Source organism: Glycine soja, chromosome 11, assembly GCF_004193775.1.
Source record: "Glycine soja cultivar W05 chromosome 11, ASM419377v2, whole genome shotgun sequence".
Lineage (NCBI taxonomy): Eukaryota > Viridiplantae > Streptophyta > Magnoliopsida > Fabales > Fabaceae > Glycine > Glycine soja.
The window spans coordinates 44,765,724-44,821,164 of NC_041012.1; the positions used below are offsets into that span (position 1 = coordinate 44,765,724).

A 55,441-nucleotide genomic window follows, 5' to 3' on the forward strand; every position below is an offset into this window, starting at 1 on the left:
ATCTATTTAAAAAGTTGATTTCTCTTACCAGATATTCTTTTATACATCTCTACTTAAGAATTGAATTTCTAACCATATAATTAAAGGATATAATTATCTGTAAGCTATATCAGATAAACACATGCTTAAGATGGGCATTGGATAACTTGAACCGGCTTACAGCATTGGCAACTTGTTTTCTATGAAAGGTATTAATTAGGTCTAGAATCCCACAATCGCAGTCAATCAATTCAAACTTGAAGGGGAAACTTTTCACGACAATCACACCAACTTCTCCACAAATTAATGGACGTGATATTAAGAGTCAAGAGCATCGTACTCTTGTGCGAACATAAGTACCAAAGTTAAAGTGTTCAGGTTAAAATAGTGTGTGCAACAAACCAGTCAATACGGCAATATCCTGTAAAGTCTTCAATTCAAAATTACACGTGATGTCTTTCTTTATACACAACTATAAGTGGAATATAAAAGAAATAAAAGTTAGTACTTCAATATACCTATATCTATATCACCTGTGAGATTGGAAGATCATCATAAGTTCACAACTAATGGCATGAGATCAAGAACCTTTTTCTTTTATTCAACTGATAGATAGCATTGTCTTCGCTCATAACTGAATTAAAAAGATGTTGAACATAAGTAACTCAATTAGATATCAGTCCATATATAATATATACATTTTGTGGGGGGAGGAGGAAGAAGGAGATATGAGAAAAATATATTTTATAACAGCTAAAATCCGTTAATATTTGAGTACTGTTAACTTTAAACTGACATAATGACAATTTTGATTCATATTAAAAAGATATAGAACTAGTTAAAATAAATTTTTTAAAAGATAAAAGACTAAAGTAAATAAAAAATAGAATAAATGATAAAAAATTCATTTAATCTTAATTAATTTAAGTTGAATTAATCTAGATCCACCATCATTATATTGGTCTCCAATTTAGATTTCTTAAGCTAAAAAGATTTTGAGTTTGAGTGTAATTTTGTGAAATAAAAAAAAAGTAACTAAGAAGATCATCTCCAAAAATGTCTAAATAGACTCTCAAATAAAAATATATCATGAACAAAATTGATGAATGAGTGAGATCTTTAACAGCTCAACCAATTCTGTTCATCTGTATATATAAGCTCTGGTCAGTACTTTACCTACAACTTAGTGGACTGTTGTTAAAAAGAACCTGGGCCCGGTATGTAAGGAGCATCATGCAGATATTATATAGGGTCTTGATTGATGCATCTGCGTTGGCCTATATTTACAGGCAGCAAACTTCTTCACACAGAGAATTGATTCTTTTCAGCTTTTCATATCATGTATGTGGTTACTATTTTGTGTTAATTTAGCACATTTTTCAAGTTTTGTCTTACGCCTAAGGATAATATCTAAAGAGCTACGTATATATTACAGGTAACGGATATGACAGAAGATATCTTGGGCCCTCCCATCTCCTATATTTTATTTTTTTAAGGTAAGTCCCATCAATTTATAATTAAAATCTATCTATATCTCTATATCAAACAACAATTTATATACTAACATTATTTTGGTCTAAATAAAACTCTAAATTCAAATTTTTTAATGAGAATTAGTTCTTGATGAAGTCCATAAATATTATGCACTTATAATATAATTAAAAATACAAAAATTATGGCTTAAATAATAAAAAGAAAATGATAAAATAGGCTAAATAAATAAAGAAATGATAAAAAAAATAAAGTGACATGAGATGAGTCATGGAGATGATAGAACGTAAGCAATCAATTCATGTGTGAATTAACATGGTTTGCCAAGAGTAAGCCTGCGAACAATAACATGGTTTGCCATTTCAATTTTTTCCCTATAAATATGTGTTCCTGTGGGCTGTGGGTTCTTGAGAGGGGTGTTTTTTTTTTTTTTTCAAATCTTAAGGCTTATATGTTCCCGACAATGTCTGGGTGTCAAATGGGTATGATGGCATTTCCTTAAATGGAATGTTATGTCTTGATCAGTTCAAAGTATTACAGAGAACTGAGACCCCCCCACCATTTTCCAGATTGATAGGATTCAATCAAGGACACTAACATCTTTACAAACACCCCTCACCTGATTATTAGTCCACACCCACAACTCCCTTTGCTGTCACTAGCTAAAAATTGAATCAAAATTTTATCACATCAAGATTCAATAGAAACCTGTCATTGTGTCATTGCATAAATAATCCTGTACTGTTTTGATGATGAGTGGGACACTTATGTATCCTAGCTAATGATTTGTCAGTCTCACTAGCTAGTCACTACTATCTATGTTAAAGATTAAGGACACCTTCTTTCCCTTGAAACATGATCCCCTTACTACAATCATTGCCACAAATTTTACTGAAAAATAAGAGCTTAATAAACCTCGAGTAAAAAATTGTTAACATATTTTTAAACATGATTCTTAAGACCTTTAGTTACTCAATAGGATTCAAACTCCTAATTATTTATAGATTTAAGTACTTTTTAAATAGGTTGTAGTGCATTATTTCTGTAAAGATTAAATTAGATATTTCTAAACAAGAGTATATATATCTGAAAAAATAATAATTAACGAGACTTAAAATTTATAAAAACATCAATAGTTTTAAACTTTAAAAAAAACTAAAACTAAAACATCTATTTTGATTTCATTATATCATACATCTGACATTATTTTTAATAAGAGAGAGAGAGAGAGAGCAAAGTAGTGAATCGAATTGTCCTCGTCAATATTGGGAGAATATCCAATGAGAAGTGAAGATTGGAAGTTCACATGGTCACGTTTGTGTTGCTATACAAAGAGTACTGGATGCCATCAAATTGGGGTGCCAAAACCATGCAACATTTTCTTAATGAAATGACATCTCTGTTTGGCTCTCTGTGAGATATTGTTCTGAAGGTAGATATTACTGGTCATAACTTGCAGCTTTTTGTTTCCTTCTGCCTTTTCAATATACAGAACATTTTTCTTTCTTTAGCACGTTGCTTTTATTTTTCCCTTTCTAAAAGTTGTTTGTTCTCTCTAGCAAGGTTTCATGCACCTTAGAATGGCTTACAAAAACAAACCACATAATATAAATATATTAAATAAAGCAACTATGTCTTCTGAACAGTAATTATTCATATGTGCCACCCTCCAAAGTGTCGTTGGAGCTTAAATCAGTAATAACAAAACATATGGTAACATTGGAAAGTTTGGTGATTATTCTAAATTTCCCACATCGTTTTCCAAGTGCTGAATATGGTGATGAGGCTAGTCAAACAAATGAAAAAACTATATTGTATGCAAACTCATTCATTGCCATGCGACTCGGAACAACTTAACTTTTAAAATGTAGTGGCCCCAATAGGACATATTGTTTGTACAGTGACATAATGAGGCTTGTGTTGGAAATTGAATCAATAATGTTATGCTTCAATGTCAGAAAATATTTTTACATAAACACTTTACTACAATGTGCCTCATGATGCCTAATTGAAAGGCTGAATTTCAATTTCCTGTTTAATGTCAGTTATCTTCATTGAGAATAACTTCTCAAAATTTCCATTATGTAGTTATATGTTTAATAAAATGGAAATGGCTAAATGTTTGGATTATTTTGCTCTCATGGTATTCCAAGTTTCTAACTAACTTGATTCAACTATAGATCAAAATCCAAGAGCGGGTGAGATCAGTGATCATTGTTTAAAGCACATGTAATGTAATTAACTATCATATAATTAAAATATTATATATATATATATATATATATATATATATATATATTAATTCATTCACGTCTAAAACATTCTCATTTCTGCTTAACAATTGACAATATATAGCTAGCATAAAACAAGAACTAGCAATAAATTTCAGATATTAGGAAATGATAAGTGGAAGCTTTTCACTTGTAACTAAGAAAGTGAAAGACTTCATAAACATATAGAATATTCTAGCTAGCTAAGATGTTGAAGATGGTTAGTATAAACACATTTCCATTTGACATGACCCTACTTTAAATTAATAACTTAACCATCCAATCTTGTCACTTCCTCTTAAACTTTAACTGGTTAACTAACATAGAGAAATATGATAATAACTACTACTACACATGCTGGTTTCTTCATACCTAGCTAACTCGTGTGACCTAAGAGTAGGTAGTACCCAAACGAAGCTCCAGATCCAAATCATAACCTCTAGGCAAACCTATCTCCAAGTCCATCCTGAGAATGTCACCACCTTTCTTCAACACTTTGCACCCATCTTCCCTTGCAAAAGCTTGATCATGATGATATTCTCCAACTCCAGCTGATGATAAAGATTCTGGAATCTTTGACTTGGAGTAGTGCTCTGGGGTACTGGTCTTTTTGCTCAAAGGGTTCAATGCAATACCATCCACAACAACCCATCTCTTCAACTCGGAAGAAGGTGAAGGAGGAGTGGGAGAAACAAACAAGGGCAATGTGCAAGTGAAAACAGGCTTAAGAGTAGTAGTAGTTGTTGCTGAAGATGATGGTGGTGGTGGTAACAATGACAAAGATGAGTTGCTGTTAGGGTTAAGATTAAGGTTGAGCATAGGGCCTTGAGCTTGACCTTGATGAACTTCATGATGAGTTGGGGGTGATGACTGCCTCAACCTTGCTCTATCCCTCCTATGAACATTCATGTGTCCACCAAGTGCCTGAGCAGACCTGAACTCCTTTCTGCAGAAGCTACAAGTGTATGATCTTGGTGGCCATGGGAAGCCATTCACATAGTCATTCTGATCTGCAATATTATTATTGCTGTGAATGTTGTTGTTGTTGTAGCAGTTGGCAACAACATGGGAAAATTCTTTTGTTGTTGTTGGGTTCTTGTTGTTGACACAACTGTGATGATGAGTGTAGTCTTTCATGATCAAACTGTTCCTCTTCATTGGCCTAGCAAGCTAGCTAGCTCCTTTTGTTTGATTCCTCAGCCAGATGTTGCAATCTTGTTATTATATATCAAAAAGAAACTAAACTAATAAACTGTTTTACTCAAATCATATCAACAAAATCTTAAAAAAGATAGATGAGAAAAGGGCTTAAAAGGGTTGTGTTTGTGTATGCATGTGTCTCTCAAAAGTTGTGTTGTGAACTTGTGAGTGAATGACCACTTAGAGAGAGGAGAATGGTGAATGAGTGATGATGAAGATGAGGGTTATATTTGAGTATATGAGAGTGTGTGTGGTGTGGTGCATAGAAATTAGAAAGAGGTTATAGAAAGAAAGAAGAAAAAGAGCATAAATTTTCTAAACCGAAGAGAGGGAATCCCATTGGAGGGTACCCCTGAAAAGTCCTGTGTGTTTGGTCACTACTTGCTAAATTTGGAACCTCGGCCTGCCAGGGTTACACACCTTTATGCCATATTTCTGTCACTGGTCAAGTTAACATGACACATTCATATTTTGTTCTCGGTAAAGATCCACTTATTAACTCTCAGATTTCTCTCTCTCTCTGGCACAGATACAAGAAGCAAAAGTGTGAGGCGTTTTTTTCTTCTTCTATATCACAGGTATACTCCAACTAAGATAAAAATTCATGTTAAAATATTTAACATAATTAAATATTTAGAATTTAAACTCAACTTCTAATTAAGTTAAAACTATTTGATGCCAGTTATATAATTAGAATTTAAATTCAAAATTTTTAATTAAATTTAAATAATTTAATATTAATTGATTCACATATTTGATTTTAAAGTAGGAGGATGTTTGTACCAAACAAATATATAAGAATTGTATAAGAAAAAAGAACAAAAATGGTAGGAGTTAATGGGCGTTGGGTCATAAATAGGCTCGAGGACTTCCCAGTCAATCAAGCTTAAATAGGATGATCTCATGTCAAAATTTAATATGATGAGCGATGACCATACATTTCTTGCTGCATAGATGTATTTATTAGATAAAATACAACTATAATATTTAAACATAAGATGCTATGTGTGTGTATATATATATATATGACGGGATCTATTTGCTAATAAAATTATGGAATCTTAATTAGGCTATGGCAACCACCGGGGTCCAAGGTAGGGGTGTTTTGAGATTTGGGATATGGCTTAAAGATTAGAGTTCTAATTTTGGAATGATCTTTCCAGCAATCAGTTATATACAAAACTCACTTAAAATGGCTTGTTTATGAAATCATCACACTAATAATTGAGTTTAGTCAAGATTTTGACCATCAAACTTAACATGTCTATTATATTACACTACGTCGATTTTAACATTTTTAGTTGTCAATGAAAGTTCTTTGTCAATTCAAACTCAAATTTGTTTAAATAATTTACATGCATATCAGAACAGCAGAATAACTCGCTTCACTTAAATTTAACTGATTATTATAATGTATAAATGACATGTCACAACCATATATATTGCTCTATTGACATACAGGTGACCTAAATTTTAATTGGGTGTCAAAACCTCTAATGCATACTCCTTGGCACCTTTAAGTAACTTAGCAAAGCTTCATAACAGTACTCTGATTAAATTATATCATCGGCAGATTTTACTAATTTGGGCCTTCATTGTTGATGTGTTTCAAACTTGGATATGTTTGCACAATGTTAATTACAATAAGACGATGTTAGGTAGAGCTTTTCCTATTAGAAATATATATAGATGGTGATTAGGGTAACATGTTGGAAAAGAATCCAAAAAGTGTGATATCTTTGATTCGTTTTGTCTTATTATAGTTGACATTGTGCAACTGTAACAAGTTTTAGGCTTCACTTGAATACTAGATGTGTTTTGCTGAATTATTGTTGAAACTATTTTACTCTCACTTTCAAAAACATAATTTAACAGGAATTTATGTTGGTGAAACAAAAAAAAACGAAATAAGTGAAACATCTTTATTGGCTACTTGATAAATGCAAAGAATGTAATTCAACATTGTTGTGCTTCAATATTAATTAGCGTTGTTTCTAAAATATAATTGGTAATCATGCCTACACAGAAGTTACTTTTATATACTTTGTGGATTAATCAAGAGAAAAAATAAATTTACTATAAAAAAATTTAGTCAATCATTCAATCATATGATATATTTATTAAATTTTAAAATAATTATCTTAAAGTAATTTAAACAATAATATATAATTAAATTATAAGATAAAATTAACACATAAATATTAAACTCATTAATTATTAATTAATCTCGATCATTTAAAGACTTACAGGGGTGGGAAGGGCTATCCTATGGGCCAAGCCCATATATATCGATAGCTCTATTTAAAAGAAAAACAATGTATCTTTGAAGCCGACAATTTTATATATATGAAATCTTTGAAATTTAAAGATATTAAAATTAAAATATGTAAAATTGATATTATTATTGTTATTGTACTGTAAGTATCCATCGGCCTACACCAATGCATATACCAAAATCCAAATAAATGAATAAATTATTAAATCTAATTTTCTCTAGTTTTGAAGTTCATCAAACAGTACGTTCTCATTCCATAATGGTTTACTTTATATACTCCTTTCTTTTTCCTGTCGTCCTTATATTATAATCTCTTATATAGTTAAGATTACAAAGCATCCTTTTCAGATAGTATTTTTGTAATAAATTAACAATTGTCGGCTTTCATGGCCACCCCCTTTATTGTTATAATTTACGTACATTATTGATGCCCTTTATATTACACTGATGACAATTAACATTTTGAGCAACAAAGTTGCTAAAACTTGGTGAACCTCCGCTTCATATTGAGTTGATGACAGCATCCAAACATAAAATGAGTATTTTATCAATTCAATACTAGTTAAGTTATACTTTAAATAAATCAAAAATGTAATTGGTTCAAGTAAATCTGGGTTTAGATTTCTTTAATCATATCTTCAGTTTAAATATAGTGAATGGAAGAAAAATATGATAAAAAGTCAAACCCTATTAAAAGTGATTCATCTGATTCTCTTGACAAAAAAGAATCATCAGTAAAGTTGGTACATAGATTTTCATAGTAATAACGTGGTGATCTAATAAAAAAATAGTCATTTAGCCAGCAGATATAAAGATAACTACAATATTGAAAGCCCAACATTTTATTTTCAATTAATTTACAGAGTAAATTTTTTTACATTAATAACTATATATGAAAAATAAACTTTGAATATACTATATCTAACTTAGTAGCTTTGGCATTTATAATGGTAAGAATTAGAAAATCATATATTTTGCTAAATGGAGAGTATCGACCCCTTGAGCTTCTTACGTGGAACTTTTTGTTCCTACCTTGACACACAATGTGGTTATATAAAACAACTTCATTCCATTGAAGGTAACATCAATCTGACTGAATGAAATAGGAATAAGACTAGTTAAGATACCATGCCATTTGAATAGGATTGTGCAACACCAACATTTTCTTCTGAGCAATAAAGAGAGCAAGTTTGAACAGTGAAGCCAAGACAACCAAAAGATCCTGCTATATCTAACCCAGATTCACTACAAGACTATAACCCAATGAGATGCTTGATAACAATTCCATTCAAGGGTCCCCATTTTCTTAGGTTGTGTAGCCAAAATTGCAGGGCTTACCCCAAGTGCAAGGAGGTGCCGTCTCTCCCACTCAATATTCTTAATTAAATTTTTTCTAGAGACCATAATAAAGCATAGTATAGTACATTTTTTTTGTTGGGTCATGAGCACTAGCCTAGCTATCAATAATAACAATAATATATAATAATGAATAGAACTTACCATATTTATGTTTGACAAAAAAGACGAACAATAAAGAGTCCAGGTTGAATGTGTGAATATAACAACTATGAGTTGCTACTTGTTGCTATAACAAATAAAAAGTTGATGTGTGCATGCCTTGATTGAAGTCTTATCATATATCATCAAACCTTGAAGAATGGTGCACTCACTGCTCTGGGACTTTGACTTGGAATTTTTCGTCATAGTGTTGTGGGTTGAACTAAATCTGAATGGACAAGGGAAATGAATGCGGTATGTAATGGCTGGTTCGGTTATAATTAAATTCTGCAGTGTGTAATTTCAAAAGCTCTTTTGTAAAATAGTAGTATGAGTCATGGAACCTTTTGTTGCTTCATATGTAAACAACCTTTTTTAGAAACATCAATAAATAAAATAACCAGTAACTTTAGCCGCGCGCATATAATAACGTTATCGTACAAGCCATGTTTTTTATTTTATATATACTTGGTGCTGAATGCTGATGAAGTATTTTTATTTTTTTTTATGAACCGAAAGGGTATAATGACTACTCTAAATCCATACTAATAAAAAAGAGTTTAAAGATTACTTATTTACAGTTTAAGATACTTATGAGAAACAATATACCAATTAAAAAAGAAAGATTAAGAGTATATTTGATTTCAATTTCCAAAAAATGTTTTTAAATTTTTAAAAAATAAAGAAACTAAATACTTACAGCAACTTCATGTCTTATCACATGCATTATAACTCCTGATGAGTCACACCCTTGAAATAGAACAACAGAAAAGAAGAAAGAAAAAAAAATCTCGGCTATTTCTACTTTTTGGTTTTAAAAACGCTTATTTTACAAACAAAAAAAATCTAAAAATAATTTAGATGAGAAATTGATTACACTAAGTAACATGAAATTATTTTAGAAATAATTTTTAAAACAAAAAATTAAGCTAGAAATCAAACAAGCCTTACGAAAATACTTGAACCAATTATGCTTGAGTCGAGGATGATCTCTGTAAGTGATAAAACTTTCATTTGAAATATTCAACGTAATAAGGTATTGAAACTCAAACTTGATACATAATTATGCATCAATTGATTCGTGTCCTCTATAGTTGTATTTTTTTCACACTACATAATAAAACCAGTCATCCTTGGGAATGGAACAAATTTGGGTCATCCAGAAAGAGACTGAAATGGTACCCAAAGCCCCACTCCGAGCCCATCATGTGTTTTGCCCATACTTTTTCTGTTTTTCATTTGGGTCAACATCACAAGAGGCCTAGCAAAGAGTAACTTCTGCAAATCTAGGAATTAATTAAGTTTGGTGTATGCATTATTGTAAGTTCTATAACCTTTACAAAGGAAAACGACACATGAGCTATTCACTCTGCTTTTGCACATGAAATGGGCACAATTCTAATCATTTCCCATAATCATGACTGCTTTTGTTAATATTCGACGCATTATGAGTTCAACAATAAACACACTAAGTGGCCCTCTCTCTCTCTCTCTCTCTCCTCCAAATTCAATATGACTCAGTCACCCTAAAAATAAATACAAAATATATATGCAGACGCATATAAAGTCCCATATTATTTGTTCATCTCGTCGTAACGTATGTTTGATAAGAACTTTAAGAAATTTATAAGTTTGTTTTTAGTTTTTACTAAATTATAAATTAATTTGATCAAAATAAACTTATTAGATACACAAATGGAAAATAAGTTAACTTATAATAAGTAACTAACTTTTTTTTCTTCTCAATTTTATTTCTATTAATTTATTTTTATTTTTTTCTATTTTAACATTCTTACACGCATACAATTCGTTAAGGTTATATATATTTTTTTTAATTATATCAAGTTTTCAATTATTTCTGTTTTTTCGAAATTATATGATCCAATTCGATTCTCCTATATGATTCCCTTGTACGACTTGTATCTAGTTATATAATTCCTTTTTTTTTTATCAATTCAATTCCCATAAATGATCCAATTATAGAAAAGAAGACACTAAATGACATGTTTATTTTGTTTGTTATTATCAAACTTCAAATTCTACTTTTTTTCTTATTTTGTTTAATGTAAAACTATTTATTTGGATGAATTATTACATTTTTATTATTTTTTCTTAAAATATTTTTATCACTAAAAAAAAGATGATACAAAATCTAAATTATAAGAAAAAACATTTTTACTTTAAAAGTTTGATTTAAAAAAATAAAATTTAATTTAATTCTACTTTCATTTAAAAAAAATTCTGATGAAAATTAATATTAGTTTATAAAAAATTAGATTTTAAACAATAAAAGTAAAATCATTGAATATGGGAGAAGAAACAAAAAAAAAATGGAGAGGATGGATCCAAACCCTTAAATCACGTATCTCCCTTGAAATGATGAATTAGAGTTCGATTCCAAACTCCATTAATTACGAGTAGAATGATACGTGTGTCCCCAAAACTTGATTTATTGGGAAATCAAAGAAAAAAAAATTGAAGTTGGGCAGGCAAACGAAATGAGACAAGTTGAAACCCTGAGAGAGTCACACGTAAACATGCACGCGCCATCACCCCAACCTCTCTCTGTTCTCTTCATCAACCCTCACTCATACATTACCATTAGCAACGGACAGAAGAGAGCAACAATGAACAACCCTAGTTCTCCCTCTCCCTGCGCGGCCTTCGCGGACTTCTACGAGCAATGGTTCGAGGAGCTTCAGTCCCTGATGCAGCAACTCAGGGGTGAGGGCAGAAAAGAGGAGGTGATGGAGAAGGTGATGTGGCACCACCAGAACTACTACGTGGCCAAGTCGGCGGCCGCGGAGAAGGACCCACTCAACGTGTTCCTATCTCCCTGGGCCACCACGCTGGAGCGCTCCCTCCACTGGATCACAGGGTGGCGCCCCACCACCGCGTTTCACCTCATCTACACCGAGTCCTCGCTCATGTTTGAGTCCCACATCATCGATATTCTCCAGGGACTCCGCACCGGCGACCTCGGCGATTTGTCACCCTCCCAGTTCCGCCGCGTCAGCGACATCCAATGCGACACTGTATGTAATATTACTTGCTTACTTTTTCTTTTTTTATCGCTCATGTAAGTGAGTGAAACTAACAAATTTAAAACTGTTTAATTCTTTTGGGATTATATAAAACTCATGTCCACGTTTTTTTAGGTATTATTGCTGCCTTTTACATTGAAGAAACATATAAATCGAGCAAATAAAATATTTACTTAAAATATTTACTAAGTTGTCATTAATTACATATTAGTGTAAAAAAAAAAAAATACTCCTTGCCTTACTTATATATTTAACTGGATTTGGAAGTTCCTTACATAGTTAATTGAGTTTAACTTGTTTTTAAAGATTTTAAAATAAAGTATTATTTTGATTTATAATAATCAAAAATAAAAATTTCTAAAAAAAAGATGATATTAAATGAGATTATTCTATTTATAATACTTACAGATTATACCTGATTTTTTTTTTAATTTTAATAATGACTATATTAAAAATGAGTTTTAATTATTTTATCAACCATCGTAAGTGTATTTTCTTCAGAGAAGGAAGTGTTCAATTCAGAGAAACCAAATCTAGGTCTAACAAAAGAGACTTTTCACTTATGGTGAAAAAAAGTTATGGGCAAATCAATAAATTTGATCTTCTAATAAATGTTCGCTTATTACGATCTTAAATAAGATACAATATTTTTCTTTTGAAATATTAACATTAATAAATATTAATTTGGTAAAAAATGATTCACGAAGTGGTCTTTTTTTTTTTAATCGATTTTTTTCAAGGTGAAGGAGGAGAATGCAATAACGGAGGAGCTATCAGAGTGGCAGGACAGTGTGAGCGAGATGATGGGCCCAGGTGCGAACATCAACGACAAGATCGGACGGCTGGTATGCATCATAAAGAAAGCAGATGATCTACGGCTGAGAACCTTGCGGAGTGTGGTGGGGCTACTGTCGCCGCAGCAGGCTATTGAGTTCTTGATTGCATCGGCGGAGTTGCTAGTTGGGATACGCGGTTGGGGATTGAATCATGACCGTCCACGTGGCAGATGAAAGTGGAATTGAGTTTAGGCCACAATTTCTCTATTTTGATTGAAATTCATTGTGGCCTTAAAATGATTGTGTATTATTTATTACTAGTTACTAGAACTAGAACAGTCCTTGCTGAACAAATATTTCTTTTTGCTGATTAAAAACAACAGTCCTTCGCTATTAGGCTGCAGCCTAATCCAAAACTTTTCTTAATTTAAATTTTAAAGTTTTTTTTTATGTTATAATATCACATGCATTATTAAAAACCAATAATAATTATTGACTGTTTGAGTTTTTTAGTCCTTGTAATTGATTCAAATTCTGATATAAATATAAAATAAATAAATAATATAAGAGAAAGATATATTCATTTTATATATCACGGAATACATTACTAAAAATGTTTCTTTATCATTTTAAAAAAAATGTTCAGTATTTCGGAAAAGGGATTATTTTGTATGAGCTCACGGAGTATATTATTACGAAAAACTAGGTAGTAAGAGTTTTCAAGCTCAGGTCAAGAACGTAATACGTGTCTCTACGACAAAGTTCATGACATGCAAGGTGACACCTAGCACAAACGTGGCTTCTAGGCACTGCAAATTATTTATTCTCCCCTCAGACATAAAAAAAAAAACGATAAAAGAAAAACATTAATTAGTTGAATTTTGAACTACAGTAAAAATCAATGAAAATAATTTTGGTATACTGCAGGAGCAGAAGTTTTCTCTAAAAATGAATTGCGATGACTTTTCTTGCCTCTTTTAAAATTTGTATGTATAAAATAAAAAAGTGACGACTAAATAGAGATATATAGTGTTGATTATACTATGTTTAAATAATGGAATTATGAGGATAATTAAATCAATTCTCTTGTGCGGACTAGAGAGAAAATAAATTATTAGAATAGTGAGTTAGATTTTATTTATAATATTAAAACGAAGACAAGTAAAAGCTGTATTTTCAATGATATTAATTTGACGCCTTTCCTCCTTAAATTTATCTATGATCTGCCATTACATTGCATATACAAATAAACATAATTACTTTATTGATTCAAGGGATGCACAAGCACAATTTCTTATAGATGTAGTTACGTATTTCTGATAACTTTAATACATTTCAGTAATCTAATTATAAAATTGTATAGGTATCGTCGTCAACCTGATTAAAAATTTAGGGAAGTTATGGGAATTTATTAATTCTTTTATAACGTACCTACTGGCTAGAGACTTCGTTAAAAACTCTTATAATATAGTAGAATATAATAATATTTGAATTAGTAATTGAGAATAATTAAACGAAAAAAATTAAATTTAAATTCCCACCAAAAATTAATTAAATTAACTAGAGAATAACTAAATTAGTATTCTAAACAAGTGTTCTTGTGCGACTGTTCTATACTTCCATCGTTTTTGGCTTTTTGCAAAACTTGTGCAGACTGTACGAGTTTTATGCATATTATTTAGTTATGGGCTCTTGGCCGTGTTTTTTTAGAAGATCCGATCATAAAGACCCAAAATTGTGTAACTATTTATTTCACATAACATATCTATGCCCAAATGTAAAAAAAAAACTACGTACAGCGTTTTTTATTATACCAAAAATCTCAAAAACCAATGAAAGCCGTGGTGAAATTAAAATAAAAATAAATAAGTAATAGAGATAGAAAAATTAAGTCAAGACTTAATTTTAATTTTGATCTCTAATCTTTTTAATATGCAAAGTGACAAAATGATGTATCATGTTTGCTTGATGGTTACACACTCAAGATGCAACCTGGGAATGAACAAAGGGATTTCTAAAATAGAAAAGAAAACCAATACTGAGGCATAGATGACAAATATTCAACTAAAATTGATATATATATATATATATATATATATATAAAAGACGACCAGATTTGAATTTATAAATTAATTGCAATTTTTTTGAAAATATTTCAGTAACACCCACCTCCTCCAAAAATAAAAAATTCCGAGCATGAATAATTACGGTGCATTTTATATCATTCTTTTAAGAAGGCCAATAACTCACCTAATTACAATCTAAATAGTTTAATTTTAAAATTATGATGATGGCTTATAAAATAAGTCTTAAGATTACGAAACGGTTTTCTAAAAATAAAAAAAATGGCGAAACACTTTGCATCTTGCCATAGGGAGATCATGATGCACAATGTTTTTAGGTACAAACATTGCCATTTGTCAATTTGTTCATGTTGGCCTATGGTAACTTGTGATAATCAACAAATATTCCAACCAAATCAGTATGCTTGCAACATCCTTGTATCATAAGATATTGATAAATAATATTTCATTAAAATACCATTAAGCAAAATAAAATTTAATTTTAATATCTAAATTAACTAATACTGATAAATATATATAATAAAATAAAATTTATCGTTAGTACTTGAATTAATTATTTTTCTTAAATAATTTAATCAACCATAGTACGGGATGTTAATCAATTTTGTTGATGCCCAATTTTATTTTATTTTATTTTGAGAAAACTGATGTTCAATATTTATTCACTATATGTTACAATAAAATATACATAAAGGCCGATTTAATACGTTTTATATATAAAGACTTAACTGAGAATCTGGGACATGTTAAAGAACTAAATTATATGTTTTTTAAGAAAAAGAAACTTAAAGTAAAATCATTTTAAACTAATTATGCATATATTTTTTTTATAGTTTTCATTTTTGAAATATACTATAAATATTTTAAATAGATCAATTATACGTATTTTTTTTATATAACTTTAATTTTTTTAATATTTAAATTTATATTTTAAAAATCAATAAAGTTGAAATATTCGTGTAATGCATAATATATTTTCAATCTTTCAGAGTACAGAGTTAGTTATTGTTGATGTGTGTATAACATAATTGTAGTGCTTTGTAATGTTTACATGTATGTATAAAATCGAAACTTCCAACTAAAAAGAAATGGTGATAAGTTTGACTAGAGAAACTAAAATATATACGACCATATGGATTGATTTAAGTATATTAAAAGTTCTGATAAGCGTGTTGATCACTATTAAATTCTGTGTTAGATGTCATGTACTTGAAACATCAAAATGAATTCTAATTTATCTTTCCCCTGATATTTTGAGTTTCTATGAATATCATATATAAAAATTTTAAAAATATAAATACACATCAGTGATTTTCTTTCTCATTTTTTTTATTTTTGAGATTTTATTTTTATAAATCATGTTGTTCATTTGACTGCAAAATGAGTCAACTATACATAATACTAAGATTGATTTAATCCATTAATAAATTAGATTTGTCCAATCTTGTCTACATAATATTAAGTTTTTATCGAATCATGTTCAAATTCAAATAAATGATCTAATCAAAATAAAGAAAAAAAATCATCCCAAAATATCTTACACTCTCATTCATATTTTTACATGCATCTTATTTTGGTTGATGGAAGTGAAAGAAGGAAGGAGATGTAAAAAAAAAAAAACTACAAAAATGTAATGAGAGGCAAAAAGAGAAATAAAAAAATAGGTTTAGAAAACAAGAAAAACAGATAAATTGATGTTAATTTATGATATTATTCACACAAAAATGCACTAATTCATTTAGCGTGAGTTTGTTTTTTATTGGATAATATCTAAATGTATATTCAATAAGGAGCAATAATTTATTGTTTCTCATAAAACTAGACATCAGAATACATGCCAATAAATTGAAACGTTATAACAAACGCATCCTTAAAAGATAATATTTGCAAGTTAAAACACGAAAGATTCAAACAAGTGAACAAAACAGAAACATTGTGTTTGGGACAGGGAGGAAAAAAAGAAGTTAAAAACCGAAAAGCAAAAAAACTTAAAAAAAACTGTATTTCGCAATTACAGCACGAATACAGGTTGTATCCCCAGTCAATAACACAAAGTAAAAATTTCGAAAAAAAGGAAGAAAAAAAAAAAAAGTGGGTAAATACAGCGTAGACCGAGTCAAATCACAACCCCATTCAATTCCATCAACACTTTTCAACCCACTCTCGCTACCCTCACCCGCCTGTGATTCGGCGCACCCACACCCTCTCTCTTACCCTCACCCTCACCTGCGGGTTACGTTACCATCCCCCACATCACCCCTTCCTTCTTTCTCTCACTCGTTTAACTCTCTCTGTAAAACAAACACACCCTTCTTTCTCTCTCTTTTTCTGTTTTTTTTTTTGTTCCTCTCTCTAGATTTTATTTGTTGTTCTTCTTCTTTATGAGCCCTAACTCGGGGACCCATCGTCGTCGTCGTCGTCTTTAGCCATGTCGCTGAGGAAGGTCTTCCGCTCCCGCAAGTTCTCCAGATCGTTCAAGGAGGTGCTGCCGGCGGAGGGCGCCGCAATTGTCGGCGGCGAGGACGGGGTCGCCGGCGCCGGTGAGGAGTCGTCGAATGGGAATAATGGTTGGTCCAACATGCTTCCAGAGATCCTCGGCGAGATCGTGCGGCGCGTGGATGCCGCCGAGGAACAGTGGCCGAACCGCCAGAACGTCGTCGCATGCGCGTGCGTCTGCAAGCGTTGGCGTGACATCACGCGCGAGGTCGTGCGCGTGCCCTCCCACACCGGGAAAATAACCTTCCCTGCGTGCCTTAAGCAGGTTCGAGGTTTCCCCCTTCAAAAAATCGGTTCTTTTTTATGTTTGAGTTTCTGGGTAGGAAGCATTTTTTTAAAAAAAATTTGATTGATATGTAACCCAGAAGAAGAAAAAAAAGATTAATGCTTTTTTTTGTGTGTGTCTTTTTTATATAATCGGTTTTATTTTGATGGGGAGTTTTTACTGGTTTGTCTCTTGAATTTGATTCCCCCCGCCCAATATTTGTGGGATTGGAATTTTGGTTGTTTGTGAGATCATTGGGTGGTTCAATTGCTTTATTGGTGAGTGGTGAATTTACAAGTTATAAGAATCAGCAGTGATTTGGGATCTTTGTGTAACATATGGAAGCAATTGGGTAGTGCATGAAATTTGGATTGGTGTCCTACTGCTGCAAGAGAAATTGCAGTGATTTGATAGAAAATAATGTTAAAGTGGGCTTATTATTAGTTTGTGGCAGTTTTTAGTGGAAAAGATGGAAGAATAGGGAATAGGGATCCATTTGTGGGGGGGATTTTTCAGATGCGCAATAGTGGTCATGTTTGCTGTGCAGAAATGGGGTGGATGGAGTTTCACCTACCTTTTGGTAGATAAGGATTATGCCTTTGCATGATGATGTGTTTCAGCACTCTCGTCACTGCCCAGCACTTGCGGAATTGTGTGATGTTTTCTCTCTGTTTTGCTTTGCTCAATAAAGGATAGTAATTTATTGGGAATTTTGTGATGATTTTTTTTTATTCTTGTAATTCTTATGATGATTTCATTGTAATTTTGATGAGCACTTTGTTTTTTTTTTTTACTATTAGTTGTTTATTTCGTATTGAATAAGAGAATTTGGGAGGGTTAGAATTTGACAATTTGGTTGTGTTTTGATGATCTGCAGCCAGGACCACGTGACGTTCCCCACCAATGTCTTATAAAGCGGAACAAGAAAACTTCAACTTTTTATTTATATCTTGCCCTTACACCATGTAAGTAAGTATTGTATTGGTAAAAGGTTTTAATTTTTCTTGTCTGTTCTGGAGATGGATGAAAAAGAATTATGGTGGAGTTGAATGCTCTCCTGTGCTCTTTGGCTCATCCTATGGGGTAGAGCGTTGACAATGCAAAGTCTAATGATGTGCTTGTATAGACTAGATCTGGGCATGGGGAACCGTCTTATTATCTGTCAAGCATAACACTAAGCCTTTCGTGTTTGACTGGACGTGCTTTACTTTTGTGCTTCAAAGCCCCACAAGATTAAATGGCTTCGTAGTTTGTCTACATGCAAATTGACTGCTATTTAGATTTATAAATGCTCTTGCAAAATATTTGTTAAACTGCATGCATGACTCAAATGGTCTAACCACTTGGTTGACCGGACTAAGTCCAATATGATTTGCTCTAGTCAATTTATAGAACCTTCCTTGTGCAATTTATTCATCTCAAGTAGTTTGATTACCCAAAAATAAGAAACAAGAGAAGGAAAAAAGAGTTAGACTTGTGTTTATGAACAGTAACTGGAGGTGTTTTTCAGAGATATAAGTGGAGGAAGGATCTATGACTTGTGGTGTGCTTGTGGAAATATAATATATGAAATATACATTTATGTAAAGCAGCTTGGGAAGCTTTTTTTTTTTTTTCAGGAAGGGATCAATAGTAATAAAAGAGAAGGAATTATTTAAAGGAGCTTGGAATGTTAGTAAATTAAGAATATTATGATTTTTGAGGTGTTGTAATAAATCAATGTAATTTGTAAAGTAGTTGATCATAGCAACGTGTGGACTTTCAAATGATGATTGTCTCAATACTATAAGAAATATGATCTTGATGGTAATGCACATATTTGGTTTCTCTTTTAAGTTTCCTTTGATGTGCTCAAAATTTATGTCTCTTTATGTCTCCTCTTTTCTCCTCCACCCATTGCCAGCATTCACAGATAAAGGGAAGTTTCTGCTAGCAGCTAGGAGATATAGGTGTGGTACTCATACCGAGTATATAATTTCACTTGATGCTGATGATTTATCCCAAGGAAGCAATGCTTATGTTGGAAAGCTAAGGTAAAGCTTTCTTGCCATAAAAATAGAAGAAAAAAAATCTGTTTATTATGGTGAGGTATAGACATTTTTTTTTTGGTGAAACATGAGGTATAGACATCTAGTATTTGTAAGATAATGCCACTATTTGCCTTTATTACAAACCAGACATCTAGTGTTTTCAAAATGCTTTAGCATAGAACTACCTCTGAAGTGAAACGTAACCTTTTTATTTTCCCTTTTGCGATTGAGTTAGTGAGAACTAGAACTTTGTTTCTTCTCAGTCACGAAATTGTTAAATGAGTTACAGTTTGTGTTTTCCCTTTACCAAGCTGTGACTGCAAGTATAAGAAAAATGTATAAATATGAACTTATATTTTTTTGCCTTTGTTTTATATCTCATATGAATGACCTGTCTGAATTGCATCCTCCTGTCTCTTGCCAAACCCCTCTTCAACTAAAAAAGAAAAAGAAAATACCCATACAAATTCGAAGGAAATAAAAATATATGAAGACTGCTGCTCTAAATTAAATCTTCACCTGTGGCAGAAAGGGAAAACAGTTCCATTTGCTTAGGTGCAATAGTCATTCAATATAATCAATACCATTAGTGATGTAAGCAGTGGTGCAAATATGAAACTGTAGTGCTGTTTTAAGATCAAAACTGCACTAAAAAGAATCTAGGAGCAATTTGTTTTAAAAATGTGATCCTGATTTACAGTTTGTTTGTCTTATATCAAACTACTCTTAATTATATGGTCCGTTATTTATGTCCTAAGCTGAATTAGATGATTGATATACTAATCCTTTAAACTCTCTTAGTCTCATACAAAGAAAAGCATCTAATGTCGATGTTGGTCAATTCTTTTGCTGCTTGTATTAACACCTATGTTGAAAAACTGTTAATAGCTTGGAAATTGTTAGTTTTTTTCTTAAAAAAAATTTGAAAGAAAAACCATGCATGTGAATACATAGTCAGTCTTTTGCTGCTTTTCTTGAGTATCTACCAATGACAACTTTGTTGCTGAAATCTCCACAGCTCGGATTTTCTTGGCACCAACTTCACAATTTATGACAGCCAGCCACCCCATAGTGGTGCAAAACCATCAAGTGGCAGGGCCAGCCGTCGGTTTGCCAGCAAGCAGATAAGCCCACAAGTTCCTGCAGGTAACTTTGAGGTGGGGCAGGTCTCCTACAAGTTCAACCTTTTGAAATCAAGAGGGCCAAGGAGAATGGTTTGCTCATTGAAGTGTCCCGTGACTCCTGTCGTCTCACCATCGGTTGAAAGTTCAGATAGCACGCCGGTCAATGGCCATAAGATTCCCGATAAAGAACAAGTTGCATCTGGCTACACAATCTTGAAGAATAAAGCTCCAAGGTGGCATGAGCATTTGCAATGTTGGTGCTTGAATTTCCATGGCCGTGTGACAGTGGCCTCGGTGAAGAACTTTCAGCTGGTTGCAACAGTGGACCAAAGCCAACCAGGAGGGAAAGGAGATGAGGAAACAGTTCTCCTCCAGTTTGGTAAAGTAGGGGATGATACTTTTACCATGGATTATAGACAGCCCTTGTCTGCTTTCCAGGCTTTTGCCATTTGCTTAACTAGCTTTGGCACTAAACTTGCTTGTGAGTAATATAATTTTGGTGTCACTGCTTATTTATTCCGTGGATGAATGTTTAAGTGAATAGTTATTTTATTTTTTTTACTCGGCTTTGAGTCAACAATTTGATTGCAGGAAGCTTCTTGTTGTAAATGTGTTATATCATCAAATAGGACATGACATCTTCCATAAATCAAATATATTGCCCTATTCAAGCGGTTGGTCCATTGATTTTATTTTAATTCACGTTAGTGTACACATGTCATGGCATTTTGCTAAGCTCAGTTTCTTGTGATTTGCTGAAGACCACGTATTTAGTTTGTGATTCTATTTTTCTGGTGAAACAGATTAGACTAGGGAGGTTGGCTTATCAATACTTAATTTCTGTTGACATATATAAAACGTCACACCAATGAAATAAACGTTTATAAATCATCAAGCTTTTTTTCTTTTTCTTCTTGGTATCCGGTACCTTGTGCTTTGGTGTGGATTATTCTGGACCAGCAATAAAGTTCGAAAGGTCGAATTGCATGTGGATTGTTCTCGACCAGAAAAGACATTTTATTAAGCATCGCATAATGTGTAGTCTAAACTAGTAAATAATAACTACTTCATATTTAATTAATTGTAGAAAAATTTGTATCAATTAATAATGTGTTATCAATACCATTATGATTCTGGCAAAAAAAATTATACCATTATGATGTGGTATGATTTGACACAACTTTCAGTATGTGATGAGATTTGGTTTTCAAGTTCACAATTTCATATGTATGGAATAATATTTGTGGAGAAAGGATTAAATGGATTTCAATATCTAAAAAGTTCATAGATTTGATTTTCAGGTTCACATGCATGAAAAAAAAACTTGTAGAAATCTATATGAATGTCAATATCTCAAAAGAGTAGTTATTGGTTTTTGACTTAGGGATGTCTTGGATTTATTAAAAAGAATGTGTTATTTATATTGTCTCCAAGTGCATTCTAATTTAGATAAATTTGGAGTTTTTTTTTTTCAAAAGACTAAGGACTTGGAAATTTTCTTTAAAAAATGTTAAATTTTAATTGTGTCATTAGACAGCATGGATAACTTTGTGCAAAAATTTCTAATGATAGAAGCTGAAGCTACATCAGCTGCTTTATGAATGATAATGGATAATGGGTTAGTTGTGGCATAAATGATGTTTGAATCGTCCATGTCCCGTTTATTCTCTTATAGTAACCTTTATTTTTTCCAATGGGGCCATTCCCTTGCTGAAGTGAAAAGTAATTGAAGGTTATTGTTTCCTGTACCTCTCAAGTTGCATCCAACACCTCCTGTGAATCCAGAATGTAAAATTACATTATAGAATACATCATCTGTTTTTTGACTTCTGAAACGACCAATCTGAAAGATAAAAAAATCATTCTAAAAAGGATGGAGAAAGCAACTTGGAGGTGCAGGAAGTAACAGCCGTAATTGAAAGGCCAGGTCCCACCATTCAAATTTGAAGGTGAATCCAATTAATGAAGCAAATCCATTTAGCAAAATATCTCACATTCGAGAGATAAATAGTGACATTTACAGGTAGATATTTTGTCGGATTCAATTTCTTAGGTAGACTCGGAGATTTGCTGTCTTCTGATTTGATTGCAAGGTGATTCCATTGTACTGCCACGGTTGGTGACCTTATTTCATCTTTTCAAATTAATAATTAGTATTTATCATCACATGTTGTTCTATCATTTCGAATGTTTCTCTCTCTATATACATGCGCGTTTCTATATATACCAGTTAATAAAAATAAAATTACAACGTGATTGATTGATTTTATTAAGTTTTAAGTAATCAGGTTTCGATTATATTAGATGTTTTAACAATCGGCTAACAGCAGCTTGAAAAAATTGCCACAAGATTTTTTTTTTCTTTTCATTTTGATGTTGTCGAACATATTACGTGTGTTTTTTAATTTTATTTTTCAATAAAAAACATTTACCGATAAAAAGGTACTGCGTTTTGAACAAGATAAAAAAAAAGAAATAAATAATTATTATATTTTTCCTTTTCCTTAATGTTGATTAACACACATACGTAGTTAACACATTTTCTTAAATTGATAAGTTGCTCAGCGAATTTGGTAAATTAAAGTTTACGTTTATTGTCACATCATTACTTTAAAATTTAAGGTTGTATGATGGTCATGGTTTCATGTTTCAACTTTTGTGTCAAATCATAATTAAAATGATTATCCTTAACTTGTAGGTATGTTTGTTTTCTGGAAATAATAATAGCGAATTCTTTTCAACAATCCAATCTTGAATCAATAGCTTCATTGGTTAATGACTAATATACTACTCAAAATATCATTGTAATCAAACCTTTCAAAAATATTTTTAATTCAAAAAACAACAGGCTACAAATTACCCAACTAGACGCCTGTTAACACGGGCCGAATAGATAAGTCCAGTTTAGTCCCATGATTCAATAATTTGGTTCCAGCTTCTCTTTCTCCTATCATCACAATTTATTTATTTTTGATATTTTTTTTTGTCATAACTAGTTTGAAAACCTTTTCAATTTTGACTTAAGATTTATCCTTATTACTTAAATCAGCAAGTGGAGTTTTTGTCTAAAATAAATCATTTATGCTAACTAAATATCATTTTGGGTTGGTCTCCAAAATATTTAGGAAAGTGGATGATTTAAGTCATCTAAGATTTTGGTGGTGACATCATCAACTCTTCTTCACTTGGGTGACGTCATTCTATAAAGTGTCACCCATTCAAGTGACTAACTGAATTGATGATGAAACCACCTAAGATGAAGTCACAAAATTACTCAAACTCTTGAATTGATGAAACTTTTGCAAAGTGACATCTCTCAGGTGAAGAGGAGTTAACTAGTGTTACCAAAATCTTATGTGACTTAATCACCCACTATGATATACTTTGGAGACCAATTCAAAATTGTATTTAGTTAGCAAAAATTATCTATTTTGGTCAATAACTCTCACCAAATATATAATTCAACTGACATGTGATTGGTCTAGTTTAATAGAGGTTACGGGTTTGAGTCCAAAATATAAAACTGAGTTAAATACTTGGTGAAAGAATTTTATCGTTCATAATAATCTTATCCGATTCGAATATAATGATTTCTAATGAAAAATATGATCTAGAAGAAAAAAAATTCTTATTCCTTAAGTGTTTGCTTACGCAAAGGACTCCACTACTAGCTCGCACATGGTCACCTCAGCTTATATATATCACATGGTTGCACAAACTTAATTTATAACAGATAAAAAAAGCTATCACAAAGTCCATATGTTTTTAGATTCCAGATAAAATGGTACCTGAAAATTCCCTCAAAAAGCAAGGAATCAGGTGCCGGAGACATGGATGGAACCAAGAAATAAAATTGAATTCCTACACGATTCATCTATCACATGGTACCCGAGATGCTCTAAATATTCTTCATTTGAAGTATATGTAAATTGTAATTACAAACAACAAATACGCATATAAACTGAACGGAGCGAGTTATAACTTGAGGTTTGCATGCAAATATAGTAATAGTATAGTGCATGCAAGTGATGCAACGTATACAAGGAAACAACATCGTGATGTTTGGTTTTGATATTGTTAAACACATTACTGGTTCCAGAAGAAAACCATTAATAAATTAATCTAAGATCTGCATCAACCTCATATGATAACCAAGCTATGTACTTCTCAAGGGCTTATCAGACAGAATTTGCAGCAGGATCAAGGGGAGTTACTATTAGTCTCTACAAATATTGCTCTTGGTCCTTACAAAATTTTAAACTTCTTTAAAAAGACTATTTTACTCCTCTTCAATACACTCCACCCCTCCTTCTTCTCCAATTCTTCTTACATGTGCTTTCTTTCTCCTCACCCCCTATTAAATATATTACGAAAACATGATTTCTTTGTAATCTTTATTGAAATACACAACATAATTGCATTTTTGTTTTGTATTTGTAAAACAAAAAATAAATATACAACCAAAACATGATTCTGTTTTGATTTTCGTTAAGACACACAAGTATTTCAATTTTTTTTTCAAATCTATGATTTTGATCCCCTTGATTTTTAATTATAATATTTGGCTTCCCTAGTTTTATAAATTTGTGATTTTGATCCCTTGATAGATTATTAAATAATAATTGTGATTATTAAAAATATTAAATTAATTATAAATTAAACAAAAAATTATTAATCATTAAAAAAATTACTAAAAGACTATTAACCCTAATGTGATGTTATTGTCGGTGGAATCGCATGCAATGGTGTAGATAGAAGAGATGTTTGCGAAGAAGAGGATGAGCACGATATTTTGGAAAATTAGGATCAATAATTTTTTTAATAATTAATAGTTTTGATTACTTTATAATTAAATTAATAACTCAGCTAATTAGAATTATTTGTTAATGATCTATCATGAGGACTAAAATTAACAATTTATAACACTAGGAGACCAAATGTTACAATTAAAATCTAAGGGACCAAAATTACAATTTAACCTTTAATTAATTATAAATGTAAGTTATATTTTTAAAGTAATCAAATTAATTCTGATATGATTTACCATTTTTAATAATACTTAATATCTTTTTAAATTAAAATTAAATTCATTGGATACAAATTACTATTTACAAAAATAATCAAATTAATTATTATAAAAAATACCTTTATCAATTGTAATTAAATCAATTCATAATATTATTTTAATTACAGGAGTAATTTATGTCATCTTTAATTTTAAATTTAAATAAAAAGGTAACTTATTAACAATTAATTTGATTGCAGCTAAAAGAAAAAGGTAATCTATGCCGTCATTAATATAATTTATATCCAAATTAATTAAGTAAGAAAGATAACTTAGTTTTGTAATTAATTTTTTCATAAAAAAAATCTAACAAAAACACCTTTCGGTTGTATATAAAGGGGTGAAAAAAAATAAAACAATGAAAATATGTTTTCGTTTTGAATTTTGTACACCATATTTTGAAAAATAAAATAAGTAAGAAAGACATTTCTATTGTGTAATTTTTTTACACTCCTTTATTATACAATGGAAACATGTTTGCTATAGTAAGGAAGGTACAAAAAATCATATAGTAATAAAATTATAATTTTATTGTATATTTTATTCAAAAAATAATAATTTTATGAGAAGAATAATTCTGGAATAAAAGTAGTGTCAGCCCTCGAGCAATTTGCATGGGTTAAGAAAATAACTCCGGAACAAAGGGAGGAAATTACTTCCTACACCTCCCATATTGCTTCCTGCACCTATTAGGTAATGTAAAAAAATTAGGTGACACCTGATTTGAATTTTTATTTTCTAAAAACAATTTTTATTTTCAAAATTTCAAGATTTAGAACATTTGTATTGAAGAAAGTAGTTTAAGGTGTCACTGCATTTTCAGTTCTTAAAAAAAGACTACAAATGATAATTTATTACTTTCATAGGCCTATTTTTCTAAATTTTAAGCCTACATATTTTCACTCTTACATCATGGAAAGTGTAATTTTTGATTCCGCATTAAGTATTATCTCAATCACATTTCGGCAAGAAAAAAAATATCATACTACCGTATAGTATTTGCCTAAGTAACAATAACTATTTTATATATATATATATATATATATACTATTTAAATAATTAATTGGATTGATAACTGTTATTTTTATTTACCCATTCTCCAATCCACCTCTAGGATGGAAGTTCCCACACCTTACACGTGACACAAGGGGCAAGTCCAAAAAGAATTAATTAATTTGATTAAAAAATCATTCTGAATTTGGATCTGAATATTATTCTCTTAACCTGGTCGTGAGTCGTGACTGCAACCCGGGCTGGGTTGAAATTTGCAAAGAGCCCTTTTTGTAAGCGTTAAACCCTAAACCCAATTTTTTTTTTAAAAAAAAATATCTGGGTTTTTTTGGGAATTTCTCATTAGAAATGAAGATGGAGAAAAGTTCGTTCCTTTCCATGAACAAAAGGCGGTCCAAGGTAAAACCTTTGTGCCTTTAAATCCTCAAAATTCAAACTTTTTTTATTTGTTTCCTGTTAATTGATGTGGGTTTTTGGTTTTCTGTGTTTTAGAGAGGTGAAAGAGAAGTGGGTGAGGGACGATGTCCAAGTCTTGCAAAGGGTTGGCCATGGAGCTAGTAAAGTGTCTCAGTGAATCTGATTGTGTAAAGGTTCGGTTTTGAAGATTTTTATCGATTTGTTGGATTTAAAAATAAATTATTTTTTGTGGGTGATTTGTGCAGTAATGGTTAATCCTTAATGTTGTGATGATGTTGGCTTTGCGTGTGTGTGTTGGAGAATAGGTTGAGAAGAGATCATATAAGGAATGCGTTGGAGAGAAGAGTCCATGCATACCAAGTGAGTGTGCGGGACTCAGGGAAACCTATTTCAATTGCAAGAGAGGCCAGGCAAGTGTTTACTTTTTTTAACTTGATCATGGTACCTTCTATGTGATTTCAAATGCATCCAGATGCCATTTTTTTGTTGTTGTTTTGGGTATCGATTTTATATGCAAAATTGTCTTGCAGCTAGTAAATTTACTTGAGTTTAATTTTAACACCCAGTAAATTTTGCATTGTCAATTAATTATAGCTAGCAATTTTCAATTATATGACAATTCACAAATTTTGAATGAATGTTGAATGTTTCATGGATAGGGTATTGCTATTATCATCTTTTTCTTTAGTGTGTATGATGAAATGTATCTTTACAGCATGTAAATGGACTTCAACCAAATTATCTGGCTGCTAATATTACAGAGATGCTGGTAACTGATATATGGTTGTAAGTATGGAATTGAAAAGTTGGTAAGGCAAATTAATCTAGGTCCCAGTGCTTTTTGGAAAAAAATTAGGAGCGAGCCAGCAAGCATTTGGGGTCCACTAGGTAGAATGAAATGAAATCAAATAACATTAAATTCGGGGGGAAGTGACTGCAGTTAATTTTTTATTGTTTATTTTAGTCACCATCTTGCTTTAACTTTCAAAAGTAGAGGAAGACAGTGTTATGATTACTGAAGGGTGATGGTTCTTCTTTCTGGTGGGCCAGGAAATTTGCTGAAATCATCTTTAAAACTAGTCGTTATATTCATCATGTGTGCCCTTGAGTAAAAGAGTTTTGAGTAGTTTTGACTGTGCAAGTGTTGAAATGGTTAGATGGTTAAGCTGGTAAAGTCAGTCTATAGGATATGGTCTGTCTTGTATCTTTTTATGATCTCTTGCATGTCTACATGTATGATCTTGAAATGTTAACATATTCTTTATTCTTTATGATACTTGAGGATTTTAAAACTGGTTAGGAATTCTCATTAATACATCTGGTGAGTGTACTTGATTAGCATTGAAACTAACAAGTAACAAACAATCAGGTGTTCTTCTAGTTCAGACTTCAGAATTGAATTCAACAAGTTTGTTCTTGAGAACAGTTATATTTGTTAATTGTTAGTAGTAATGCTCACTCGTTGCAAGCTCATTTTGTATTATTAAGGACTTCATGGTCTGCACTTCTTATAAAATTGGTTTGCAATAAGTCATAACAATTGACATAGATTTCTTAAACGATCCATTTTGCCATCTTCATTGCAAATAGTATAAATAGTAGGGCTGGGAAAACCAATGGTAAAAATGTATTTAGTTGATGAAGAAGATGATGAATAACATTTAATGTAGTTCACGTGTAAGCTTCAATATGATATAAAAAATTAAACAGCTATTTTTTTTTTCCATTCTTATCAGGTTGACATGAGAGCTAGGATTCGTGGAAACAAAGGCTATTAATGATCCCATCATACATTAGAAAAATTCTGTAGTTGTTCTGTCCAGTTGAGGTTCTTTCAGTTTTTAGCTCAAGATGAAGTCAACAAAAGTAAAAGAAGAGGGTGAATAAGAGAAATTGGAGGCATTGCTAATTGTTTGATTTGATGGCATTGTAAGCTACGCATGCTCATGACAGCAACAATTTTGCTTTTAGAGAGATCATTAATATAAACTCTATCTAGTAATTAACATAGTGCATGTACATTCACCTACATTCTTGAATGACAGATTCCCTTTCCTCTTATGATAGTTCCACTAAGGGTGAGGCTTGTAGGATGCTCTAAGTGATAGTTTCAAGATTTGTTTGTCATAATTCATGCATCTCCATTATGTTATACAGTATGGTCCCTCTACTTACCTCTCCATGATTCCTGAACACTTCCTTTCTCAAGATAAAGAGGAATAAAAAGGGGTTTTGGACTATTGGCACTTCAATTTGTCAGTCCACACTCTAGTATTGACACTTAAGATTTTTGCTCAACTTTCCAATTTTGTTCTTAATCTTTTAAAACAAAATTAATAGTTATTTATCTTTAATTTATATGTTATATGCAGTAGTACTAAACAAAGTAAAATAAATATGTAATTAATTTATATTAAATAGAATATTTTTAATCATGGTATCTTTATTTGATTAATTTTTTAATGAGTGAATCACTAATTTAGTCTTTGAAATTAACAAAATGATCCTCGAAAGTGTAGATTATCTATCCATTTAGTCCCTCCATTAGTGTCATCTAACATTGTTAAGTGTCTAGCTACCAGTCAAGTAGGCAAATACTTTCACATGGACAAAAATGACCTAACATTTTTTTCCTTCTCTGCATCTTTTTCCTTCTTGTCAATTAATTTTGCATGAGTCTTTTGATCAACCATCAAGGAAATATCATCATAATACCCTTGAAACCTAGTTGTGTGAACAAGGTTTAAAATTCCTTTCCTAGTTTGGTCGCTATCCTTGACATGTATGAAAGTGTTTCAATTGGGTACCTTTAAGCTACTCATTAATATTAATGAATTACGTTAAATGTTAATATAAGTTTTGCTTGAGGTTTCCATTTGATGGATTCATGTTAAATGGATGGCACAGTTGCTCGTGATTTTTTATTCAAGAACAATTGAAATATTTGGTTGTAGAGAAAATATTCTAAAAAAAGAAAATGAGCACTAAAATGTGTTTGTTTGCGATGGATTATGATATCTTGAAATGAAAATTCAATAGGTTTCAATTGTGGAAGAAAAGGAAGAAAAGGAGGCGCTCACGGAAATCGCCTCTATGGTGGCGCATGTGACATCTTTGTTTTTAATTTTTTGTGGTTTAACAACCATTGGTTTCAATTTTGTGATGATGTTAGAGCACTTAAATGTTAATGAAGTTACTTAGCAACTGGCGATAAAAACTAAATAAAAAAAATACTGTGTAGGGACTAAAATTTAATGTTTATAAGTATAAGAATAAAACGCAAAATTTAGACAAGTACAAGATTATAAGAGTGATTATATTTTTAACTCACCACCTCAACAAGCCTACCACACATTTTCACGTCACGAAAATTTTATCGGTATTACATTGCAATTGACAACAGAGAATAAAAGATAAAATTTACTAATGTAAAGACTAAACAAGTATAAGAGCTAAATAAATAATTAGAACTTCAAGGCTTCTAGAGCAACAAGTTTGGAGCTAATATTTTGAGCCTTATTTGGGGCAAGGTCAACTTTGATAAATCATATATTATCTATAGTTCACTACTAAATTCCTAATTTCGTGAAAAATATTGTGCATCTACTAGAAATTACCAATGTGGCTTTCATTGTAAAGTATCTAGGCCTCCTAACTAACTATGGTTGGAGGCAGTGAACAATTATTTTCAATCAATAATGGAAGGGCTTATAAATGCTATTGCTTATGCTTACAACGTAGAGAAGAAAAACTATCTTTTTTTTTTTTTTAAGTTTATTCACCCAACTTTTCAAAAACTATTTTTTTCTTCCTTTTATAAGTATTAAATTAATTTTTCTAAATTTTTTTAAAAAAAAGATATTTGACTCTTCATTTTAAAAAGATAAACCCAGAAAGTTAGGCTAACACCAAGTAAACATATAAGCTAATTAAATAAGTTATAAATTTATTTATTTAATATGTCAAACACACTCAACATTGTTAAAAAAACACTCTAATATAGTTTTTACTTTACGTAAAATCACTTTTTTTTCCTTCCTAAAAATAAATAGTAACACACTCTCCAACGCTCAATTAATAGATAAAATTTATTAGAAATTGCAAAAATTATAAGTCTTATTTAGCAGGACATTTTTTTTTGTATTTTCTAATATATTTCAACCAATAATAAAAAGTGCATGGAAAAGAATGTGTTATGATATATATTCCTAACATCTATCTTCCTAAAATCACCTTTTTAGGTTTAAGCAAAAAGGTCAATAATTTATAATTGATTTTCATAATTTTCAAGTAAATAGTTTAGACACACGACCCAATTCATTGCAATGCTCCATATTCAACGAAATTTCTGTAGACAAAACATACAATTTTAAAAGGTAACACAAATGTGAATCAACTACTTGCAAGTTAGCCATCAAATTTTGGGTGCGCAAGACTTGCAATTGAAGGATTTACAAAACTATCCGCTAGTGCAGGAGAGAAATTCACAGGACACAAGATATAAACCCTATCACAACTAACAAGTCTCCACATCATCAACAAGTACATGAGCCTCCCAACAAACCATATTAACAAAGTGCTATTCACATTGGCTACACTTTCCTGAAGAACATCCTAATCATCAGTATGATTAATCAGTAGAATTAGTAGCTTCACCCTGTAAAAACAACTTAACCGAGTCAGTATATATTTAAAGAAAATATAATATCAAACAAAACAACATAGGGCATATAAACATCTCATATATGACTTACATTTGAATTTGTATCATCAGTACAACCCGCAGCAGGATTTTTGGGTTCAACCTGTAAAAATAAACTCAGCCTAGTAAGCATTTAACAATGTTTTTGTAGACATGAAATAGAGAATACAGATATATCAGTTAGGATTGCTCACAAAAAGCTTCCTTGAACCAGCCAATGAGGAATCCAAATCCTTTAACACAATAGCTGGCATTTGATCGATATCCCAACCTACAACTTTGCAGATGACTTGTGCATAGGCTCTGTGAGCTCGCTTCCTTCTTGTCCTTAATATGGCAGTGGAGTGCTGAATTAGTCCAATACAATCCTTAAACCTCTTCCATACCTTCTTCCCAATACCCCCACAAACCAAACAATAAAAATCTCCTTCCTTGTGATTGTTCTCATAATATCTCCTAAGGTCACCATCTTCTGCAAACACTTTTTCAAAGAACTTATACTCCTCAGATTCTTCAGAATCATTATCTACCAGCTCATCTTCATCCTCCGCCTCCTCATCATCTTTGTCACTGTCAGAACCAGCATCCCCAACTAAGAACTTCTGGCAAGCTTCTAATGCTCTGTGCTGCAATTGCAGCACTGCCACAGTTGCTTTCTCTTCTGCTGATAGAGAATAAGTGAGAGAAGATGATTTGATGTCATCAAAGGAAGGCCATCCTGAAGCTGTAGAAGAAAAACCAGCCTTGGGGCTTTCACTTTCCCACTCAGAAACCAGAGATTCATGAGATTCCTACATTCAATTTTCATTAGTAACAACCAACAAGTAAACATATATGGGAGTTGGGATTTGCTAGCAGCCAATATTAGTATTCCTTTGCTATTCCGATTTTGACAAATTTGAAGAAAGTGTAGCCTACCACAGCTAGCGATGTTAGCCAATAATTAGGTATAACTTCCATCTTTTATATTTAAAATGCTATCCCTTAAAAGCTAGCTCTTTGTATTTTATCTAGTAATGTGTTTAATGTGCAGGTTCAAGACAATTTCACATTATAGCAGTGAATGGTGAAATAAACCTCAGCTTTTGAAGGAGCACCAAAAATTACATTCTTGTAGCTTTGCCACAGGGTACCATCCACTCCTGTGAATCTTGGTAACTTTCTCTACTATTACATAAAAGCTTTTGTATTTTCAACCAGAAGAATAAAAAGCTTTACATAGATTAGCTCATTATCATTTATCAAAAATTTATCCTCAATACATAAATTTTCTCCAAATTTTCCCCAAATAACATTCTAACCCTGAATATATAACCTAGAAAGATACGCATAGGAGGAATGGAGAAAAGCAAAAAGAGTAAAGGTGCATGCTTCTATTCAGCATTCATAATTTGAGATAGACCATAGTTGTCTCACCTTAACTATTTCTCCTCCATTTTCTGAACTTGGTTCCAAGACCTTTCCGTCTAGACTCACACTTTCTTTCTCACAACCCTGCAGAAAGAGAGTTAGCATAACTGCATAAGAGCCATGATAAAATAATTTAACCTACTCACATCAGTATGCACCCATAATTTCTTTCAGGCTTCTTTTTCTCTACCTTAAAAAGGTGGGCCTGATACATAAAAATAATTAACCTTGCTAAATGCTAACATTCTTATTAAACCCTATGCTCCCCAGGATCAACAAGTTTATAAACATCTTTTATTAAAAGTTAAAACGACAGAAAACCAAATTTTGCAGAAAGCAATAAAAAAATATGCAACAAATACACTTTGCTTGAACTCAAAAGCATTAAGCAGGACATTTGGGTTCAACCTGTAAAAATAAACTCAGCCTAGTAAGTATACACTCAATAAAAAATACAGATATATCAATTAGGTTTGCTCACCAAAAGCTTCCTTGAACCTGTCAAGGAGGAATCCAAATCCTTTAATACAATAGCTGGCAATTGATCAATGTCCCAACCAACAACTTTGCAGATGACCTGCGCATAGGCCCTGTGAGCTCTCTTCCTTTTTGTCCTTAGTATGGCAGTGGAGTGATGAATTAGTGTCTTACAATTCTTAAACCTCTTCCATACTTTCTTCCCTATACCTCCACAAACCAAACAATGAAAATCCCCTTCCTTATGATTGCTCTCATAATATCTCCTCAAGTCACCATCTTCTGCAAACACTTTTTCAAAGAACTTGTACTCCTCACATTCTTTAGAATCATAATCATCTACCAATTCGTCTTCATCCTCATCATCTTTGTCATCTTCGTCACCATCAGAACCAGCATCCCCGACTAAGAACTTCTGGCAAGCTTCTAATGCTTTGTGCTGCAATTGCAGCACTGCCACAGTTGCTTTCTCTTCTGCAGATAGAGAATAAGTGAGAGGAGGTGCTTTGATGTCATTAAAGGAAGGCCATCCTGAAGCTGTTGAAGAGACGCCAGCTTTGGGGCTTTCACATACCCATTTGGCATCAGAAACCAGAGATTCATGAGATGCCTACATTTAATTTTCATTAGTAACAACCTACAAGTAAACATGTGGGAGTTGGGATTTTGCTAGCACACCCAATATTAGTATTCCTTTGCAATTCCAATTTTCACAAAGTTGAAGAAACTCAAGAAAGTGCAGCCTACCACAGGTAGTGACGATAGCCATGAAATATAAAAAAAATTCATTGTTAAAATTTTAAAAAGCTAATCTACTAATGTGTTTAATGTGCATGGTCAAGAAAATTTCATACTGTGTTTATAGTAGTGAATGATGCAATAAATCTCATAGATTTTGAAGGAACAGCAAGTTACATTGCTCATAGCTTGGTTGCAGGGTACCAATCCTCTACTGTGAATCTTGTAACTATTTCTCAATTATTGAGTAAATGCTTTTATAATTTCAACCAGAAGAAGAAAGACCATAGCTTTTCCATAGATTATCATATATAAAAAAATTATTCTCAAAATACATAAACTAAAGAAGCAAATTTTCCCTAAATAACATTATAACCTAGAACAATACACATAGGAGGCATTTAAAAATGGAAAAAATAAACAAAAAAGTGTAAAGGTGCATGTTTCTATTCAGCATTCATAATTTGATATAGACCGCAACTGTCTCACCTTAGCTACTTCTTCCCCCTTTTCTAAACTCAGTTCTGAGACCTTTTCAGCTGAATTTTCACCTTTCTTCACAAAACTCTGCAGAAAGAAGGTTAGCATCAGAAACCAAGCCAAGATAATTTAACCTATTCACATCACTATGTGCCCGTAGTTTCTTTCTAACTTCTTTTTTTCTCCCTTAAATAAGCTAGAATGGATTCATAAAAATCAAGGTTCTAAAACATGGTCGCAACAGCGATTCCAGCTACAACATCAAGGTAATCTCTACAACCACAATTATGGCAACATTTGTCCATAATTTCCAACATATCAAGAATCGCGAAAAAACCACGACCTCAACTACAATTTAAAACCTTGATAAAAAAAAAAAATTGACCTTGCTAACACTCTGATGAAACCCTTATACACGTTGTTCCACATGCTCAACAAGCTTTTGTACCATCAGCATTACCATTTAAGAGCTAAAACCAGACTAAACAAACTCATGCAATCACAAAAAGAAGCAACAAATATACATTAATCGAACTCAAAAGCAGCATTACTTACATCTGGCCCAGTTGGCTCCATCCCCAATGGCGAGTAAGTGTTGCTAGGGTACTGTGAAAGTGAAACGATTTTGATGGTGGGAACTGAAATCAGAATAGACGCTATATATTATACAAAATTTTCTTCTGTATGGAACAATTGGGCCCTGCCATTTCGAAAAGGAGGCCCACTTTGTCCTTCCAAGTTCCCACTTCTCTATTACAAATGTTTCCATAAGTGTCCGGTAAGGAAAAAAATATCAAATATAATTGTTATTTTATATTAATTATTTTTTTTAGTTATATTCCTTGTATGTCGATGATGAATTATAAAAAATTTAAATGAATTAATAATGATATAAGGTTAATTTTATAAAATTATTATTTTTATTTATTTATTATTTTTAATAATTGAGGGTATTATTTTGGGATGAAAAGTATGAATTTATGTGTTTTTTTTATGTCATGACGTGTATTGTGAATTTTTACTTTGAATCAAATCAATATTTATTTTTACCCTACCATTAAAAAAATAAGACTTAATTATATAATTGATTTCGTATTTTGAAATTTAATTTGGTCTCTTAATTATTAAAAATATTTTAATTAGATTTTTTAATTATTTGAAACTTTAATTATGTTATTTAATTATTTAAAAGACTACAATTAGATTCTTTTATATGATGAAATATACAAATTGAATTTTTAATAATTTGAGTAACTAAACTTTTTAATAATTAAGAGACCTAATTAATATTTTTTAAAAAGAATTAAAAGACCTAATTAATTTTTTTTACCAATTGATGGATCCAATTGAATTTTATTAAATAATTAAAAGACCTTATTATACTTTTTAATAATTAAGCTATCTAATTAATTTTTTAATAATAATTGAAGGAGGAATTATATAATTAAACAAAAAAGAATCAATATTTATTTATTATTTTAATTAAATGTTATTTTCTATAATATTATTAATTAATAAATAAATTTGTTGGATCAACATTAAAATGTAAACTTAAATTTAATTTTAGTTTTTTATTTTTAAAACTCATAATTTTGGTCTATTTATTTTAAAATAGAAATATTTAATTATTATATTTTCTAAATTTTGTAATTTTGGTCTCCAATGTCTTTCAATTTTGTAATAACTACAATTTTTATCCTTATGTCAAATAATTTCATACGCCATTATTAATCTAAATTAAGTCAACTTAATCTGTTGTTGATCAATGCTCTAGATGTGATAAAATGATGAATTCTATTTTTTTTACTTTAAACAATGACTTGATTTTTTTTTTTTTTATGGACAGGGGATTGCTCGAGAGTATGAAGTGTGAACAGTAGAATGATTGCGTCATGAATGTATATATAGAACAGATTACAGAAGTGCGTATTGGCGCGTGGTTCTCACCACCGGAGAAGCTCAGCCGCAGAGATAAGGAAACGAAACTCCACATAGGAATCACTTTCTTTCTTTGCTCTCCCCCAACCCAATGGCTACTTCCATTAACAGGTTTTTCCTCATCTCTCTCTCTCTCTCTCTCTCTCTCTCTCTCTCTCTCTCTCATGAAATTCAATTTAACTTTGTGAATTTTCTCGTTTGAAGCAGCAGTGCTCTGGGGTGGAAACATTCCTCCTTCTTCGTACAATCCAATAATGGCTTCAACGTTGCTTCGCCTCCTTTCAAACCAAAGCCGCCACGCTCCTCCAACTTTTCTCTCTATTGCTCTGCCGCCTCCTCTTCTTCTGGTACCTTCCATTTCTCCCTCCCCTTTTACTTTCTCAACTCTTTTCAGGAACTGGGTATCTTTTTTTTTTTTTTGTCAATTTAGCTCAATTTTGACTTGGGTTCATTTGGGGCAGTTGTTTTGAAGTGGAAATGTAGTTGCTTTATCTATATGCAATGCACTGCAGAATTCCATTTATTTAGATGCTGCTTGTTAGCACTGTTCATTTATGATGCTAGAAAAGGGTAATTCGGATATCTAATGAAGTATCTATAGGGCTTGTTGAATGCTTGAATTTGATTGAAATTGAAGGAAAGAAGGGGAAAAGAAAATAATGTTTTTTGAAGAGTAAATTTAGCTGCCATTTGTGCCCGAGGTTTTAAATTGCGGTTGGCCAGTCGCGGTTGTGGTTTTATTGCGATCCTTGATATTATAGAAAACTATGGATAAATGCAGCTAATGCGGCTTCAATTGAAGTTGCGGAGACCCCCCAAAACCTTGACATTGTGATCATAATCAAGTTTGCAAACCATTTTTTATAACCTAGAAGCCATTTAACTTAGTTTCACACATTTGCAAATTCTTCAAAAGGGAGGAAGAATTTCTCTGCTGACATTTTTTATAACCTAGAAACCATTTAACCTAGAAGCCATTTAACTTAGTTTCTCAAATTTTTTATAACCTAGAAGCCATGTAACCTAGAAACCTTGACATTGTTCAGTGTTCAAACAATCCCATTGAAGAGTATTATGAGCATTTCTCTGCTGCCTTCGTTTTTTATCTCTTAGTTGCAGACATGTCCCTGCAAATATATAGAAATTGACTTGGTTGCTGTGTTTGGTTTTTATTTTAATTTTATTAGATCCACTGTTGGTTAAGGCTGCTAGGGGAGATCCCGTTAGTCGTCCTCCAGCATGGATGATGCGCCAGGCAGGAAGGTACATGGCTGTTTACAAAAATCTTGCTGAGAAATATCCATCCTTCCGAGAGAGGTCAGAGACAACTGAACTCATTGTGGAAATTTCTTTGCAGCCTTGGAAAGCTTTCAGACCAGATGGAGTCATTATCTTCTCAGACATCCTTACACCACTTCCTGCATTTGGAGTTGATTTTGACATAGAAGAAGTAAGGGGACCTGTTATACATTCACCCATTCATTCTGAGGAAGGATTAAAGGTTTTGCATCCAATTGACCTGGACAGGCTTAAATTTGTTGGAGATTCACTTAAGATACTGCGCCGAGAGGTAAAACTTGGTTGCATCTCCTCATTTATGTCTCAACCATTCTTCTAATCTGTTTCCCTTGCTAATTCTTTTTTATTCAGGTTGGTGGTCATGCAGCTGTTTTGGGTTTTGTGGGAGCTCCTTGGACAATAGCAACATATATAGTGGAAGGGGGTACAACACGCACATATACAACCATTAAGAGCATGTGTCACACTGCTCCACATGTATTGAGGACTTTGCTTTCTCATTTGACACAAGCAATAGCTGATTATGCTATTTTCCAAGTGGAGTCTGGGGCTCACTGCATACAAATATTTGATTCATGGGGTGGACAACTACCACCTGAAATGTGGGAATGCTGGTCAAAGTCATATATCAAAGAGGTAACAGAAAAAAAAATCCTCATTTCTTTCTTGCCTGATGAAATTGTATTTTAATTTTTAAACTTTGCAATTTGGAATTCTTATTATTAAGCCTTTGCTTATGTTATAACAGCTTTGACTTTAACCAAGTTCTTTATTTAAAAAGAAAAAAAATATGTAGCTTGCTGAGTTTTGCAACAATTAACAAGTTTTATATCAAGCTAATGTTATACTCTTGCAAACTTCCAATCTTCGATGATTTTTCTTGGTTGGTTAACTAGGTAAAAATATGATCAGATGATCAGTTTAAAGGATTTCATTTGTAATTTTTCTGGGCAAATAGAAAAAAAACTTGTGACGTGTGCATTGATTAAGAAATAAGCTCACTAGATGTTGGTATTGTGCTCTTGACTTTGGGGGAGAAAAATCCAAATCAGAGGCTACTTTATTTTTTTTATATTTTATTGCGATTAGTATTGCTGGCAGTATCTTTTTACAATACATAAACTCAAGGTTGGATACTATATTGCCTTACTCCTTATTTTTTCCCCTTTTAGTCATGTATTGCTTTCTGAATTTTCAGATTGTAAATTTGGTCAAGAAAAAATGCCCTGAGGTACCAATTGTTCTTTATATAAATGGAAATGGTGGTCTTCTTGAGCGTATGAAAGACACTGGAGTTGATGTTATAGGGCTAGACTGGACAGTGGATATGGCAGATGGAAGAAGAAGATTGGGTAGTGGGATAAGTGTTCAGGGAAATGTGGACCCTGCCTACTTGTTCTCTCCTCTTGATGCCCTGACTGAAGAAATTCAGAGGTTGGTGACATAATATCTCTGTGCCTTGGTATTCATGAAGTCGTGACATAACCATTACTTGTCCATACAAGTATCATTCACTTCAGTTGTTAAATTTACAAAACATTCATTTTAGTCCTTTTTGTTCCAAGCAAATGTCTAGGCTGCATATTTTCTGTTAATGATCTCTTAGTTTCCAAATTATGACTTGGTGACTGAAGCTAATGTTACAGCATGTTATGTTACTAGTGTTGTGTCCAACTGAATCATCATAGTCATAACTGAGAATGGAGAAATGAGTTGTATCAATGAATTATCTTGACTTCTTAATATGATAACTATTTGTCAGGGTTGTGAGGTGTGCGGGACCTAGACGGCACATCCTTAATCTCGGACATGGTGTTCTTGTTGGCACGCCTGAAGAAGCTGTTGCACATTTCTTTGAAGTAGCTAGGAGCTTGCAGTTTGAAACACTTTTTCAAAACAATACCGCAAAAGACCCTAATCTTGTAACTTAAGGACAAATGCCATTACTGTTGCTTCTTGTTTTACTTTGTCTCAGGAGTTAGTTCAAGCCCTTCTAGAAAGGAAGAGTGTAGGCTTAGTCCTTTATTGTTGTGCTTCTATGAGATGATCAAAGGTCTGAGGATGCACATTGCTGTACCGGCTTAGATGAAGTTTCGATTTTACATTCTGATGTATTTATAATTAATTATGATGAATTAATTTGGAGGATTCCTTCCATTTTGGTAAAATTTTCTTAGCTTGGGGTGACACTCTGTCTTGTACTAATATTTTGTTTCAAAGAATTAATTAATTTATAATTTCCCTTTTAAGTCCTTTTTTAAACTTTTTTTTTTTCTGTTAAAAGTTTACCACGCTATCATCCTATACTTGGGGTGACATTCATTCATGTCACATTTTTTCTAGTCAAGTTAATAAGTTAATTTTTTTTTGAAAGAAATGTATTCCATTTTATTTGAAGATTTGAATTATTTTTTCCCTAACAGGTAATCCTAAGAAAGAAAGTATTTAACTGTTTTTTATTTTAAAAAAATCAAATTCCATGTCTAATTAATTGTGGATAATTTGGATTCTGATTGGAGTCTCTTTAACACGCAATTTAAACGGAGTTAAAAAGAAAAGGACTTAAATGGAGAATTTTAAAAATTTGAGGGACCAAATGCATTAAAATTAAATCTGGAGAACCAAAACCAAATATAGATTAATATTTGGGGGATCAAAATCATATTTAACTCTTTTATTTTTCGTTATTGGGTTTAACTTGGTGAAGGTACACTGAAGAGTTATCTCATTATGTTAAGGGCTGTTATGAGCCTAACTTAAAAAAAGAAAAAAAAAAAGTATATTTTCAATGAAGAGTAAATCTAAGCACACAGGTGAAGTGTTACTACATGAACACTGGAATGATTGCCTTAATGCTTTAGAGCCTCGTTTACAGCCTTGAGAGCCTTGTCATATGAGAAAAACCCCATAAAGTTGAACTCATAGCCATCCGTTGTGATAACCTGCATGCGTTTTTCTGATGGATTCAATCCATTTGTGACAGAACTGACATTGCTCAACTGATCCAGCAGCACTATCACCTAGATAGATGTTCCACACAAAAAATTAGTATTCAATACCACAAAGTTTCTCTTATTATTGCAATGCTGCTAACTTCGAAAATCCAGTGTTGTATGATCTCAAATTATACAACTCAATTAGCACTTGTCTAGTTTAAAATTATTACATTAAGCACTATATATTATCTATATGATATGTTTGAAGTATTTTTCCATTGTCATTGAATCTTAGGATTCAATACAAGCTATAATTCACAATTCAAAAACTAGCTTGGCGATTGGCGATTGGCGATTCACGATTTGATAACCTTTGGTATGAATTTTCAAGTTTAGATGGTGTCTGTTTTCCTGTAACTTAATAAATAGTGTGTGAATATCATTCCTCTGTAACTAATTCATGTGAATTGCTTGAAATTATGACAAGGCAATGAGGTGAAAAGGTACCTTATAATAAACACATTCATGCTGCTGCAGGGAGAATGGATGATGGCACAGTGGATAGTCACTGCAAAATGCTAATCTTTTGGTGGATATATAGAGTGTTCCAATTAGAGGTCCAGAGTTTGTTGATATGTAGCAAGCACATGGCTGTAAGAGCTTCTCTCCTGGAAAAACCCCAAATGTTTGTTGAAATAGCTTATCAGGCCCTCCTGATGTAAGTACCTTTGTTCCTTGAATAAGTCTAGCAATTGCAGCATCAGCTGGTCTAGAACTAACTCTTACTACAAAAATATAGATTTCCATTAGAATTAAGTCAGGATGTCAAACACTTAATGGATCCCATTATGGTTCATAATTAAATAACTAAAGTAGAGTTGGTTTAGCTTCTAGCTCATGTGAGCCTTTTAATTAAATATTTTGTTCTTAACTTAAAAGAAAAGGTTTATAAGTATATTAATGCTTGTGGAAAAATTAGATGAGAGAGTTTTTGGGAAAGTTGAAGTGCATAAATTGATTTTAACAGATGTGATCTTTCCAACATGAGAAAAGTAAGTACTTTTTATTTAATGGGCTCAAAAACCTTGTTAATTGATCCTTATGTGCTTCTTTTAACAATTAGATTTTTTATCCATAGAAAAAAAGGAAGAAATTTAATTCATTTGACTTAAGTTATTTTATTTTCTTCTCTTGCTTACTAATTTAATATGAAAGAGCAATACAAGGGTTCTTCTCTTTGTGTTTTGAATAAGAGTTATTCAAGATCTATTCCATCTTTAAGATTGCAACTTCACTTTGAGAATTGGGCTAAGGTGTTTGTAAAAGAGTTACATCAAAAGGACTATGATTACTTGGGAGGGTGAATTAAATTGGTGATTGGTTTAGCATGCAAAAAACATGGGGCAAGCCTTCATTATTTATCTTGTGTGTGTATGATTTGGTAAAAGAAAAAAAGAATATCATGTATTCAACTTCCAAGTGAAGATAGGTAAGCTTATGAATGTTTCATGAAAGAAGCAAAAATTACCGAAGACAAAGAAGACAACCTTTCCATTTCCACCATAGTAGGACTGAAAAAGAAAAAGCAGAAGAGAACTCACAGTGATTCCGTATATTGCCAACCATGGTCTCAGCTTGTTTGGTTGCTTCTTCAACCTTCTTGCCATAATGATTTATTGCATCATATATTCTATCCATTGGATTGGGACCTGAAACCATATCTTGAACATAAGTGAAACAAGGATAAATTTGGTTATAAAAACACAATCTCTTGGAAATCACTCACGTTTGGCTTCTGCAGGGGAAACAGGAGCAGGGGAAATGTAAACATAAGGGTTGTTGCTGTTGATGCTAGTTGTACTAGCAGTAACAGTAATCTCTGTGTGATAACTCATCATTCCCTTGTTTAGAGAACCAAAAGAGCTTGACTCTGGTGGATACAAAGTTTGATGGAGGAAGGAAGAAAGAGATAGGAGAGGAACAAGTGCAAGATGGTAGAGAAAAGAAAAGATAGAAGAGAGGATAGCTAGAGAAGAATGTAGGGGCAATATACTTATGCGGATTTGAATGCAAATTTGGAGAAAAATTGAAAAAGAAGAGAGAATAATATGAGATCACACTAGTGATGTGAATGAGAGATAAAGAGAATAAATAGATATTAAGAAAATATTGTAGAAATATATTGAAAGAATAGAATGACATAAGTGACTTCCTGTATGTTTACATCTGCATGGCACGACATTAATAAATAATAAGTATACGATAATAGCAAAGCCTCGTCTCTCTAAGTGAGATCAGCTATGTTGATTACACAATGTTGTTTAACTCGGTTAAAGACCAAAGCTTCACGAATATTATTTATCATGAGATTTCTTTTGACGATTTCCTTCCGTTTCCTTCTTCATCCCATAGGATTAAAAACCATGAGATCTATTATTCTCTATGTTTTTCGTGACCAAAACCATTTTAACTGATTTTTTTGTCATCTTTGCTTTAATTGGTGCCATAACAATATCTCCTTCCATACAATCAATTTGTAACCTGTACTTTTTTATGCGGCCTCACATTTACCTTAATATTCTCTCCTGTTGTCCCTTTAATTCACTACCATATAATATACAATGTAATACCATAAAATTTGTCCTTAAGTTTGATAGATACTTTAATGTCTTTCTCCATTTTAGTATCTTGTTATCTTGTGTGACATCCTCATTAATTTTTCATCATTTTGTATTACGGATCTCAAATATTTAAACTTAAAAATGTGTGGTATGACATCTCTCATTTTACTTTAAGTCATGTTCCTCCCTTCTCTTCCTAAAATTGCAATACTCTATCTTTCTCCTAGTTAAGTGAAACCTTTGTTGCCAAATTCTGAATAACAAACCATTTCAATTGCACCTGAATAAATAGTAGTGACTTACTGCTTGTGTAGTTGTGCATATGTTTATCGGGTCAATTGGAATCAATGACTCATCATCAATAACCATGATTATTGTGGATTTACCCAAAATCAAATATCCAACAATACCATTTTTTCTCTTTTTTCATAAAAAGTAATTTTAGTGTAAAAATGAACCAATTTTTGAGTTACACTTGTGAGAACACGGTAATGCAGACGTTGAGCAATAGTTCAATTCATCATGTGTAAGGAATTGGGGTTGGGTTTCGTTAAAGAGCTAAATTTAAACTTGATGTCTATGGTGTACAAAAATTGTTTCATATGCTGCTGGTATGCAGTGTCTGCGAGAATAATGTCAAAGCTTGAAAGAATTTATGTGAAAGCCTCTGTTTGGTTTTATGAATGTTGAACTATGAGAATTCTATAAAAGAAAATATTCTGAACTATATTTGAAATGATATGTGAGTGGTTTTGAGGAACTGGGAAATAAAGTACTGCTAAAAATGTGGCGAATATATTCAAGATATAAAGGAACAACGCCAAAAGAGAGATGCTGCCTCTGCAGAATATGAATATGATGCTAAAGTTGTTTGAAAACAAAATTACAAAGTATATAAATTTTTATACTTACAACCAATTAAAAATCACTTTAAGTGTGACTTTAAATATAATATCCTACCATACATAATAATTTTTTATTAAATATCATTATAAAAAAGTTTTATACTTCAATGTATCTAAATTAAATTACAACAGTCAAGCAACTTCAAAATTTGTGGAGATTCTTATATGTTGTTTGCTAGATGAATAAAATATGCTTATAGAAAATAGAAAGTATGTACTAAATATAAACCCACACAATATATGGACAACTTAAATTCTTAACATGAGAAAAGGTTGAAAATGAACTGTTAGATTTCAAAAATATTAGTATATGCCAACAAGGTATTCCGCTGATCAGTACTGCAATTGTGTTACCCTATAACAGTAGCTCATGGTTTAAGATAGTATCCTATTGAATGGGTCATTCTTCGGTCAAAAAACCATTTTGTTCTTTAGGAACTCCAAATATTCGCAGTTCTTCGTGTATCACAGCTCTTGAACGGTCCCACTCCCATAATTGCTACTCTCACAATCCGAGAGTGGTTTTTGTCATTATTTCAAAAATTTATTTTCACAAAATCATGTTTTTGTTATGTAATACATACATATAATAGAGTCATATTTTTATTGTTTTATTTTTTCATCCCTAAAATATAATGAAATAATAATTTTATTGTGTAATTTCAAATGAAATCATGATTTCACTATAATTTTATTGTGTATTATACCATGAAATTTATGATTTTTTTTGTTTTTATTTTTTAAAAGGTATTTGTTGAAAAAATATTAATATTAGATGATTGATATTTTAATTTTTGACTAATACATGAACAATTAATGTGTATAGATTAATGTGATGTAGATTATTGATATTTTAGGATGAATTTGTAGCTACACAGAAGTACCATAATGATAATAAGACAATCAAACAATATCTTCCTAAAGATTGATGCAATCAAAGAATGTGATAATTTACTTACAAGTGAACCATAGATCCATTTATATAAGACATTAATGGTGGTTTAAGATTTGGATTTTTTTCAACTCACCCCACCAATTTTAATAAACATTAACTAAAATAAAATTAATAAAAAATTAACATATATATAAAACTTGTAAATTTAAATTTGCACAAACATATAATGAAAATTAAAAATTAATTAATCAATAATAAATATTTAAATTCAACAACCCATCTTAAAACTTAAAAAATTAAGAGAAACACTAATTTTAATTATTAACATAAACATTAATCATTAGTTTTAATGAATATAAACCAATTTTTTTATTAAAATCTGAATAAAATAAAATAAAAATAAAAATTACACCAAGGAAAACACACTTTCATTGTGTAACTTGTCACTGTTTCTGTTGTGGGTCTTTAACTCTTAATGATACGTTTACGCGCAAGAATAAAAAAAGTGTTAGAAAAATGCAAATTTAATCACTTTGGTGATTATTAAACTTTGCATACTGCATTTCATTTCAAAGTTAAACCGGACTAAAAACTTAACATTTCATTCTCAACCAACATAGTAAACATGCAATCATTATTAGCTTTTATTGCCATTAATATATGTCAATCAACACAAGATGAATTATTTCAATACCCAAACGAAATGCACTAGATCGAGGTCATTTAACTAATTCATAATGATACATTTACATGAAGAGGATTTGATCTAAAAGTGTTAAGAAATTGCAAGTTTGGTCACTTTAGTGATTATAAATCTTTACATGTTATTTAATTTCAAAGTTAAACCAGGATAAACACTTAATATTTCATTCTCGACCAACATAATAAACATACAATCATGATTAGCTTTTATTGCCAATTATATATGCTAATCAATACAAGATGAATTGTTTCAATACCCAAACGAAATGCACTAGAGGACGTCATTAACCAATTCATATAGATATAATAATGATACAACTTCGTGTATGAGACTTTGATCCAAAAAGTGTTAGAAAAATGCAAATTTGATGAAAAAGAAAAATTGTGCTTCAAGTTTGAACACTTTGATGATTATCCAACTTTACATACTATTTAATTCCAAAGTTAAACCAAGCTAAAAACATTTTGTTTTCGGCCGACATAATAAACATGCAATCATTGTTAGCTTTTATTGTCATCCATATATGTCAATCGATTCAATACGCAAACAAAATGCACAATATGTCATTTAAAAATATGATTGTTTATCCAATTCGTATACATATAATAACGACACGTTTACCCTTTAAAAAAATTAATGACACATTTACGTGCAGGAAGCATTGATCCAAAAGTGCTAGAACAATGCGAGTTTGATAATTTTGGTGATTATCAAACTTTACATACTATTTAATTCAAAAGTTAAAGTAGTCTAAAAGCTTAACATTTTATCCTCGACCAACATGATAAACATGCAATTATTATTAGCTTATAATATCAATTCATATATGCCAATTAATATCAGATGAATTGATTCAATACGCAAACGAAATGCACAAGAGATTATTTAACATGTAATTTTAATCCAATTCATATACATAATAATGATATATTTGCATGTATGAGGCTTTGTTCAAAGAGTGTTAGAAGAAATTTTGCTGCCTTAAATTTGAGATTTAGAATCCAAAAGGATTACGTACACCATACACACACACTCATACATAATACAAGGCAAAGATATGACTTGTGGCTTTAATGTATGACTTTAATCATCATGCAAATATTTTACACAATCATTTAATAATAAATTATGATTAATAATGACAATTTATAATAGGATGATAGTATAAATTATTACATAACTTTTTTCTCTCTTAATATATATATATATATATATATATATATATATATATATATATACTCTTCTCTTAAATACAAGAAGAAAAAATATGACATATTAATTAAGAAAATCAGTTAACAATATTTAATTACATCAATTTCAATTAAGTTTTTTTTTCAACTTATCTTACCTTGAAACTTGATATCAAGGATAAGAAGTTATTGAAATTAGCTTATTAATTAAATAAAAATATTTTAGAGATAGTAGTATTAAATAATATAAAATTAATTAAAATTTTCTTATATTTAAGATAAAAAAATATTTTTTATTTTATTTTCTTGTATTTGAGACCAAAGTGAATATGTAATACTCATGAAAAATTCTTGATCAAACAATAAATCATGAATTTTGATTTTAAAAACCATTCATTCATGCAATTCTATAAAGTCATCGAGTGGTGCGATAATTAATTGGAAAACAATTTCAACATTCATAATTATATCGATATAGTGGGAAAACATAACACACTTGCAGCGTAAAATATAACCAACAATTCCTAATTTTGAAAATTTTACAAAATTGAGGTAAAATATCATTAATGAAGAATTATACAATTTTATAACACTTACATGCAAGTTCTAGTTTTCCAAATCTAGAAAATTGCATGACCTTAGAAATTTATAATTCTAACAATCGTTAAGAAATAACACATATCCTTCTGCATGAGGAGGGTTTCACAAAATCTCGCTTACATGATTTGCTTGAGAGAAAATAAGATTTCATTTTTTTGACTTTTTCTTCTACTTTCATCCAATAACATTTATCTTTAGAGATTATTTCACTTAAATCATTTACAATTTAATCTTTAATTATTAATTATTTATTTATTAGTCGTAACATGTTTCTCACTTGAGACATTAAATTTTATCTTTCAAACAAGAAAATAAGCATGTAAGCATCAATCCTCAAATAAATTTAATGAAATTGTAGTTGAGTAAAATTATATGTTATGATTAAAAAAATGGAGTTTTCTTCAAAAGACTTATTTAGCCCTTATTAATAATCTGTTATGAAAAGAAAAATATGGTTATTTATATGTTAAAATGCTAGAAATTAGTAAAATAGTGGATTCATAATTATTTTTCCATAAAGTAAACTAACAACACATATGAATAAAGCTTTTTTAGAAATACTTTTAGAAAGAAAATAAGAAGAAAAAGAAAATAATTTTTTTCATAAACTAAAATTAGTTCATGTATAAGCTAATTTATAAAAACTTTCTCATATTAATTTCTCTTAAAAATGATTTTTAACTTATGCATGAATTAATTTTAACTTATTTATTGTGATTATTTTTCATATTTTTTCTCTAAGTGTTTTCAATGAAATTTATTTAAACAAACCCTAACAAGTTTGTAGGAGCAAGAATCATTATTCTAAATTGCTAGTTATTTGACTACCAAGAATCGTGATTTTCGTTCAAAAATTTGGCGTTACTTGAGTGAAAATGCTTAAATTTAAAATTGCTAAATGTTAATTAAGGAGAGAATCAGATTCAGAGGGACCCTCTAAGCTATAAAAGAAATGGCCATTTCTATTTTTCTTTTCTGTTTATGGTGTTGCTCTATTAGTTCCGTTCTGAAATTGTCATTCTATGCTCCGGTCGTAATCTTAGCAATATTGATAATGAAATTGTTCCTTCTCTGTGAAACCATCATTCTGCCTTCAATCATCTGCTATTTGTACATAATTTTCCTTCACCACTCAAGCATTACAAACACAGATAATAAAATTGAAACCATGAAAGATTATTCGAATAGAGTTCATTTGTCCTACATGAAACAAATTATAAAGAATTAATTTTAAGCTATGCCTTACCAAGTTAATCAATTTGCTAAGGAAGCAGGAAGAGAAAAACATGAATCGTACTTTAAGCCAAACCAATCAAAACTTTATTACAAACTTCTTTATTGTACATCCATGTCCTTCTCTTCACGGAGGACAGAATCATACCATAACTTTATTTCAACTTAAACTAGTATTAGGAATTAATTGAAGTAAAACTGTATAAAACCGCAATATCAAGGTTTTAATATTTTACTTATTAGGCACCTTAATATACCCCACATGTGAGGAATTGGCCCCTCTAGTAAGGGTTTGAAGATCATAAGCTACCCAACACCTTGAATTCTCCTTGTGGTAGAAATAACCCACACACTTGCAATCCTTGGTGCATTTGTTTCCACAAGTACTCTCACTCACTCTATCCCCTGTAGTGTATTTGCTCATGTAATGCTCAACTCCTTCAATTTTGTAGTAGTGGAAATCACTAGCCTTGCATGATGTCACAGCCTTGGCAGTGCAATTGTTGCTCCAACCAAGTAGTCCATTTTCCAATGGACAAGCCACACATTGGTTATCTTCACACAACCCAAATTTCCCACATCTCTCAGGCAATTGGCACTCACTCTCATCAGAATCTCTATCAAATAGAGTGTAGGTCACTTGCCATACACCATCACGCACATCAAGGAAGTAAGTGTAGAACCTAATGTTGCCATCAATTCCAAGCCTGAGATATGTTATGGTGCTATTGTTCACTGGCCTGCCAAGGATTCTATTGCCACCAGATGAAGAATTGGCCACATGGTAATCAAATCCAAGTTCAAAAGTTTCTGGATCAGATGTGAAGGTGACATTTTCCAAGGACCCTCGTTGAATGGTGAACCAATCAGAAGAAAACCAATAGAGAATTGGCTTAGGAGAATTCTTGCTCTTGTAGTACAAGGCTAACCCTTTAGGCTCCAAGACCAAACTATAAGGCCCATCAACATTTTCCTTCTCTGAGAGCCTACTAACCAACTTGGATGGCCCTTTTGCTCTAAGATATTGGCCAACCAAAAGGGTATCTGTGGGGTGATCAAAACTCTGCCAAACGAACCCGCCTTGTGCATCAAGAAGGACCATGTTACCATTTGAAAGAAGCCTGAAGGCCACAACACCCTTGTTGGCAGTGTTAGTTTGCCATGCAATTCTGCCATCAGCATCTGCCAACACAAGGTTCCCATCAGTGCCAAGTGAAAAAGTGGCATTTTCTCCAACTGGGTTGGCCCTGTTGGCCTCCCAAACCCAACGAAATAGCTGCTCCGAGCGTTGGAGCCCTACACGCAAAGCTAGAGTGAAGGCATTTGGGGTGGTGTTGTAGAAACCAACTTGGAATGGAGAGTTGAAGATGCTTATCATTCTGTAATCTGCACCGTACTCAACGATGTAGGGTCCAAGTTCACCTGAGTTCTCAAATTTGAAGGTTTCGTTTTGAGGAACAATTGCATGCGCAATGATGGTGAAGGACGAGAAGAAGAATAAGGTTAGAAGGGAGATTTTTGGTTGAGGCACAGAAGCCATTGTTGTTGTAAATAAAATGGATATGTTGTGCTATGTGGGTGAGTAGCCTCTGCTATATATAGAAAAAATTTAGAACTTTGGTCAAGGTTTTCAACTCAAATATTATGAAGAATGATCTAGAGTTGGATAAGATCAAATTCGTACTACAGTATAGGGAAATATATTTTCAATGTTATGAGTGTCTCGGTGGGTATTTTTTTTATCATATTATTATATAGATACTTAAAACAATTTAACTGATCTATCAGTTTTGTCAATATCAATTTTTGTCAAAAAAATTTAATTGATCTCAATTTCTTTTAATCACATTTTTTTTCACTTAAAGCTCAATCTTATTTAAGGAAACTGAGAGTTAAGTATTAGTAGCTCCAATGATTTATTGCTTCCGTCGGTGATGTTTATATCTTTTATGATTTGTGTATAAAAGAAAATGTTTTGTGATGAGAAAGGTGTCACTGGTGATGAATTTCCGTGTCGTCGAGTGCAATTCAGTGCATTATTTTATGAAACTGGTACTTTGGGGCCTAATTGATTAGAACGTGGAAGCATCTATTTGTGTCTTCGGATAAGACCTTTAGAAAAATGCCAATTAAAATAAGATTGCTTTTATAAGACACTATAAGCAAACGTAAATTGCATTATTTACAAGACGATGGTTTTCTGTTTTGATGTCCCTTTGCATTTTGAGAGATTAATTATATATATATATATATATATATATATATATATATATATATATATATATATATATATATAGTTTTAGATTTTGATAAATTTTAATTATAATTAAATGTATTGTAAACTAAATTAAAAATAAACCTAATTTCATAATGCCATTTTTTTCTTCAAAAATAAGTTCAAGATTTGATATGATCTGTCACGTAATGTTTCTCTTAAAATTTAATATCAACTGGGTGATTAAGTCAACTATATTTAAGATGGTCAAATCTTTGAGCTGCCAGTGGTTTATGTTCAAGGATTGTCTTTTCTTGACAGAATCATATTGATACTGTATTGGGCCTAACGGATTGCCATGTTATATGATTGTTATCTTAATTTATTTTTAATTCTTATAATTTACATTACGTGTGATTTTTCATTTTAAATGACATATGATATTTTATTTAATAAGTTCTGAAAATATAGATATTTAAAACAATTTAACTGATCTAATTTATTAAGACATTAAACAAAAAATAAATAATTAAAAAAATTAAGTAAAAACAACAAATAATTAACTTTACTTCATTTTAAAAAAAAATTATTTAACTAAAAAATATAAAATAAAGGGAACAAACAACTAATCTTTGAGTTGATTATTTCCTGAGAAAAAAAAAAGAAGGGACCTGTCTTTTTAGAGCAGAATGAAGCAAAAGCTAGTTTAAATAAATTAACTTTATATCCGCATATAAAAACGTAGCCGACACACGTACGTACATTAGAATTAGAACATGGACATTTTGGTGGTGGACAGGCAGAGACTGCTTGCTTGTGTCGGTGGATTTACTCAAAATGGAACCAATCACTCGTTTACTGTAATGCATTTACCTACGTCGTTTCAGTTGCCTCTTTTGACTTGGAATTATTTCAAGATATTTTTCCTATTTTTTATTTATTTTTTCTCACTTTAATAGATAATATAAAGATTTAAAATATAATTATTTTCTTTATTTATATTTACATTATTTTTAACTTTTTAATATTACTTTAAACCATTAATTTTTTATTTATGATAAATGTATAAAAAACTAATATGGGGTGGTGGAGTGTACGTGGGAGGGGGGGTGAGCAAACCGTCGTCAAGTAAGGGAAAAAGTATTCTATCATTACTTCTAATTCTACAACTAAAAGAGATAAAGATAATATTTTTGTTCATTGATGCTCTTTCATTGTGATTACATAATATATATAGAGATACTCATAATCTTCTCTAATAGAATTATAACAAATTTCTCTACCTAAATGAAATACTATTATTCATATTTATCTATTATTGTTAAAAGACAAATAAAGGATATGAATATTAACAATGGACCTAAGAGTGCAGAACACTATTAATACCCTATTGGGCCACATAATACTATTCGTAACATGCTGGTAGGCTAACTGGCACAATGAAATGTTTTATAGGTTATTGTACGTATATTGTCATTTTCTCTTTCATCCCACTTTCATCACTTTTTTTAATTTTCATTGATATTTTTATTTTGGAAAATATACTTTTAGTCCCTGTATATTTTTTTTTAAAAAAAATAAGAATAAAATTGAAGGTGCAAAAAGCGACTGCCATGAAAATATCACTTGCACGTACCTGCAGGCCCAACGGCTAAGACACACGATAGCGCATCTAAGAAGAAACAAACCTCAGCCCAAATGGCGTAGTCTAATGTCCCTGGTGTATATGCTCGGTTGCTAAACAATTATCATGCATCAAGGACAATATTCAAATTATAATTTTCCCTGATAACCATTGGTCATCTGCTATGTATACATAGTTTTCCCTGATAACCAGCATTGTAATCACATAGCAATTTTCAAATTAAGTTCAAACCATGAAAGATTATTTGAATAGAATTCATTTGTCCTGCTTGGAACAAATTATAAAGAAATAATTTTAAGCTATGCCTTACCAAGTTAAAAAATTTGCAAGGGGAACAAGAAGAGCATAATATGAATTGTTCTTTAAGCCAAACCAGCCATAAATTTATTGCAAACTTCTGGATTCATTATACATCGATATTCTCCTCTACACCGAGGACATAAACAATACCAAGGCTTTGATATATCCCACTTGTTTGGAGTTAGCCACTCTAATTAGGCACCTTAATATATCCCACTTGTTTGGAATTAGCCACTTTAGTAAGTGTTTGCAGATCATAAGCTATCCAACACCTTGACTTCTCCGTGGTAGAAATATCCCACACACTTGCAATCCTTGGTACATTTGTTTCCACAAGTACTCTCACTCACTTTTCCCCCCTCAGTGTATTTGCTCAGGTAGTGCCTAACACCTTCAACTTTGTAGCAGTGGAAATCACGTGCCTTGCATGATTTCACAGGCTTGGCAGTGCAATTGTTGCTCCACCCAAATAGTCCACTTTCCAAAGGACAAGCCACACATTGTTCATTCCCACATAACCCCAATTTCCCACACTTCTCAGGCCATTGGCACTCAAACTCATCATGAGAGTCTCTATTAAATAGAGTGTAGGTTACTTGCCAAACACCAGAACGCACGCCTAGGAAGTAAGTGTGCAGCCTAATGTTCCCATCAATTCCAAGCCTGAGGTATGTCAAGGTGCTGTTGTTCACTGGCATTCCCATCACTCCAACGGGAATGTTGCCGAATCCGGTCGCCATGGTTCTAAATTCATTGGTGCTGGAAGAAGAACTGGCCACATAGGAATCAAATTAAATTTCAAAAGTGTCTGGATCAGATACGAGGGTGATGTTTTCCACTGACCCTTGTTGAGTGAAGAGCTTATACCAATACAGAATTGGTTTAGGAGAATTCTTGCTCTTATAGTACAAAGCCAACCTTTTAGGCTCCAAAACCAAACTATAAGGTCCATCGACATTTTCCTTCTCTGAGAGCCTACTTATCAATTTAGATGGCCCTTTTGGTCTAAGATACTGATCATTCAAAAGGGTATCTGTTGGATGATCAAAACTCCGCCAAAGGAACTTTCCTTGTGCATCAAGGAGGACCATGTTGCCATTTGGAAGAAGCCTAAAGGCCACAACACCCTTGTTGGCAGTGTTGGTTTGCCATGCAATTCTTCCATCAGCTTCTGCCAACACAAGGTTCCCATCAGTGCCGAGTGAAAAAGTTGTGTTTTCTCCAACTGGGTTGCCTCTATTGGCTTCCCAAACCCAACGAAATAGCTGTTCTGAGCGTCTAAGTCCCATGCGCAAAGCTAGAGTAAAGGCATTTGGGGTGGTGTTGTAGAAACCAACATGGAATGGAGAGTTGAAGATGCTTATCATTCTGTAATCAACACCGTACTCAACGATGTAGGGTCCAAGTTCACCTGAGTTCTCAAATTTGAAGGTTTCGTTTTGAGGAACAATTGCATGAGCATGATGGTGAAGGACGAGAAGAAGAATAAGGTTAGAAGGGAGGTTTTTGGTTGAGGCAGAGAAGCCATTGTTGTTGTGAATGTAATAGATGAATGTGTTCTGTTATGTGTGCGTGCGTAGCCTATGCTATATATAAAAAGTAAGAATTTAGAACTTATAAGGTACTACAGCCATCTTTGGCAAGTTTTCAACTCAAATATAGGAAAATGTTGCATGGTTCGCTGCTTGTTATTTAATAGATTAAATACTCAAATTCGTCTGTGAGCAGCTGAAAAAATTAATTGTTGAAAAATGAAAAAGTTAAAATTAATTTTTTAACGTGTAAAAGTATAACAAATTAGTTTTATTGACAAATTAATGACAAATTGATTCATAAAATTTTAAATTTAATATCAAATTAGTAATCTAAAAATATAATTTATTATCAAATTGGTCATTGAATATTATAACTTAATGATAAAATAGTGTCACAAATTTAACTTCCAAATTCATCTATCGTATTTTTTATAAATTCAAGAGTTAAATTTATATTTTTCATTTTTTAGGATTAATTTATCATCACATTACACTTTTAAGCACATATTTTATTATTTCTTATTTAATATTTGAAGATAAAAGAGTTATTTGATACATGTTTGAGGTTATGCTAGTTTGTTGAACTCTTTTCGTT

General features: G+C 31.6%; 8 protein-coding genes and 1 pseudogene across 11 annotated transcripts; 4 read left to right on the plus strand and 5 right to left on the minus strand.

The window, feature by feature from the left end:
- Positions 1-3,786: 3,786 nt before the first annotated feature.
- Positions 3,787-5,262, minus strand: LOC114373869 (transcriptional regulator SUPERMAN-like). The gene has a single exon (XM_028331422.1). The coding sequence runs from the start codon at positions 4,896-4,898 to the stop codon at positions 4,131-4,133; it is 768 nt and encodes a 255-aa protein (XP_028187223.1). The 5' UTR covers positions 4,899-5,262; the 3' UTR covers positions 3,787-4,130.
- A 5,884-nt stretch (positions 5,263-11,146) lies between these two features.
- On the plus strand, positions 11,147-13,040 carry LOC114374825 (protein DOG1-like 4). Of its 2 annotated transcripts, none has more exons than XM_028332525.1 (2): positions 11,147-11,747; positions 12,503-13,034. In XM_028332525.1, exons 1-2 carry the CDS (start codon positions 11,211-11,213, stop codon positions 12,764-12,766), a joined length of 801 nt encoding a protein of 266 aa, XP_028188326.1. In that variant the 5' UTR covers positions 11,147-11,210; the 3' UTR covers positions 12,767-13,034. The 2 variants fall into 2 exon arrangements, with proteins under 2 accessions (XP_028188326.1, XP_028188325.1); XM_028332524.1 differs by having other exon boundaries at positions 11,154-11,747; positions 12,497-13,040.
- Positions 13,041-16,907: 3,867 nt separating this feature from the next.
- LOC114376451 (tubby-like F-box protein 7) lies at positions 16,908-21,214 on the plus strand. Its single transcript, XM_028334569.1, has 4 exons — positions 16,908-17,377; positions 18,255-18,342; positions 19,281-19,410; positions 20,426-21,214. The coding sequence occupies exons 1-4, from the start codon at positions 17,045-17,047 to the stop codon at positions 21,018-21,020; spliced, it is 1,146 nt and encodes a 381-aa protein (XP_028190370.1). The 5' UTR covers positions 16,908-17,044; the 3' UTR covers positions 21,021-21,214.
- A 5,639-nt stretch (positions 21,215-26,853) lies between these two features.
- Positions 26,854-29,309, plus strand: LOC114375014 (cytochrome c oxidase assembly factor 5-like). The gene is made up of 4 exons (XM_028332750.1): positions 26,854-27,006; positions 27,100-27,197; positions 27,330-27,434; positions 28,761-29,309. Exons 2-4 carry the CDS (start codon positions 27,129-27,131, stop codon positions 28,800-28,802), a joined length of 216 nt encoding a protein of 71 aa, XP_028188551.1. The 5' UTR covers positions 26,854-27,006; positions 27,100-27,128; the 3' UTR covers positions 28,803-29,309.
- A 2,013-nt stretch (positions 29,310-31,322) lies between these two features.
- LOC114373499 lies at positions 31,323-35,488 on the minus strand. Its single transcript, XM_028330972.1, has 7 exons — positions 35,387-35,488; positions 34,841-34,918; positions 33,618-34,223; positions 33,143-33,220; positions 31,921-32,517; positions 31,779-31,829; positions 31,323-31,681 (listed from the first exon to the last, which is right to left on the minus strand). Exons 1-7 carry the CDS (start codon positions 35,405-35,407, stop codon positions 31,655-31,657), a joined length of 1,458 nt encoding a protein of 485 aa, XP_028186773.1. The 5' UTR covers positions 35,408-35,488; the 3' UTR covers positions 31,323-31,654.
- Positions 35,489-36,749: 1,261 nt separating this feature from the next.
- LOC114377545 (uroporphyrinogen decarboxylase 1, chloroplastic-like) lies at positions 36,750-40,317 on the plus strand. 3 transcript variants are annotated; one of them, XM_028336103.1, is made up of 6 exons: positions 36,750-36,880; positions 36,977-37,116; positions 37,957-38,339; positions 38,420-38,704; positions 39,267-39,502; positions 39,831-40,317. In XM_028336103.1, the coding sequence occupies exons 1-6, from the start codon at positions 36,861-36,863 to the stop codon at positions 39,997-39,999; spliced, it is 1,233 nt and encodes a 410-aa protein (XP_028191904.1). In that variant the 5' UTR covers positions 36,750-36,860; the 3' UTR covers positions 40,000-40,317. The 3 variants fall into 3 exon arrangements, with proteins under 3 accessions (XP_028191904.1, XP_028191905.1, XP_028191903.1); XM_028336104.1 differs by having other exon boundaries at positions 36,980-37,116; XM_028336102.1 differs by having other exon boundaries at positions 36,752-36,880; positions 36,974-37,116.
- Positions 40,318-40,702: 385 nt separating this feature from the next.
- LOC114374633 (GEM-like protein 2) lies at positions 40,703-43,060 on the minus strand. The gene is made up of 4 exons (XM_028332300.1): positions 42,791-43,060; positions 42,606-42,713; positions 41,512-41,789; positions 40,703-41,088 (listed from the first exon to the last, which is right to left on the minus strand). The coding sequence occupies exons 1-4, from the start codon at positions 42,900-42,902 to the stop codon at positions 40,918-40,920; spliced, it is 669 nt and encodes a 222-aa protein (XP_028188101.1). The 5' UTR covers positions 42,903-43,060; the 3' UTR covers positions 40,703-40,917.
- Positions 43,061-49,196: 6,136 nt separating this feature from the next.
- LOC114376851 (epidermis-specific secreted glycoprotein EP1-like) lies at positions 49,197-50,728 on the minus strand. The gene has a single exon (XM_028335150.1). It carries the CDS (start codon positions 50,689-50,691, stop codon positions 49,384-49,386), a length of 1,308 nt encoding a protein of 435 aa, XP_028190951.1. The 5' UTR covers positions 50,692-50,728; the 3' UTR covers positions 49,197-49,383.
- Positions 50,729-53,383: 2,655 nt separating this feature from the next.
- Positions 53,384-54,855, minus strand: LOC114373939 (annotated as a pseudogene).
- Between the last annotated feature and the right edge of the window lie 586 nt (positions 54,856-55,441).

What these genes read in the sequence shown, in the direction of transcription:
- LOC114373869 (XM_028331422.1), bottom strand. Translation starts at nt 4,898, where the DNA reads ATGAAGAGGAACAGTTTGATCATGAAAGACTACACTCATCATCACAGT.
- LOC114374825 (XM_028332524.1), top strand. Translation starts at nt 11,211, where the DNA reads ATGAGACAAGTTGAAACCCTGAGAGAGTCACACGTAAACATGCACGCG. An exon ending in GCGACATCCAATGCGACACT is followed by an intron (nt 11,748 to 12,496) that starts GTATGTAATATT and finishes ATTTTTTTCAAG; the next exon opens with GTGAAGGAGGAGAATGCAAT.
- LOC114376451 (XM_028334569.1), top strand. Translation starts at nt 17,045, where the DNA reads ATGTCGCTGAGGAAGGTCTTCCGCTCCCGCAAGTTCTCCAGATCGTTC. An exon ending in TCCCTGCGTGCCTTAAGCAG is followed by an intron (nt 17,378 to 18,254) that starts GTTCGAGGTTTC and finishes GATGATCTGCAG; the next exon opens with CCAGGACCACGTGACGTTCC. An exon ending in GCTTATGTTGGAAAGCTAAG is followed by an intron (nt 19,411 to 20,425) that starts GTAAAGCTTTCT and finishes AAATCTCCACAG; the next exon opens with CTCGGATTTTCTTGGCACCA.
- LOC114375014 (XM_028332750.1), top strand. Translation starts at nt 27,129, where the DNA reads ATGTCCAAGTCTTGCAAAGGGTTGGCCATGGAGCTAGTAAAGTGTCTC. An exon ending in GTGAATCTGATTGTGTAAAG is followed by an intron (nt 27,198 to 27,329) that starts GTTCGGTTTTGA and finishes GTTGGAGAATAG; the next exon opens with GTTGAGAAGAGATCATATAA. An exon ending in TCAATTGCAAGAGAGGCCAG is followed by an intron (nt 27,435 to 28,760) that starts GCAAGTGTTTAC and finishes CATTCTTATCAG; the next exon opens with GTTGACATGAGAGCTAGGAT.
- LOC114373499 (XM_028330972.1), bottom strand. Translation starts at nt 35,407, where the DNA reads ATGGAGCCAACTGGGCCAGAT. An exon ending in AGGGGGAAGAAGTAGCTAAG is followed by an intron (nt 34,224 to 34,840) that starts GTGAGACAGTTG and finishes AATTAAATGTAG; the next exon opens with GCATCTCATGAATCTCTGGT. An exon ending in ATGGAGGAGAAATAGTTAAG is followed by an intron (nt 32,518 to 33,142) that starts GTGAGACAACTA and finishes AATTGAATGTAG; the next exon opens with GAATCTCATGAATCTCTGGT.
- LOC114377545 (XM_028336102.1), top strand. Translation starts at nt 36,861, where the DNA reads ATGGCTACTTCCATTAACAG. An exon ending in TGCCGCCTCCTCTTCTTCTG is followed by an intron (nt 37,117 to 37,956) that starts GTACCTTCCATT and finishes TAATTTTATTAG; the next exon opens with ATCCACTGTTGGTTAAGGCT. An exon ending in TTAAGATACTGCGCCGAGAG is followed by an intron (nt 38,340 to 38,419) that starts GTAAAACTTGGT and finishes TTTTTTATTCAG; the next exon opens with GTTGGTGGTCATGCAGCTGT.
- LOC114374633 (XM_028332300.1), bottom strand. Translation starts at nt 42,902, where the DNA reads ATGATGAGTTATCACACAGAGATTACTGTTACTGCTAGTACAACTAGC. An exon ending in TTCCCCTGCAGAAGCCAAAC is followed by an intron (nt 42,714 to 42,790) that starts GTGAGTGATTTC and finishes ATATGGTTTCAG; the next exon opens with GTCCCAATCCAATGGATAGA. An exon ending in TGGCAATATACGGAATCACT is followed by an intron (nt 41,790 to 42,605) that starts GTGAGTTCTCTT and finishes ATATTTTTGTAG; the next exon opens with TAAGAGTTAGTTCTAGACCA.
- LOC114376851 (XM_028335150.1), bottom strand. Translation starts at nt 50,691, where the DNA reads ATGGCTTCTGTGCCTCAACCAAAAATCTCCCTTCTAACCTTATTCTTC.